This window comes from Polypterus senegalus, chromosome 4, assembly GCF_016835505.1.
Source record: "Polypterus senegalus isolate Bchr_013 chromosome 4, ASM1683550v1, whole genome shotgun sequence".
NCBI classification, from domain to species: Eukaryota; Metazoa; Chordata; class Cladistia; order Polypteriformes; family Polypteridae; genus Polypterus; species Polypterus senegalus.
The window spans coordinates 181,495,098-181,567,186 of record NC_053157.1 but is presented as its reverse complement, the minus strand read 5'-3'; the positions used below and the strand labels follow the sequence as shown (position 1 = coordinate 181,567,186).

The window sequence follows — 72,089 nt, the reverse complement described above, 5'->3', positions numbered from 1 at the left end:
CTGTGGCAAATATTATGCAAATACAAGTACAGCAGCGAGAAGGAAATTTATATTTTTATTCCCTTTTTCTTTTCTCATCATGGCCAGGAGGTTATTCCTGAAGTAATGGGAGATGAAAAGGAAGCAGCCCTTGATGGGACCCATATACTATTTTTATAATGTTTTAATTATTGTTATTATTATTTTTGTACTTTCATGCTGCCATCCACAAGTAAATTTTGATATGGATAGCTGCTAAACTGTTTCTCACCCACCCTTATGTCACACAATGATAGCCCCTCTTGCTATTTCAAGGATATCCATTATGTAGCCTGCTAAAGACGAAACCAGGCAGATCTCCCTCAGGGATTGAAAACAATGCACTTCCTGAAATGCATTGACTGAAAAAACATGAGCTAGAATCCATTAAATCCACAAGAAGTGTCATGAAAACTGGGTGGTGCGCTTTAGAGGTCTATACATGGAGAATTCATGTATGAATTTAAATGCAGCGTAAAAATGTTGCCCCCAGCCAGCCAGGTGTTTGCTTACATTAATATAAGTGATTTCTGAATGCATTCCTAATCCTCTGAATACCTTTTCTTTCTTTCTTTCTTTCTTTCTTTCTTTCTTTCTTTCTTTCTTTCTTTCTTTCTTTCTTTTTTTTGCTGTTATCTCCCAGAAAGCCATGTTAGCTCATCACCAGAACTCCAATGGCAGGTTCAAAGGCACCAGCATTAACTCTGTTAACAGCAATAGTAATGGAACCAGGCCTGACAGCAGGAGATGGCATCTCTTCTGCTCTGTAGATGTCTTATAGGAGAGTCTCTGAGTGATTTAAGGGATACTCACAGAGTTACCATCAGGTGAGAGGGTCTGACTGATTTGACTTTTAATTAGACCGGGGAACATTTGATCTGGTATATGTAATTATGCACCTAGCAATTATTTTAACATTTACATTTACTTGTTTAGCAGACACTTTTATCCAAAGTGACTTACAAAAGAGGTGAACATGATCGAGTAAACATTATTCTGGGTGACTCTTTCAGAAAAAGCGTTACAGGACAAGGGTACAAAATTGACCATTACAAGTGAAAAGCTCAGAACAAACTACAAGCAAGTCACAATTCCTAGGTTACAAAAACCAGATAACTAATATTAGACAGAAATTCACCAAACAAAAGAGTTTTTAAACTCTTCTTAAACACATTGAGGGAGTCAGACTTTCAAATGGAGGTGAGCAGCTTGTTCAAGAATTGTTCAGCATTCTTGAAGAGAGTGAGTTTAGTACCAACTAATGGTGCTGTGATCCTACTGGGAGTCATCAGCATTCACATGGAGATGGTTAGAAGTGCCTATAAGGGCTCGATTAGAGTAATGGCTTAGGAAATCTGAATCCAGGCCTTGGATTGTTCCTGATTTTCTCTGTTAGTCATATATTCCCTATAACAAAAAACATGTTTCAACACAAGGTTACTCATGAGTCTGCCTAGGCCAAAAACTAATTATCAGCTTTGCATTTGCTTTTGCTTATCTAAGGATTTATGTTCTGGATGACAGCGTAAAGATATTTGTTGCATTGTTCATTAGTCACCACTTGGTGATGAGATGGCTACAGTTAATGGTGAAGCCTTGGCAACATCTGCTCTGAGTTTCTTGCCTCCATTCAGTCTCTGATGAGGTCAGGAACACAAAGTTTGAACAGACATTTTTCAAGAACTCAGCTGGGGTGGTGTCTGCAGGAAGGTATGATCATAAAGTGATAGATTCCACTCTATTAATGGCAACTCTGGAACCTACTTGTTGGGCACTGACAGTGAAGGAAGAATTCAGTGCTATACTAACAAGAATCTTGTTTTTGACTAAGATGGTCCAGGAGGCCAAGAAGACAGCAGCATTGGTGCTGGAAAATGAGGTGGAGAAGGAGTAGTTTGGTGAGGCTATAGAAAAATACTGGTTTAGTAAAAGCCTTTTATGACATGAGGAGGACAGGAGAGATGTAATGCAAGCAGTGTTCACTGAGAGTTGGAAATGTTTACTTTGAATGAGGATTTCAGAGAACGGCAAAAGAGGGAAGAGGAAGGCCGAATATTTAGAGGAACTCTTGTTTGTGAATTTATATTGAGGATGTCATTGAGGATATCAAGGCTAGAGCAAACAAAGCTTGGACACATCCAGTTTGATTGATTGCATTTCAGCTGTTAGTAGATGATGTTGAAATTCTGGACCCACCTGACAGTGAACTCAATTGCAAATGGCAGAGGTTCACAGTTAAATGTAAGACAGGTAGAAGAACAATCTACATTTACAATGCCAAAGTCATATCCCTCTCCTTGAAAACAGTGGTTTTAGGTCAGCATGCGAGATAGGAGCAGCTGCCCAAACTGGAGGTGGAGTGAAGTTTAAATACCTTAGAATCTTGTTCATGAGTGGAGACTGAGTTGAATTTCAAATTGGCCACTAGTTGTTTGCAGTGGCACCTTTACTGGAAGCATTTATTGCATGATAGTAGGGAAGAATGAACAAAAGTCCTTAATTGAAACCTTAAGTGTGCCAGCATTTTTACCTATAGCCATTAGCTTTGAATAATGATTAAAAAATAAGATTTCAAGTAGAAGTAACTAAAATGAGAAACCTGGAAATGATCGAGGTGGTGACAAATTCATACATGCCTCTCTTGTAATTATGAGGAACCTAAGAAGATTGCTTGTGCATCTAATGTACTGTAGATGTCCTCTGGGCACCTCTATCATCAGTGCTACCAGGTGGAATGAGATTCAAGGGAGCTGTGTGAGATGTCATGGAGCCTAACTTTATAAGATCCAGCTAGACATTAAAAAGACAACCTGAACTTCATTCCTAGGAAAGACTCTTACCAGCAAAATTATTATTTTTTTTGCCTGGTATTGCACTCTGGCCTCATTTTCATGCCTTTGGATTGGCCCTTTCACCAAAGTTGCTCATGCCAGTCTCTCTAGTATAGTGATTCACACTCCTACTGACTGCTTTCAACCTCTTTTTCCCTATAAAATGTACCTCTGCCACTCACAAACCAACAATCATGTTCACTCTCTTCCTTACATGAAAATAAATAGTTACAACACTCTCATCCTTGATTCATTCTTCCCTACCCCCTTAGTTATTGTAGTTTCTCCACTTGTTCCATTTTCATAACTTAAAGTAACTGTTTTCCATCTTTCTGTATCTCAACCTTGAATCCAACTTTAAACAACTCCATGAGTGACTGTTGTCTCCTCATAATATAATATTGTTTTTTATCAGTATGCTGCTGCTGGATTATGTGAATTTCCCTTTGGGATTAATAAAGTATCTATCTATCTATCTATCTATCTATCTATCTATCTATCTATCTATCTATCTATCTATCTATCTATCTATCTATCTATCTATCTATCTATCTATCTATCTATCTAAGGGTCAGCGTAAACTGGATGCCCAACTGAACGCTGTACATGTAGAAGTGACCAGGAAGACTGAGACCAAGAGAAAGGATACTTTTATTAATTTTATGGACAATGCTTTCAGAGGTTAAGAGATGAAAAGCTGTGAGACCAACAATTTTAGTTGAGTAATTACCAGAGTGAGTAACATACAGTGAAGGAGAGAGAGAATTATACATTAAAGCAGAGAAAGGGCAGACAGCATTAAATTCATTGTGAAAATGTGCAATTTTCGATGAACTAGGAAATTATTAATCAATCCATCTTTGTTTCAGATAGCACATGTCACAGACTGCACCGTCATTATTTCCAGGATGAAATCTTTTAATAATTTAGAGAATAGATAAACAAAGGGGAAAATGGAAGTTGTGGCATGCAGTAGAGATCATATTAGTGATGTGTTATGGTCAGAGAAAAAAAAGGTAGGTTCTGCCACAAGTTAAGATTTTAACACAATAAAGTAGTCCCCTCATATTCCAGGGTTTTACATTCCTAAACATACCATGGATGCCTGATATCAAATAGTTTCGAACCTTATGTAAAAGTCGTTTTTTGTTTACATGAATACCTATGATAAGGTTTAACTAATAAATTATGCACTGTAGCTGCTTTTACCTAAAATCATCAACAAGAGCGTTGTTTGGGGGTGGTAAGTGGGACGACTTCCCCAGGCCCCGTGCCTAAGGGGACCCCGCTTTTAAGGTCCATGTGTCCTGTTCGAGCGGATTTATCAAGTTATGTATATCCTCCAGTATACAGTTGTGTTTGAAAGTTTGTGATCCCTTTAGAATTTTCTATATTTCTGCATAAATACGACCTAAAACATCATCAGATTTTCACTCAAGTCCTAAAAGTAGATAAAGACAAACCAGTTAAACAAATGAGACAAAAATATTATACTTGGTCATTTATTTATTAAGGAAAATGATCGAATATTACATATTTGTGAGTGGCAAAAGTATGTGAACCTTTGCTTTCAGTATCTGGTGTGACCCCCCTTTGCAGCAATAACTGCAACTAAACGTTTCCAGTAACTTTTGATCATTCCTGCACACCAGCTTGGATGAATTTTAGCCCATTCCTCCGTACAGAACAGCTTCAACTCTGGGATGTTGGTGGGTTTCCTCACATTAACTGCTCGCTTCAGGTCCTTCCACAACATTTCGATTGGATTAAGGTCAGGACTTTGACTTGGCCATTCCAAAACATTAACTTTATTCTTCTTTAACCATTCTTGGTAGAACGACTTGTGTGCTTAGGGTCGTTGTCTTGCTGCATGACCCACCTTCTCTTGAGATTCAGTTCATGGACAGATGTCCTGACATTTTCCTTTAGAATTCTCTGATATAATTCAGAATTCATTGTTCCATCAATGAAGGCAAGCCGTCCTGGCCCAGATGCAGCAAAACAGGCCCAAACCATGATACTACCACCACCATGTTTCACAGATGGGATAAGGTTCTTATGCTGGAATGCAGTGTTTTCCTTTCTCCAAACATAACGCTTTTCATTTAAACCAAAAAGTTCTATTTTGGTCTCATCCGTCCACAAAACATTCTTCCAATAGCCTTCTGGTTTGTCCATGTGATCTTTAGCAAACTGCAGACAAGCAGCAATGTTGTTCTTTGGAGAGCAGTGGCTTTCTCCTTGCAACCCTGCCATGCACACCATTGTTGTTCAGTGTTCTCCTGATGGTGGACTCATGAACATGAACATTAGCCAATGTGAGAGAGGCCTTCAGTTGCTTAGAAGTTACCCTGGGGTCCTTTGTGACCGACTATTACACGCCTTGCTCTTGGAGTGATCTTTGTTGGTCGACCACTCCTGGGGAGGGTAACAATGGTCTTGAATTTCCTCCATTTGTACACAATCTGTCTGACTGTGGATTGGTGGAGTCCAAACTCTTTAGAGATGGTTTTGTAACCTTTTCCAGCCTGATGAGCATCAACAACTCTTTTTCTGAGGTCCTCAGAAATCTCCTTTGTTCGTGCCATGATACACTTCCACAAACGTGTTGTGAAGAGCAGACTTTGATAGATCCTTGTTCTTTAAATAACACAGGGTGCCCACTCACACCTGATTGTCATCCCATTGATTGAAAACACCTGACTCTAATTTCACCTTCAAACTAACTGCTAATCCTAGAGGTTCACATACTTTTGCCACTCACAAATATGTAATATTCGATCATTTTCCTTAATAAATAAATGACCAAGTATAATATATTTTGTCTCATTTGTTTAATTGGTTTCTCCTTATTTACTTTTAGGACTTGAGTGAAAATATGATGATGTTTTAGGTCATATTTATGCAGAAATATAGAAAATTCTAAAAGGTTCACAAACTTTCAAGCACAACAGTGATTTGTTATGAAGCTATTTGAGATGCTTCTAAGAGGAACCCTTTTAAAATTCCTCTTCCAGGTAAAATTCCGTACATGTACATCTTTGAAAACATTCCATAGTCCGAATATTAATGCACAAAAACATGTATCGCAAATGATAACCGGCTGACATGACAGCAACGTGAGTTATGACTATGACATCCTACATATCGAGACTCAGAGTATACTTGCAATTTAGATACTTTTCTAGAAGAGGCCCTGATAATTTCTGCATGACACCACACTGTTGTGGTATTGTCATGAATTTTGAATTGCACTTTTTTAATAGATTATATCATTAGATTTTGATAAAGTCCATGTGTTATCTTGCAAAAATTTAGCAGAATACTGTAAAGAGAAAATCCGGTGTATGTTAACATTATTTTTATTAAATTCACGCGCACGTTTATACAGTCCACACATACTGGTAACAGCGTTTGACGTAACCAGTCCCGCGTGGGGTTGCTCAGCCCTAGGCCCCACACACCCCTAAGGTCACCTCTGATTACCAAAGTAAAAATAAAGAAATACCATTTCTAAACGGTCAGAAAACCATATGCCTATCCCACTTACAAACCACAATGGGTCTTTCAGTCCCTTCTAGCAATGAGACTAATTCTAAACTGACTTAATTCACACACTGTATCACAGATAGAGCTGAGAAGGTTCTGCCTCGTGTTAACCTACCGGGGGTCAAAGGCTATACCATAATCTATAGCTATGAAAGAAAATTGTATTCTATTCTACCAAAGCAAACACTAATAAGAGTTTAACATAAAGCTTTAACTTTCTAAGTTTGGCTATTACACGTACAATAAGAACAAAATTCTATAATAATAAAATAAACTGTACCTGATTATATTTGTGTTCTCTCCTTCTGTTTCTTGAATGAACACATCAGTATGGTGAAAATGAAGTCAGACACAGAAGTCTGCCCCACGTATTGCATTTTCGCCACACGCTCCGCAAGGAATGCACAGTATGCATTCAAAGTGACAAAAACATTTGCTCAGAATGGCGTGCAATTTAAAACTTATTAATTGTTTCTCTCTGGAATTTTCCATCTGAGTTTTTTGCCCTACTGTAAACCATGAATAACTGAAAAACCGTGGATTTGGGATTCTCCTATTGAGGTAACCTTACTCCAGTCAACCAAAAGAAGGTTGGAAGCATGCTCTGATGCAGCACGTTGCCATACCCACCACACTGATTGGGACTCAAGTGCAGCCGTGCAATAAGTGACACCTCAGCACCACACTGAAACAGTGTGACGTTTTTTACAGTGGCTGGAGTGCCAATCCTGCCACCAAACCCCAAGGTTTCCCTCTAAGTTGGAGGACCTGCTTGTAGGGCTGGATGCAGATTAACGTCATACCCAGAATGAAGCAATTGCAGGTTGAGGGCCTTGCTCAAGGGCCCAATAGAGCTGAGTCACTTCTGGCATTTACGGGATTTAAACCAGCAACCTTCCAACTGCAGCACAGATCCTTAGCTTTAGAGCCACCACTCTGCCTACCAAATAAAGGTCTGCCAATAAATATCATTCAAAATGCCGGTGGTCTTGATCACCATGTAAATCTTCTACATGATCAAGAAAACAACATCTGTTAAAAAGAAAAAATGGAGAGAAGAGGAAAGAGTAAGAATCATTTATATGCAGGGGTATGTATTCAGTTCAAAAAGCATCATGCATATCAGGGGTCACCTCAAAAAGCTCCACACAAGAAGGTACAGCTTCTGCTCGCCCAATTGCCTCAATTCACTTTTTAAATGAAGAAGATGCTTTGCATTACTGTCTATGGCCAACTGCCCCAAACCAAATCTTCAGGTGTATATTTGTATTTATGTGAACAAGTACTTTCAGTATGAATTTAGAATATACAAAATCATATTAATTTATAAGTCTTAAGTCTTTGTTACAAGAGTTATTTTAATAAAACATTGATATCAAACTTAAACAAATGGCAGCAATGCTAACACTGCAATCGGTTAAGCGTTAGATTAAAGAGATGGCTCACAACAAGACATCAGTGCCACTGTCGGGGCATCCTATATTCCAGCAGGGGGAACTAAAATCAACAGAATATACAGTATATTTTACTCAGAAGACACACTGGAATTAATCAAAGAACAACACCAAAATACAACCAGACAATAAACGCAGTAAACGTTTTGAACACTATGGCAGACATTCCATGCATAATTTAAAAGTATTTTAATCAAATATTATATTTATTGAATGCTCCACTCTATAACAATTATGAACTCAACACCAGAACAGAGCATCATCCTGGTAGATAAAAAATGTACAAAAGGTATAAGCAATACAAGGGTGAACTTAAAGCATTGAGAAAAGAAAATGAGACGCTCCCTCAGTATGTGTTTAGTATAACTTATTGAGGATTGTCTATGTGAACGTCATCCATAGTGAACAAACTCATCGCCTGAGATTCAGTCTGACTCTTCTTCACAGCTAATTCTAGAGCAAGTCCTGTTCCTGTCACCAATCACCATCAATGCGTGGGTCTTGAGGCAGAGAGTTTTCCAATCTTGTCTTGCAACCGTGATTTTTGGCACTTTGTAATATCCATACCGCAATTTTTGGAGAGAAGATGCTCTCAGCTGTGTAATTTTCAATGATACACATTAATGACTTCGCACGCACACACAAACACATGCATAGTGCAACACTGAGTTACCAAATTTAACTCCAGGCAATAAACATAATCCTTATTGCGAGATGGGTGCCTTTAAAAAAATCACTTGTTTAATTCTTTGTGAATTTACAAGTATTTCTAATATATTTTTAACATTATTTTTTATTTTTATCTCACAACTATGGGTCTGTGCCTCAGTAAATGATGAATCTATATACAGTAAAATGAACCCATCATGATGGAAGAATCCAGTCCTAATGCATTAATCTGAAAAGCAACATGTTTTTGTGTTTTTGCTTTCTTTTATCATCACTGCTGCTATAAATGTTTCCCTTATTGGATTTCAGCCGCAAACCTCTGGGTTTTCCTTATTCAGCTAGTTTTATGATGCTTCTCTTTTAAGAAGGCCATACCCAAGAGTGTTTTCTAATTGCTGGCTTGAATAACTTTATTGAAACATCTTTGTCAATTCCTAAAGATTTGTAAGTGATTTACAGTGTTACCATTAACTGAAAAATATGTGCAAGCTATAATAAGACATCTGCTTTACAGACATGCACAAGATCTTTCCTTTGTTCTAATGACACTGTTGGAATTTCAGATTTTGATCTTGCCTTCAAGCTGTCAATTTAGAAATCTTCTATGTAAATGTATATTTTGTTGAGTTAATTAAGTTTCATTTATAATATGAATTATGATGTACTGTACTTGTTACAAATAAAATGCAAACATAAAGCTATTTCCAAACCCAATTTGTGCATTACGTGCTCCTAGGCAGGAGAAGCCAATACCAATAGCGTCAAATATGAGGTATAAACCATCTAAGAACAAAATGGCTGTCCATCATAGGGCACGCATACCTCTAAACTAATACAGGTTACAGGTAATTCAAGTAAATGCATTCTTCAAAAGCTCACTTTCACTTACAATCCAAATATTTTGATGTATTTTCATTAATTTTCCAAACCCTCATTACATCACAGGGTGATAAAGGTGATGTTGCCACTTATCGAGACAGAACTGAACACAAAGCACCAGTTCATCACAGGGTGCACAACCACATCCCACCAACTGAGTGTCACCAGACAGTCTTACTGCACAGTTTTCAGAAATGAAATTAATGTGCAGGCTTCAGCAAGGCGGCACCCAAAACTGTGAGGCAGCCACTGTACCATTGTGCCTCCCTTTATAAATGAGGTTTAGCTAAAATAAAATATTCAATAACATGCCACTTGACAAAATGTAATATGGATGCAAAAGCACTAGAGGCGGTTTAAGGGCTTTGGTGATGGTAATTTTCTGCCAATCCAGGGGTTGGCGCATTGCAATAACAGACTCTGTTTTCCTCTTTCTGCAAAAAGGAAGCTGACAGCTCTCTTCCTTCAATCTTAGTTCTGGGGTTCACCCATCTGGACCTGTCGCTCCCTCCTGCACACATCATAACCAAAGAAGCTGCCATCTTTGTCAGTCACCTGAGTGGACTCTGGTCTGAGGAAGACTTGATTTGCGTTTTACACACATTTTTTTTCTTTTCCAATTATACAGGCACCCCAACAACTTGATGTTGTCTTGTCTTGTTACAATATTTATAGACTTTTTAAATCGGATTGTTCATGTACTTAAATATTAATAGGTAACAGGAAATCTTTGAAAATTTTACATTAACACTAGCTGGCAAAACAGAAGCGATGGTAGAGTCGTCGGTTAACTTGACCTACATGTCCAGGTTGGGAGAGGCACTTGACCAGAGAAAGTCACAAGTACATGGAGAAAGCATGCAACTCCATAACATGATTAAGCTGACAATTGAATTCAGGTCTTCAGAGTTCTTAACCCGGGTCTGAGGCCTCAGCTTTACGTGTTTTTTTTTTTTGCTTTTGTAGTTGGCACAGTTTAAAAAGATTTAAAATATGTTCTACTTGCTCTCTTTGTGGACTTTGTATGTTCTCTCTATGGCTACTTTGGTGTTCTTTTCAAATCACAAACAGATGTAGGTTATACAGAAAGAACACTCTAAACTGGCTTGGCAGGTTTGAGCGCATGCTGAATTGTGTCCTGTGACAGATGACACCCACTCCAGGGTTGGTCCTGTTTTGTACCAGATATTACTGGGATACGTCCAGCTTCACAGACCATAAATGAAATTAATTGCACTCAGAAAATGGATAAATAGAATGCTGCTAAATTCTCCTTCATTTTTACAAAAATATTAAAAGAAAGGAAAACTGCAAATTTTATGTTTTAGGATGAAGCCAGATGGAGAAAACACAAAATGGTGTGCTTTATATAAAAAGGGTGACTTAGATATGCAGAGGAAGGCACTGTTATTGCATGGCACTTACCTCTTATATCCAAATATATGGTTCAGTATTTTATATTTGAAATTCATGCTCTACCTGGATTCATGGGAGTTTCCTATTTGTAGTCTTACTTACCACTTCCTAGTGAGAAGTCAAGTAAAATGACACCTTTTATTGGTTAACTAAAAAGATTACAATATGCAAGCTTCCGAGGCAACTCAGGCCCCTTCTTCAGACAAGATGTAATGTCAATTAATCAATTGTAATCAATGATTACCTATTGCCTGAAGAAGGGGCATGGGTTGCCTCAAAAGCTTGCATATTGTAATCTTATTTAGTTTGCCAATAAAAGGAATCAATTTGCTTGACTTCTCACTACATTTATAATGGCTAACACGGTACAACACCCTAGTATTACCACTTTCTAATAATTCTGGCTACCAGGTTATTGATGAAACAAGCTTGCTTCAGAGTGCATGTGTACCCGGTGATGGATTAGTGTGACATGTACAATGAGGGCATGACATTGTATCGGGTCTGTAAACACATGAATTAGATAGATAGGACATCAAAGGAAGTCCTTCTGTTCAAGCCATTTTCGAGATAAGCAGGAGAGTCTTATCAATGTCACAATGGGATAGTTAAAGCAAGATTAGTACTTGATTGATCAAACATTTAGACCGTCTGATTTTGAAGAAAGATGAAAACTGAGTACAACTGCTTATTTTTAGTGACCCCTTTAACACTCCCCTCTTTAGCCAAGGTTTTTTGCTGTGTACCGACAGAACTAAACGATGGTCGAGTAAACGAGATTGTCAAGTAAACGAGATTGTTCTAATGTATACTTCTCCCAATACTTTAGTATGTCACGAGGTTTGTGAGACATGCTGTTATCCCAGACATAATAAAAAGTTTACTCTGAAACAGAGTCAAGTAGATAGATAGATAGATAGATAGATAGATAGATAGATAGATAGATAGATAGATAGATAGATAGATAGATAGATAGATAGATAGATAGATAGATAGATAGATAGATATCTACTTGACTCTGTTTCAGAGTAAACTTAAAGAGAAAGGATTCCACCAAGACTGGACAAGACAGCAATAACTCTGTGGAGAGCCTTCAGGAAAGAAAGAGAGACAGGCACAGCTCCAACTTTGTCAATAATCTTTCTGATCACACTACTATTGTAGGACTGAACACCAGTAAAAAATCTTCCTTCAGACATACTGGTGCCAGGACAACAACCCCCCCTTAATATCAATGAAACCAAGAAGCTAGTCATAGACATAGACACAGACGCAGACCAGACTCTCACTTAAATCAACAGGGATTATATGGAAAGGGTGAGTAACCTTAAATTTCATGGAAGCACTATCACTGATAAGCTGAAGTTAGCACAATACAGCACATCTCGAGTATTGTCAGGAAGCATTTTTACTTCTGAGACATCCATCTGTGGAGACCAACTTCTATTGGTTCACCGTAAAGTTGTTACTTATTGGCTGTATGGCATCCTAGTATGGCTCAGGACTGCAAAGAATTAGGGAGTATGGTAAAGATGTCTCCCTTTTGTTCAGGATGCATTTAACAAACACTGCCTTACAAAAGGAAATTAGATTATCAAAGACCTCAGCCATGCCGCATAGTCACTTTAGTCACTTCTCAGGAACATTGACGCTTATATCAGTAGATTCAGAAACAGGTTTTATCCACAGAGGCCACTTGTACTTACAACTGGATGTGTGTTTCTTGCATTGATTATTTGATGTGTGGTGTGGTATTCACTATCTATTGCTTGTCTTACACTTTTGTCACTACACCGTGGCCAACATAACAATAAGAATTTCATTGTATTGTGAATGTGAGAGGGCACCCAATTGCTTCTAGGGTTAGCCAACACTGGATTTGTTGCAGGTGGTCCTCATTATTGCTCTTCCAAGCAACATTGCACATACACACCGTCGACCCCTAGTGGTCCCTGTGCTCTCACACTGGACCTCTTCCTCACTCCTGTGGCCACTGCAGCACTTTCTCTTTTCTGATGTAGTCCTACTCTGTTCCCATTTTGGTGTTTCCATGAACCATCTCACAGGTCATATCATTCAAAGTTAATAGAGAATTATAGTGGCCTGTGGCGAAATGAAGCTCCAAGATCTTCTTTGGAGTAATGAAGTAAGTGAGTGTGCCATGGTGCTGCAAATCGAGATGTCTCTCGTCATTTTCAAACTATAGCTGTTATCCATTAATGCATAACTCCCCTGCAGGGATACAGACTTTTACTATTTACTTACACTCTAGATCACGGGTGTCAAACTCCAGGCCTGGAGGGCCGCAGTGGGTGCAGGTTTTCTTTCTAACCCTTTTCCTAATCAGTGTCCAGTTTTCACTGCTAATTAACTTCTTTTCCCCTCTATTTAAATAGCCCTGTTTTTAAGAATTAAGTCTTTTGAATTGTTTTCTTCATTAAATGACAGGCAAATAGAAATGAGACGTGAAACGAGCCAACAGATGACCAGCTAAATTGGGGCTTCAAACTCCAACCAGTTCCCTAATGATAAGCCGATTCTTGCTGTTAATTAAACCCCTTATTCAATTCCATGGCTTATTGCTGTTCTCTTTTTGCCACAGCAGACATTTCCAGAACTGTTGATATTCTGTTTTTTTTTAAGAACTCCTGAAATGTTTTGGTAACCTGAGGGATCAACCTTACTGAGACCTTCATCTTTATTTTCAGATTTTGTTTGATGGGTACATGTGAGCTGGTCATGTCCTGCTTGTTTTATGTCTCATTGCTGTCCGGCTGCTAATTAAGGAAAAAAACAACTAAGGGGCCTGAGTCAACCTAATTAAAGCTAAGGCCAAAGAAGTTAATTAGCATCAAAAACTGGTTACTAATTAAGAAGATGGTTAGAATGAAAACCTGCAGCCACTGTGGCCCTCCAGGACTGGAGTTTGACACCCCTGCTCTAGATAGATAGATAGATAGATAGATAGATAGATAGATAGATAGATAGATAGATAGATATTTGTGTCAAGGAGCACATTTAGCTTTTTAAACAAGCTCAAAAATAAATAAACAAAAAAACACATACATTATGTAACAAACAACAACAACCCCCCCACCCCCCACCCCCTTAAATACAAATCAGAATAAATAAAAACAAAGGAAACTTCTGACTAAAGAAAAAAAGAGTGGTCACAGTCACAGTAAGGCATATTGCTGTTGGTATAAAGGAACCTCAGTGATGTTTCTTGACAAACTTCTGCCGAATAATTCATTGGCTGAAAGTCCTCAGTGTTAATGTGTCAGAGAAAGGATGTGCAGTATTGTTCATAATGGCACTCAGTTTTGTTTTAATTCTCTCCTTTGCTACGACCTCCAGCGGGTCCAGAGTGTGTCCTGTAATTGAGCCTGCCCTTTTTATTAGCTTGTTGATTCAGTGGGCCTGCCTTGCAGTGATTTTACCATTTCCAAAACACTACACAGGAGAAAATTGCACTGGCCATCACAGAGTTTAGAATGCGTACAGAGTGTCACCACCGACATTAATGGAACGAAGTCTCCTAAGAACAAAGAATCTGCTTTGGCCCTTTCTTATTTAGTCCTGTCAATGAGATGAAAATCTCTGCCCCATGTTCAGCTCCAAGATCTCCCATAAATAGTCAAATGGGTTATTTTATAACATATGGATAACTTCTTTGCCCAGTTTTTCAAGCAAATGGGTGACAACACATTCTCAGTGGATATTCAGTGTAATGAGTGGAAAAGGCAAATGTGCATTCGTATTGTTTCAAATTTGTGATAGACTAACATTTCCAGGGAACTGATTTAGATTTGGGGCAGCAGACAGGTTTGAGGGACATTGGTTCAATGCTCATTCCAGTCACCTGTTTAGGTTGACTGTGAACTCTAAACTGGCCTTATATTAGTAAAGTTTGTTTGTGTAAGTGAATGTGTGTAGTGATAGAGTGGCACCCTATCCAGGGCTGGTTCTGTCTTGCACCCAGTGCCAGTGCTATATGGCCCTGTTGTATAACTGAGTAAAGGAATTAGATTTGCCATGGCCATGGTTATCCATGGCTAATGATGGCAGTTCCTCAGAAATCCTTTTAGACATTGTTCCCTGTGAAACATCAGCAAGTTTAGCTGTTTTCAACACTTAAACTCCTGTCGCACATGCCCCAACAATCACCCCTTGCTAAAACTAATTGACGTCTCTTGAGTTTTCTAGCTGTGCTAGCCCTAGCCATAATTATAGGAAACAAGACCTGACCAGCATTTTTTATACATGACGCTGAGCACACTGGAATGTTAATTACTTAATTAATTCAGAAACAATACCTACATGACGGTTTAGCGGGTCATTTGTTATTACTGACTTCATAAACACTTTGCATGTTCTGCCACCACCAGATTGCAATTAGACATGTTGGATAAATTAAACTGGTATTATTATTCGTATGGATCACTTTTGTGTGACATCTCATTGAGGCAGAGTTCCTTCACTTCATCTTTGCAACATAAAATGATTAAACAGAATCAGTGGTAAGATATAACTATGAGTCCTTTTATTTAATTTCTGGCATCTTTGCTGCAGCTGTCAAAGTCAGGGAAATCATCTTTGCATACCTTGAGCATATAATAGCTTTCAGGTATAAAAATCAATTACTGAACATATTCTGTTTGGAATTAAGATGCTTCATCAATAAACTGTTCATTCATACTGATTCCCCCATGTTATATGGCGGCATGAATTACTCAGGATCTTCTAAATAGATTACATTATACCTGCATGTGACTAGTGCCTTCAAATCACATAGAGGGTAACTTGCATTCGAATGTGACCACTGCAGATGTCGAGCATGCACTCTCCAGCACCTAGTGGTGATTTTTCTCTTCCTAAGAGGCTGACTTATTTTCTGTGCTAGGATCTGAAACTGGCAGCTTTATTTCCTTATAAGACCCTGGTATTATTAACACCAGGAATGTCATTCCAAGACCACCAGCCTAGCCATTTCCATGTCTTTGGTCATGTGTTCCCACAACCCCTTCTCCATGCCTCATGGTATCGCCTATGACATGCAGTTGACGCTGAGCTATGCCTTCTTTTTTGACTCCTGACTATTTCACTTTGCTCAGTATTTAATTATTAAGTCTCTTAGTCTGTAGGAATTGTTCTAGTCTTTGTATTCTTCTGTGCTTATGCGTGTTTTAACCTTTCAGACACTTTTTGGTTACCCTTAAGCTCAAATATATTTAGGCCTTGGCGCCTCTGCTTTTGATAATGTTTGTGATTGTTTCTTTGTACCTGTTTATTCCATTTCATGAATTTATTATTTACTCTTACTCTCTTGTCTGCGGATGAGTCCTCCATGCTTGTCAATGGTCCCTTTCAGATAAGTGCCGAAGAGAAGATGAACGTCTGTTTTGTTCAGGCCTATGTTATTTGTATATAGATTTGACAGAGGAAGCTGGAGCACTTTTTACAAAACGTTTTTTCACTCTTCTTTTTTTAAAATGTGGTCTTGGACAAGGTCAGGCACACCCCACTTTAATTATAACAGAGTCTTCTGTTCTGTGTCACAATGAATTACCTCAGCCAACTCCTGCTTAAATCCCTGGGCATGTCCCAGCTGTGGGTAACATAGCAGATATGTCCTATTTTTAATTGTCATGAAGTGTGTAAATCAGGGACACAAACTATATTGAACGCTTCCACCCATTATGCATTTGTGTGATTTGATTAATTAAACAATTAAAATTCCAACCTGTTGAGCATTATGTATTGAAATGCTAGGCAGGCCTTGCTGGATATATTTATGGAAGCATAGCGAGAAGATAAGATCTTCGTGATTTTGAAAGTTACATGATTGTTGTGACAGGTGTGGTAAGAGCATTGGTAACAAAAACAGCTCAACCTACGGATGCTTTCAGGACAAGGTCTTAGGCATTGCCAGCTTATTACTTGTTGCTGTGGCAGCAGGCACATAACTTAATATATGGATATATGTGCGAGGTGCAAGCATAAAAAGTTGAGCAACTCTGATTGCAATTTTAAATTTAGGGCGTGAACAGGCATTTTTAACAAAAAACGATTTACACTGCAAAATACCATACATGGGTTGCATTGCACAACCTAAACTACTCATTACACCTTTCAAAGCTTGTGTGCAAGTGAAATGGCGCAAACAGCTCAGGAAGTGGACAACAAAGCAGTGGAGCAATGTTAGGTGAATCATCCCTCACTCTGCTCTGTATAGAGAAATGAGTGCACAATGATCACCAAAGAACTGAACAGAATTATTATTAAGTGTTCCATTCCAACAGTGTAAGATTTAGAGTTTCCATAATGTTGTGGGTGCATGTTTACAACATGTTTTGGTTAAGCTCATATGAATGAATCTTATTGAATGACTCATAACTTTGTGTTTTCACCTTCATCCCAAATTGCAGCATTTCTTTCCTGTCCAATGGGAGGGGCATCTTCCAAGATGACAATGCAGCTAACCACAAAACATGTGACTTCACTCAATAGTTTAATGAGCATTAGAACGTCTCCCAGATTTCCAATAATGACTGGATGTATTTGTTTAATAATTGTGTCAATCATTAAAATCTGCTGTTGCTCGCTCATTCCTATTGTCCTTCCTCAATGGACTGCTTTGGCCAATTTGCTATGCCAGAGTACCTTGTGATGAGTGGAGAAAATAACACCAGCATTAAACTATCCTATGGCTGAATCACAATGACCGAAAATATCCTACACTTCACTATACAGAACATTGTTTATTGAATGTTTGGTTCAACTAAGTCATTCTGGCTCTAGCTTTTCACTGTACTGTCCTGCTCTACCAATAAGGATATACAGTTCTGGTGATTCATAATTATTTTTAAACAAGACCAGAGAGAAGGCTTTACACAAAACAAGAAGAAAAAACTATTTTTGTAGTCTTCTGTTAGGAAAAAATGTCAACAATTTATTCTTCTTTTTGCTGACCTTTAATAAAAAAGCTTTACAACTCAACCAATGGCTTCCTGACAGCTCAAAAAATGCTTATTAACATCATCCACAATATCATCCCCTAATGAATCTATTTAGGTTTCTGTGTTCATACACCAAAAGCACACCTCTTTCATTTTTTCACAAACACTTTTATATAAGGTAAATTCCAAGAATAAGGTATGTTATGGTTGTTTGCAGATATGTGTACATTAACAGCAAAGGATCATGAAGGTTTATACCTCTTTAGGACAACTGTCAAAGTCAAGGGAATTATCTTTTGCATGCCTTGAGCAAATGATGGTTTTCAGTTATAAAAATAAATGTAATGAACATACTCTGTATGGAGGGAACATGCTGTATGAGCACATGACCACTGCAGATTATGTGCAAGCACTCTTCTTAAAGACACACTATCTAGCTCCTAAGTCACAGTCTTTCCCACCTAAACAATCCTAGCAGTGGCTTTTCTCTTACTGAGATGCTGACTCGTTTTCTCTGCTAGGATCAGGACCTGGCAGCTTTACTTCCTTATAAGACTCTGGTATTATTAACACCAGAAATGTCATGCCAAGACCACCAGCCTAGTCATTTCCATGTCTTTAGTCTCCCCAAAACCCCTTCTCCATGCATCATGGGCTCCCCTATGACATGAAGCTGACATTGGGCTACGCCTTGTGCTTGGCTCCTGACCATTTCTCTTTGTTAAGTCCTTCAATTATTTATTACCTTAGACTGCAGGACTTTTTCCAGTCTCTGTTTTCTTTAATGGGTGCCGCAGGATTTGGCTATGTTATTGTTGTTCAGACTATGTATACAGTCACAGCAAAGAGAACATGAAGACTTTTATCTCTTTTGGACAGAGTTTTATTTTCAGTTACCTACTCCTATTCTCATGGTGCCAGAGAGTAGTGAAATTTTGCATACAGGTCAGACAAACAAGAATTTCACTATACTACTACTACCACTTAAGTGACTTTCACAGGGTCCCACAATAAGGTAAAGGGAGGAATTGTACTGGCAACCTTATGCTTTGTAGACCAGTGCTTTAGTCACTGCACACCATAATTCCTTCTGAGATTTCAAAGTGGGAGAGTCCTAGCTCTTTGGAAAACATCATGGTTTGTGCTGGTTCCCACAGTTGGGTGACTGACTGAAATAAATGATTACAGACCAGTGGCCCTCACATCACACATCATGAAGACAATGGAATGGCTGCTCCTATGTTGACTCAGACCTGTCCATCATGCACTGGATCCCCTACAGTTTGCATACCAGGAGCATATTGGTGTTGAGGATGCAGACCTCCACATGCTACATCAGACTCGCTCCTTTTTGGATAAACTGGGTGGTTATGTGAGGATTATGCTTTTTGATTTTTCGAGTGCATTCAACACCATCCAACCCTCTGTTCTTAAAGATAAAATGAAGAGGGTGGGTGTGGATTCCACCTTCATCCCCTAGATTCATAACTACCTGACTAGATAGCTGAAATTTGTCAAACTGGGGAACAGTGTCTCCAGGATGGTAGTGAACAACGTTTGGACAGCACAAGGGACTGTTCTGACCCCATTCCTGTTTACATTACATACAAGAGACTTTAAATATAAGTCAGACATTCAGATGTACTCTGATGATACAGCTATTGTGGTGTGTATAAGGAATGGACAGGAAGGGGAATATAGGGATCTGGCTGGAGCTTTCAGTGACAGGAGCAATAAGAACTACCTGGTTCTGAACACAATTAAGACCAAGGAGATGATTATGGATTTCCTCAGGTGTATGTTCTCCCTTCAGCGTGTCAACATCCGAGGGGAGGACACTGAGGAGATGCACAGTTAAAAATATCTAGATGTCCACCTTGATGACAGACTGGACTAGTCTGTTAACATTTATGTCCTCTACAGGAAGTTGCAGAGGAGGCTCTTTTTCCTCAGAAGATTCAGATCAATCAGCATATATAGTGAAATGTTGTCTTTATTCTATCAGACAGTTGTTGCCCGTGTCCTCTCCTTTGCTGCCATGGGATGGGGAGGCAGCAGGACAGATAAGAACACAAAGAGGCTCAACAAGCTGGTGAAGAAGGCTAGCTCAGTGCTCGATAGGACTGTGAACTCAGTGACAATGGTGGTGGAAAGGTGTATGGGGAGGAAGATACACACCATCCTTGACAATAGCAGTCACCCTTTCCACAACATTTTGGCAGGTCAGAGAAGTAAATGTAGCAGTCATCTTTTGTCACTGTGCTGTAGAAAAGAACACTTTAGAAGATCATTTGTTCCTTGTGTTGTGAGATTTTATAACTCTGTTGTCAACACAGGTGCTTCATGATCTGGTCACCACGCTACCTTCCACTGTAACAAATGACCATTTGTACTTTTACTATTTATTTATTTATGATTTGTTCTCCTCGCTTTTTATATAACAATTTGTGACATTTTTACTGATGTGTTTCTCTGAAAGGATGAATAATCTATCAATTTCTTGTTTCCATATCAGCTGTTTAGTTTTACTTCTTTAAAACTATTGAGAGCAGTGACCCTAAAATACCTATAGAAGTTATTGGAGAATACAATTGTATTAAATAGATCGGATATGAATGTGAGTGAGGGGAACATGTCATAAGCAGATCAGACAATGGATGGATGAAGTCTGTGTAGACGTGTTTAAGCTGCATTGTTTTGACAGGCTTGTTTGTCTCAGCCTGTTCAATAGCAAAATGCATTAATAATTCCGGTCGTTTTCAAAGAAAAACTTCGAAAATTTGTGATTTATTTTCTTTATTCATAGTTTTTCAGTATTATGACGTGTTGATTGCTCCCTATAATTTGACTGATCAATCGCAGCTCAAATTCGTTTTGGGCGGCATCGTCGTCGGTATCATGACGTCACCGCACTGTCTATCTTCCGCACGTAGCTCTTCCTCAAGACAATGACGGCGGTACCCACCTGACTCGGCCTCTTCGTCAGCCTTTGCCGCACGTTGCCCCAAGCACGTAGCCAATTTACCTTCGCTTTTCTTGGTATTTCTAAGACCATCTTTATTTCGTAATGTGTGAACTGCGCCACTTTGGGGTACGCTAAAAAGATATGTTAATAACCGCAATGCTACTAAGGGCTCTTCAGTTTTAAGCCATTGACATGCACGCTGTTTCTATACAGTGTATATAATAATAATAATAATAATAATAATAATGTTCAAAAATGTATGCAGAGATTTAAACTCGTCTCATTTGAGAACCTAAGGAAGGCACGGAGGGTGGGTATCTGCCACGTAATTCTCTAAGTTTATTTACTTTTCCTTCAGGCTCTGTCGCCTTGAGAAGGAAGAACTTCTTAACCTGACGCAGATTGTTCTGTGGTAATGCTGGTCACGCAAAGGGGTTGATTCTCAGCAGGAAAGTTATGTTTTGCAATTAACGGGAGACGTGGCAATAGTCATAACGCGCAACCTTAGGGTTAGCAAGCGACTTACAAAAATGCTTTACCTGTTTATTTTAAACGTTTCGCTTATTGGATTTTTTTCTTTAGATATTACTTGTTTTTTTCTGCACGAAAAAAAGAACTGACCCTACATTGCCTAAACTCTTTTTCGCCTTTGCTCACCCCGCCCGTACAGCCACAACTTCAAGTTCAGGTTTCACTGAAACGCCCCTTTTGCTATGCGCCCTATCATTAGACAGAAGGTACGTACATGAGCCAATAGCTAATTTAGGGGACGGGTCAAACGTGCTGTTGCTAAGGTTCTGCATCTATATTGTTACTATCACGGTCTAACCAATGGGCGCAGCCTTCGTACTCTATCACCCTTCTACTGTAACCCCCTGATGGCAATGTTTTTTGATTGGTTGGTTGTGGGCTTTAAAGCGCAAACCACTGCCAGAAAGCATGATATGATTGGATGCTCGACTGTCAATCTAGAAAATTGAGTACTAGTTTAGGTGCGATCAAATGGGCTTGGAAGTTCCCCAGGTTCTGAAGTGTGGCTCGTATTGATCTGGTCGTTGTTTTTGTTTTTTTTTTTTTGTAATTTTTATTTTTATTTTAATATAACGTGTACATAAAAAACTTATTTTTGTACTAACAATACGTCAACATGGAATCTCTTTTAATGCTTATCGAAGCCGCTGAATATTTAGAAAGAAGAGACAGAGGTAATATTTAATACTTTCAAATCTGGGTCATTATTGTTATCTTTATTATTTTAGCAAGTAATTATGTTCCTTGTACCTTAAACGATATCGAAACTAGATGGAGTACAATTAGAGTAAGGAAATTAAAACGTTCTACTGTCTGCGTGACTGGATTGATGTTTTTTCCTGCATATTTGGCTGCAGAATAAATTTTCCGGGCGGGGGATGGGTTGCATATTAAGTCTGTTAAGCGAATAGCTTCATTTTTTCTCATGACATAAGGTTCAATATGTAGATTAAATCTATGAAACTAAAAGCTAGTTTACAGTGATATTGTGCATGTTTGTTGTGTGTTGCGCTGGAAAGCTCTTGTCGCGTGAAGCGCACAGCTTGCGATTGCAGCGGATCGTGGAGATTCCAATTAATTTTAGCTAGTTTTTCTCCTCTTGCCAATTATGCACTGTATTATATGCAATCATTTCGCATTGCTGTCAGCAACATTTAACTCTGACTTTTGTTTACTTTACTAGAAGCAGAACACGGGTACGCATCAGTTTTACCGTACAATAGCGACTTTTCCAGGAAGAAGACGAAAGCATCAGCAATCTCGAGGAAAACGCAGAATAATAGGTAAACAATAAATCTCTGTATACCGCAGATGACAGTTTTGTATCTCTGTGTGTGTCTGTATCTCTCGTTGTTGTGTAGCAGTACTTCGTTCCTGGACGCCATTTTTTTTCTCTTTGGGCTGGGCTTTCTGTTTTGATCTCGTATATAAACAGTGCCACGCGTACAGCTGCCTGTCGCTTCGAACCCGCGCCTCTCGTCGTCCGTAGCTGTGAATGAGACGTCTGCAAATCCGTGTTCGAGTCTCCGTGTTGAAGACCTTTTGATCTGAAAATGACACAATTATCGTCGCACTTGAAATGAAATTTTAAGCTTTGGGTTAAAAAAAAAAACAGGCGGCACCACAGGGGCGCACTTGAACCGGACGAATGGCTTGGATTCACCCGGCTTTGCTCGCACGCAAGACTGTTTTTTCCGAAGTACTCGAATCATGCCTGTTTTAATAAATGCACTACTCGTATCTCATCCCTGTTTTATTATTTTACCAAAGTGCTTCCAGAATGCTTATTATTGGTGACGATCAGGCGGAAAACCGGTGAAGATGCTCATGCCTCTCCCATTATTTAAGGCGATGCATGCAGCCGTATCACAATTAAAGGATTCTTAGCTTGGTTTACTCTTGCAAAAAATATAACAGCGTGTTGGCACTCGCAAGTAAGAAATTTGCACGTGACAGTGACACTAAACGTAAGTCGAGTCTGAACGTGTGTGACCTAAAGGACGTGCCATAGCGCAGACGCAGTGACTCCGAGTCCGTGAGCGGGCGCTGCCCCTGGCAAACAACGTCACCTCTCCAGTCGCCACCACCGAGATTGTTTGTGATTACCATTACAAATGAAGCCAATCGTCTCACGCCACTTACATGACGAAACAACTCTTATTAGTCTCGTTTGCCTGAAATTAAGAGGGGGCTGTGCAATACCTTCTGGTTCACGAAGATGTTGATGATCTTACGTGCGCACAATGACCTCCGTCTTTGGGCTTTGTTTACATTTTATGCCATGATTTGTGTTTGCGATATGATGCTTGATAAACACAAACGTCGGAGGTAAACATTAACTATGCCTGTTTACAGTCTTGTAGCCAGTGTTGACGGGATGGCCTGCACCCCAACCCTGTAGTTATGAGCGTGTGAAAATGATTTAAAAATCGGGCTTCCATGCTGTTTGCATCAGCCATATGTGGAGGGACATTCTAAGGCATAAAGCATTTGCTTGTGTTTATTTCACAGTACTTGGGTGTTGTACAGTGTTAACCATTATGAATGTAGTGAGAAGTCAAGTAAAATGACACCTTTTATTGGCTAACTAAAAAAAGATTACAATATACAAGCTTTCCAGGCAACTCAGACCCCTTCTTCAGGCAAGATGCAACTAATGAAATGTAAATTAATCAATTGTAATCAATGATCAATTGTAATCAATGATCAATTGTAATCAATGATTACATCTTGCCTGAAGAAGGGGCCTGAGTTGCCCCGAAAGCTTGCATATTGTAATCTTTTTTTAGCGTAGCCAATAAAAGGTGTAATTTTACTTGACTTCTTACTGTTTATTTCACATAATGTTTGGTTATTAGGTACCCTTTATTATATATACCATCATTAATACAATACATCACAAAGGACGTGTTGTATTTATTCAGTTGTTAAAAACATAAAAGTTAATGTCTTTCTGGTAAAAGCTATTGTTGGAAGTTTGAATTTGAGAATCATGGGTTGATGTTTCTTACTTTAACAAACTGGATTCAAGTTAAAAGAACTATCTATAGATTCCCCACTGGAGTCACTGGATGTACTACAGTAGACATTCTGACCTGGATGAGAAAACAGCCCACTGCAGTAATCGCCTAAGTTTCACTCACTGACTCATTCCAGCCCATTTTATGGATGTGATTTACCTGATGTTCCCAACTTTGGAAGAAATGTTGACAGCAACACAGAAAGAATATGCAAAGTTTGTGTGGATGTATATATATATATAATGTGTGTGTGTGTAAATACATTGTTCATTTTGAAAAGGTGGAGCAACAAGGCCAGATCTCCATCTGTTATGTACAGTTTTGGGTTTAAAGGGTATATATAATCTTGCAGTTTTAGTGCTGCAAACTCCCTAAAATAGGCTATAGCTCCGGGCATGGGAACTTCAGTCTGTGACTCTGACTCCATTACTAAGGTAAAAATATATCTTTGTTAAGTATTACATACATAGAGAGTTGTTTGAGGGACTTCCAGGGCTTGGCCTTGAGCTTAGCTTCTCAATTCCTGACTAGGCTTCCTCTTTTATGGAGTTTTCATGAGTATTCTCTTCAATGTCAGTTTTCTCCTACAGTAAAAGGGCTTAATTCTGGCCATGAAATCAAAAGATGAAAAGGGACTGCTGTCATGGTAGACTGCCCAGGTGGGTAGTAGACAGCTAGTTGGCCTAGGGCTCCAGAACTGTGACAGTGTCTGTGTCTGACTTTGTCAGTCTACCTGACTGTGGAACTCCTCATAGAATTTTATTTTCATACAAGGGATGTAGTTCAAAGTGCTTCACAAGATGACAAAAATAATGAAAACAAATCAAATCAGAAATCAATACAACCAATTATGAAAAAATAATCATTGCAAAAATAAACCAATACACATTTGCTTGCTGGTAAATAGACATAGATAATAGATAAGTGGAGTCCTTAATCTGTATGTTTATGCTGTTTGGAATATGTAATTAGTAATCTGTAAACTTTGTATTTTTACTTGAGAACTTGTTATAGCGCTCAGAGCCCACATTTAGTAAAGAACACTATACAAAACTATACTGAAATTAATTTTATGTTATTTGGCAACTCAATTCCATTAGTGAGTGTTCTGTTTTGTGTTCTATGTTGGACTGACTTCACCCCTTAAGAGTTGGTTCCTGTCACACATTCACTGCTTCCAGGATAAACTGTCTTTTGGGGACAGTGTACTGCAAACACAGGCTCACAAAAAGCATAGGTCAAAATTTCATGCCAACCCTGAAGGTTATATAGAGCTTATGAAGCCTCTAGGAAGACAAGGCTAATTTGATGCTAGTAACCTAACCAAATGCCCAAAGACTTTGAAAGGAAATGCACATGAATTCATGGAAACATAGCAAACTCCATATTAGCTATGCAGATTCTGATTCTAAGCAGTATGACATGTAGTACATATACAGTGGGTCTTGTTCGGATGCTGTCAGGCAGATTGGATGTATGAGTTTCCCATTAGAAATTTTCATGTTAATGTATTTAAACGTGGGAGCTCCAGGTTGAACACCAAGGAGAAAATGGGTGATACACAAACTTTGCAGAACACTGAACTTTCAACTTGGTCAAAAAATATCAAATAAAAGCAATAATAACTTGGTCACTGAGAAGTGGCATTTTTGTGAGCATCTGTGTTTGGAGTAAAACAATACACTTTTAATGTGTTTAGTTTCATGTCTTTTTCATGGAAATAAAATTGTAGCTAAGTTCTAATTGCCTTTTGTGTGGACCAAGTAGCAAATTAGTTACAACATCACTTGTCTCCACAATTCTGATTGGAAATTCTAAGACATGGGAAGCTGAAATATCAAAAGTGGGATGTCTGAAAACTCTTATAGCAAAAAAGTTGGTATATAATTTAATATAGTCAAATATTTTTGCTGACTTGTTGCAAGAAGGTTTTAGAATAATTTCAGTTGTGTGTTTTGTATATGCTGTGTGTGTAAAATAATTTCAGTTGTGTGTTTTGTATATGCTGTGTGTGTGTGTGTGTGTGTGTATATATATATATATATATATATATATATATATATATATATATATATATATATATATTTATATATATTTATCATTATTACAATCATTATTACAACCAACAGTTTTATTATATCCCTTCAGCCTCCAGGATCAAAAATTATTCCAGCAACAGTGGACTCAAATAAGGAACAAACAATGGGGAGGGATGCCAGTCTATTACACAGCATGCACCAAAAGAATTTGTATGTGCATATTTGGGATAACTGTTTAATACTGTATCCCAGTTGACATGACTGCATGTCTTTTTCAATGGTGAGAGAAAACCACTGCTGTGGTATTCACTGTGCACCTTTTTTGTAAATCTGTACTAATCTATTATGGAATCAAAGTCTTAAAAGCGCTTTTCATCTTGCTGTTCTTACTATTGAATTCATTGCCCATCTTCTGCAAATGGCAATTAGGTACAGAAAGCAGTTAAAAGTAGACACTTCAGTATAACAAACTGGTATCACAGATTACACAATTCACAGTCATAGCAATGACATATTTTTGATCTTACTCTGGCAGGCTGCACTAGGAATTAAGGAAGCGAACAGCAACTTATGAATGAACCTATGAAATGTATGCTCAAGAGCTCTACACAAAGAATAAACAACCCAACATGCAGAAAAATGACAAGGCTATTGTTTCCAACAGTGAATTATGAGGACCATAAAATAATATTGTGACAGGTTCACTGCATTATTTATGCAGTGCTAGATGGACAGGGTTTTTGTACTTCTGGAACTACCTTCATTGCTATAGTCGAGTGACAGCTATCTGCAAATAAGTTTGCTGGCTGCATTCAGTCGTGGGCACAGGGCGCCATTTTTGTTTTCTTTTGAACTCTTGTACTGAAGCACAAGTATAAAATTGGGTGACTTCCATTGGCCTTGTTCATCATAATACATTCATTGACACTGGTAATTTCCTTTCTATGTATGTACCATATGAACACCCCAACACATTGCTAAAGGACTAATAGAGATATTAGTCTTCTCAGAGTCTCACCTCTCTGGAAACTTAAAAAATAACCCAAGATACCATTACTGTATTTTAAAGAAAAACTGATTTATTTTTGTTTGCAATTTATTCCAAGTTCAGTTTGTTGCAGTCTAACTTAATTATTCAGCAGTTCAGTTTAGGTCAGTAGTTTGCCCACATTATTTTTACATTCAGTTTTATTTCCAGTTTATTTAAGTGACTTTTAGACATTGTATTTTCAGTCTGTGAATATTTTGAGTGTAAAGCATTTTCCGTAAACTGAAAGTTTAAGTAAAATAAAGTGTTAGTGTTTGTGTGTTTTTTCTCCCCCCTCGCACAGTTTGATTTTTAGAATACCAACATTAAATAAGTAGTGCAAAATGCACTAGCTTTATGATTAACACTTTTATTTGAGTAGTTATGAAATAATTTGCAAATGGCGAAATTAACTTAATTAGACTGGAATTTGCAAATTGGCCCCAGTATGTGTGTCACTGCATGTGTTTTTTTTTTTTTGACGTATCACCATTTTATCCAGTGCTAGTTTAGTCTTTACTCCCATTGCTAAATGGGTTATCTCTGGCTCTGCACATCCCAGTCTAAAGTGAGGTGGTAATGAAAATTAATGGAGGTCTATGTATCACACTCCAGAGGCTACATCTGGAATAGTTTCTACAGTGTTGATCACTTTTTAGAAAAAGGATATAAAATGCTGGACAAAGCCGCATTAAGTGTAGCCAAATTTTACTTTTTTTTCTGGCTATTATGTGAAACTGAGAATAGGGTAGAACTCCTACAGATATACAAAGGGAAATAAAATAATATGTCTGAAAAGTATTTTTTTCTACTATTTCTATCAAGATCATCAACAGGGTTCTAAGGTTAATACATGTGTCATGATTTTATATTTGGAGTGCAGCACATTTACTGCATTGTTTTTCTGTTCATGAGAGCTGCAAAGTAGCTCTGATCAGATAAGAAAAGTGAAACCTGACCCAAGTCATCCAACTTGACCTAGACTTACTACAGTATGCTCATATACTGTTCAAGTGGACCAAGAGGAGCCCAATGACTTTCAATTGAGCTTTAAGTATAAAAGAAAAAAATACCTGTTGTATGTGGCTTCCTGTGAGGGCATTTGCATGCGTATTAGAAACCGGTTGCATGTTTCACCACTTGCAATCTTGCCTCAAGTTGCCTCCCCACAGACATACAGGAGAAAGAAAGCCCTTTCTGCAGAGGACAAAATATCAGTTGTTATACAGTGGAGCTAAAGAAACATTTATTTTTACTGCATTGATTATGTTCAGTCTCCAAGTTAAGGGCTCAAATGCAAATGGGGCAGGGGGTGAAGTTTAAAAATGAAATGGGTAATTGCAGATTGCATAATGTAAAACTATCCTGCATGTATAGTTGAGTATATGCATAAAAGTCCCATTTTTAAAGAATGACATCATTTACTTTTCAGTAGACAGATTTATTAACCTGTGTAGACGACTACAACCTATCAGAAATGCTGTCACTAGTCTAAGATGCATATCTTCCAGTCCATCTGAACCTTGGCAGAACGTTTACACTTCAGTTGGAAGCTGACATGAGATTAAATATTTGAGCCCGATCACAAGTGTATATTAGCTTGATCTAGATCAAAGCACACTTACTGTGTAATATTAATGATTACAATCAAAAATAGAAACAGATTCTGTTCTCTCAGATGCTGTGGTGTTGTTTTTTTTTTTTTGGTCATAAAACATTTAGGTCATTGGAAAATTTTAAAGTAATAACATTCTTTGAATATACCGTAGTATTGCCTGGAATGTAATTTTTTTGTTAACATTAAATAATTTGGACCAAACTGTTAGGAGGCACAGCAGAGTTTTTTTTTTTCAGTAGTTCAGAGGTTTAATAGTAGGTTTTATAAGGCTTTTTGTCTTCCCTTTTTAGACATTTACTGCAAATTAGAGGCTACTATTAAATTGAATTTAATTGTTACTCATATGTATAGGAAGGCTTTTGCTGTACTGAATCCAAAATCAATCCATTGAATTATTTTATTTTAAAAGCACCTTATTGTTGCATATACTGTTGAAATGTCTTTATTATAATTTTGATGTACAATATGGTAATAGGTCTGGAAATGTATAGTTTAAAATAGAAAAAGCTCATTTGAAATAAAAAAGACATCGTAATCTGTCTTTTCCAACATCCATTTAGGAACATGTTTAATGCAGTTCAGGGTCACATATGCATATGTGTGTCTGTGTATAGAATATATACTAAATATATTTTTGTTCCATCTCTGTATTTAGCATTGCTTGTTATAGAGATAGGTAGTTCTTTTAAGTGAGTGCTTCATTTGGGTTTGAAAATGTTTTGTCTTACAAATCATTAAATGGTAACTGGGAGGAAATGTATTTAGCTCGTACATATAAGTTAACAATTTCTTTATACACTGTACATTTCCCGTGCAGTTGGTGTAGTTGTTACAAAAATCTAATGACTCATGCTAATTTTTAACCTTCACTAGTCTAATATTGGTATGAATTTAAGTGTAAACAGGAAGTTGGTTATGTACAAAAGGGGACAATGATGAAGATATGAGTCTACAGTTAGAATTATTACCTTACACCTTTGTTGCCTTTTAAATCTAAACAGATGAGCGTTATTGAATGTAATACTTTCACATCAAGTGATGTAAAAGAAGATAGTAGTAGTGCATCCTCAGACTTTTTTGCTGGAGTGTTAGACATTTCTATACATTTACACTCTGTATGACAAAGTCCATCTTTGATGAGAAAGTGGAAGACTCAATTGAGGCTGAAAAGAGCTGTCTGCTTTGCTATTACTTTAAATATAGTGGTCATCCTTCATTGTTAGGAATGTTTGCAACAGCCTCCTTGAGAAATCCTGTTGCACATCGTTACGATATCTTTAATTGTAACAGATGGAAACTTCTACTTCCAAATGAAGGTTTTAATTTTCATAGTACAGAAAGCATAAAATCCAGTTCCAACACAATAGTCTAATATTTCTCACTATCCAAAAACTACCCCCACTCTTTATCCTTCACATTTGACATTTTTGGCTCACATGTGCAGTTTAAAGGTAAGTTGTATTCTGTGCCCATTTATTGCATTCTCACAAATGGAGATTTAAACATTACTGTAGAAGTTCATAAATTTAAAATATTTGAATTCATATAACTAGATGGCACTTCATGTGTGTAACATTCACGGCCTTGTTTGTAATCTATAAAGTTATCTTCATTCTTTCTTGAAGGTTTAGAAAGACATAGTCAGGTATTGGTTTAGCCTGATGTATTCAGGCAATTCCATATGAGCAATATCCACTTCTGCAATTTATGTTCCCTTAAAGCACAAAGTGTTGACAGTAGCATGAGGTGGCTAATACACTCTCTTGTAGCATGTTAAGTTATACAAACCAGGCTTTCTATGTCGCCAGAGTAAAAGACCCTTCATGTATGTCCTGGGTCCACTCCTGGCAGGACATGACTGTTATTCCCCTAGCAGAAGGTGTCAACCTTCATAATAAATATTCAAACAAATTCATTTTTTTTTTAAAATTATGGATAAGCAGTGGTTCTACTCAGTGGTCCTTGCGTATTATTGAGCTCCTCACCTTATGTGAAAGGCACCCAGGAATTTTTTGACTGCTTGGTGCTGCAGTCTCTTATTTTGTTTTTAAAAGTTATGAAGCTGACTGGTAAATCGAAAGCTTCATTGAAAGAGGTTCTTAACCTAATTAATGTAACACATACATTCTTACTTTCCTAACATACAGGCATAAAACAAAACAAAAAAGTATTGAATAACTTAAATACTGTAAAAATGCACACACCATTTTCCTTTCAGGCTATAAAAGACAGATAGCAATATTTAGCCATTTGCTCAGGGGAAGTATTTTTCTGACCCACCAAAAACACTGTCCTCCAATTTCTAGGCCCTCTTTCTCATTATCAGTTAATAGTTGCCTTTTCCTCTGATTACTTTTAGATTTTTTGCTTGCAATCCCCTTTTTATTTACTTTTGATGTGCCATTACTATGATCAAGAATACACTGTAATTAAAATGCTGCCATTAAATAGTGAGAGGCTACCAACAGACAGTTTTGACCATTTCTGTGGGTCTTTTTGCTTTCCTTTGTATTTAGGCACCTTTTATGACTATAACATCCTCAAGACTTTGTTGGAATTGGTCATAGTTAGGTGGTAAAGAATAGATCTGGAGTGTCTAGTATAACACTTTGGACAAAGGGGACACACATTTTTTTTTTTTTTTCCTTCCGCCCAATATGCTGGGGGCACTGTCCTTGGCAATCTGTTTCTGGTTTATGACAATTCACTTTCTCCAGGGTGTTTCTCTTTTTTTCTTTTTTGGCTGCTACCATTCCCTTTTCTGGTTGGGTTTTTCTCCTGAAGACCTTTTAAGATGATGACAAACTGATTCCGCTTGTTTAAATAATATTTATAAGGAGAACATGTTTGCATTTAGTTATTAAGATCCTTAAGAATCCTTTGTATGAAATGAGCTTTCATCCCTTTCACAGGTCAGCATCTTGTGCATTGTTACCAGCAGTTTTGCAGTGGCATGACTCTTTCTGACCGTGTGCTTCAATATGTTCAGACTTTAATATTTCTCACTATTAATTTTACCAATTGGTATTAATTGCTGCTCTTTCTTGTCTTTGCAGATCCTCACACAATGAGCTAGAAAAACATAGGTAAGTTATTTTTTTGTTGTTGTGTTTTTTTTTTTTTTTTTTTGTTTACTGTATAACACTTTGGACATGGGGGACACTTTTTTTTTCTCCTGCCCCACAACCCAATATGCCAGTGCTATGTCCTGGACAATCTATTTCTGTTTTATGAAAATTCACATCCTTTCACATCGGTGTTTCCTCCACCTTGTCCATTTTGGATCAAATGATGTCTAGTTAATGAAGAGTAACAATTTAGGTTTGTGTGTGTGTTTTTTATTTGCCCTTGTTTTGAAACCTGCTGTGATTTTTGTTTACAGGGCTGATAATAGAAAAGTCAACTTACTTTACTATCCCAGACAGATGCTAGAATTCCAAGAACTTATTCAAGGAAAAATGTGTTCTTTTTGATCAGGGTGAAAGCCTTCTGGTAGACTTAACAAATACATTTGGAAGTCTGCAAAATGGAACAGTTTACTTGTTTAAAAATACAATTTTTTTAATGACTCTATCACCCATGTTTTTATTCAGTACATGTATCTTTCAGAGGGGATAGACATTACTGTAGTGTAAATTTTTGTTTTCGTGGAAAATGGCATTTGTTGAGTGGTTGAAATGTCCTGTAAAAGCCTTGGGTTTATATGCTAAAGCATTTTTCAGATTATAGAAGAAACACAGTGTAGATGAATGTTAATTCAGCACTTATTCAACCAGATATGATTGTGAGTTTAGTATATAAGGACTGTCTCTGAAATTTAGAACAATACAGCTTCAGGAATGCCTACACTGTACAAGCATGTATAATTGTGGTTAGGGCCTAACATCTATTTGTGCCCCCATCAATGCTTTTTGTTTTGATGTCTGTTCAGCTAAATAGGACAGCACTAAAGCAGAGAAATGCTCAAAGCAACAGGTTTATGCAGTTGCTGAGTGTATAATGCAGTTTGCTTTTATTTTAAAGTGGAAACTCAGTAATTAGTGACTAACTAATAATGTCCCATAATCCTATGTAAGTTAAGTACTGATAGACTATAGACTCAAGCAGTGGTTTATGATGGGGCTTTTTTCCTTCAAGTGGTGTCACAATAGTTCTACTTAAAGGCTGTAAAATCCTAAGGTGATATTCCTGGTGATATTTCAGGTAAACTTTTTTTTTTTTTCTTCCCACACCCCAAAGACATGCTTGTCAGGTTAATTGGCAACTATAGGTTTCCCCCATATGAGTGCGTGTTGTGCATGATAATGTACTCTGTGATAAGGGTGAACACCTTATCTTTCAGAATATTGCATTGTAAAGCAGTTCCAGTACTCTTTAGAAATACAGAGTGTCTAAAACCTATAGTATTGTACTCCTCTATTAATTCTTGCTATGCATCTTGTAGGCTAATGTCTAACTTAATAGTCATAGCATCTGATTTGGCAATAAAGGTGGGTAAAGGTTTTCATATTGGTTTACTAATGTCTGTGATGAAACTGTTCATCTTTCCATCCATTATTGAACCTGCTCAATCTAATTTAGTGATAGCACCAAAATTTGAACCCAAGTCCCTAAAACTAAATTGCAACAACAGTAAACATTGTGCCATTCAACTGTTACGAGTCTCATGCAGTTTATAAATATGCATCTGTATGTGTCATAAAATAGGTGAAAGGGATTAAGGAGTTGACAATATTACATTTAATGCTCAATATTGGTTGTTTTTATGAGATTGTGGTTTTATGGCCTTTTTTTTTTTTTTGTTTTACTCAGCAACTAATAATGAAACAGTGAGGCATGTGTGGCTGTGAAATGTGTATAGTCACATGGCAGTGATGATTAGTCAGCACCCTTACAGGCATGTACAAACATATCCTGTACCTTGACATGTGACGAAACGAAAGCCAGAAATAGTGGTGGTGCATATTTTTGTTTCTCCCTCAAATAGTTAAAGATTTAAACTCCACCCGATTTCATTCAGAGAGAGCCAAGCCAGCAAATTGTCTTGAGTGAAATGTGTCTCTGGCTCCACAGTGTGTGGCTTCTGAAAGGATTGCTATTGCTTGCTTTTTATATGACGTTTAAAAAAAAAAAAAAAACTACAAATAATAATAATGAGAATAATGGTTCTTGGACCATCTTTTTCAGGCTAGATACTTGTGTGAATTTAGGGTATAGTAAAAGCTACTTTAAATTATGAATGTTTCTTCAAGATTTCCTCCCTTCAGTGAAAAACTATAACATTTGTTTTCAGCAAGAGTCAGTGGTCTGTTCTGGTATCCCTTGACAGATGCCTGTGTGTGCCAACAATGTGAGGGTACATGCTGAGGGGCATACAGTACATGGCAATATAAAGGTTAGATATTTTTACACTTTATTTATTTGTTAAAAGAGCAAATGATTTTGAGACTTTAAGTTTATCACCAGAATTCAGAGCAAAAATAAAAGGAAATGAACAGATATAAAATCCTCATTTATGTAGGATTATGGATTTTGTTATGTCACATCCAGCATTTTTATATATTTTTTATTTTGGGAAATAAAATGAAATAAAGGATAGGGAATAACTAAAACCCTTTTGGCTAAAGTGGCTTTGGTCTTCTTTGATGCAAACTAAGATTAGCCTGCACATCCACTTGGCCAGCATAATCAAATGGGACATATCACTCGGCCAGTGCGTTATGAATTTAGCATTTCCAATTATGATGTAATTGCTCACCACTTTACACCCATTTCAAGTTGAAGGTTTGGGTGAAATGAATGATGTCCTCTCAGAGTTTTTTTTCTTATAAACAAAACTATCATATCCTTTCAAATCCAAGATATGAAGAGAGTCATGGTAAGACCAATGCTGGACACCCAAGGTGCCATTTACCAAATGAATGTTTTCTGTTGTCGTTCCTTTTTATTGATTATTTTTTCTTTATGGGATATTTTTCAGAAAGTACCAAAATCACAAGTCTTGCTCCACCACCTCGAAATCTTACCATACATTAATTTAATTTAATCAGGAAATGTGTTGTCATAAGTGAAGCATAGACCACGATTGTAAGGAGCTACATAATGACCTGATTATGGAAATAATAACTTTTACCTCCAAAATATTGAACTTGTGCATTTACGTTTTTATCCCCAATCACAAGTATAGAATAAAATATAGTAGTGGAGAGCTTATTACTTCTACTCACAGTTCTAGGAGGCTGAGATTGCATCTTTGTCACTTTCTGTAGGGAATGTACATGTTCTCACAGAATATGTGTGGCTTTTTCTCAAGTATTCTGTTTTCATAGCAATCTCCTCAAATCTTGTGTAGGACTTGGTATTGGCCCAGGTTTGTGTGCCAAGTAATTGTCTGCCAATCCAAAATTCGTTCTTGCCTTCCATAATGCAACTGGGATAAGATGTGACACCTACAGTTCTGACATAGCCAAAGCTAGTACCTATAATGAGTGGGTAAGCTTTTGTAATAAAAGTACACATTCTTGAAACCAAGTGGGGCTAGCCATCCCCCTAGAGGAATTTCCTCTTAACCCCCAAAATAGAAGAGGATGTAGTATGGAGCTGTGTTTGTCAAGGGTTTTCAAATTGTTCCAAAAATGCATTCTAGCAGATGGTATGACTTGTACAACAAAAAAAAAATTCTACAGTTCAAGCGTCTTCATTTCAAAAGTTTTTTTGAAATTCAAAGCAAACGGTTCACACAAAAAATAAATAAGAAAGCTGATAATAAACACACAAAAAAGAAGAAAGTTTTTGTTTGTGACGTTCCATTTAAGGCTGAAGTGTCTAGGTTACATTTCTTAACATTTATAAATATCACACTGATTAGGACTGCAAAAACAGTAGCCTAAGAATCACAAAACTATATGCCCTTAATGCCTGTCTGTCTTGCATTTCATGTTCCTTTCCTTCTGTCTAACTATAATCTTCCAGTTATTCTATTGTTACACAGAGCTCAACATTAAGAACATTCTATTACTTATTAGCTTGTAGGGTGTATAGATGTACAGTATATTCCATTCTCTTTGTTAATGCTACATTTTTTATAAATTTAAACCAAGCAAAAAAACTCTACGAATTTACCATTCACTTAACAACAGATTTGGCTCTTACAGGTTGTGCTGCCCTTTTATCAGATGTTAATCGTGCATTTTTGTATCTTTGTTTTGACTCTTTTTACTATGATTGTATCATTTGACATTATGTTTTCTTTCATAAGAACGAGGGTGGAAGGGGGTGGTTTCTAGTCTGCAGTCTATGAAATATATTCCTTGGGAAAAAACTGGCGCCATTGTAAATAAAGTCTGGAGTGACGAGTGACTGCATGTTAGAATGTCTGTTTTTTTTTTTAAAAGGGCTGTTCCCATGAATGAAAGCAGTTTGTCATAATTTCATGATCTGGGTTGTGAAACTAAAAAGGAAATAGGTTTAGAACTGTATTTGAGTTCCCAGCCAATGTGACGCATACTGTAACTAGACTGTCTTGGGTTGTAGTCTGCACCTGCAGTAAAAAGAGAAAAACAAACCTCTGGCACGTCTGAGACAGGCCAATTCCATGTTTTGCTAGTTGTCAAAGCTGTGGCACACCTGCTTTTCAACCACCTGCCCCTGGCAGGTAGTGGGTTAGGTATTCAAAGACTCCAATAGGGCCCCAGGCTGTAATTTAAAAAATGTAGAGAAGTGATGAGGATGTACTTGAGGATGAACTTAATCATAGCTGTAAGGTGAACAGCTCTCATCTGAGAGGGAGGTGGACAACAACAACAGCTAAATGGCCTCATTAATAGGGGTGGGTTTTATGATAAATGGAGTTAATCAGATTAGGGCTGTTGCCTTTGAAGGATGCAAATAAAGAAACAATCACTCTGCAACAAACAAGAACAGGGCCACTCCCAGTGGATCCCTCAATGGAAATACAGTAAAATTAGGTAAGATTAAATAGTCTTTGTTTAAATTGATCATCAGAAGCCATCATATGTCACCTGATATATGGGTATATAATGAAGGCTTCACCCCCTGATGCCACCTGAGCCCAGAACAAAATGGCACCAGTTTATAAAAATGAGTGAGTCATTATTTGGTTTGCATAGGGTGGATGAGGGCCATGAACTTCATAAACCTTTTTTGATGAATGGGACGTTTTTGTCTGAAGGCGAAGTTTTCTTGTATCTCCTACCTATGCACTTTACTTCTGTTTTATGGCCACTTTCTCTCAGTGGGAAAGTTGTTTCTCCTGCCTTATGCTGTTGTTTTCCAGTTCCATGACTGAGGCCCAGCTATTTGCATCAATGCCTGTTATTTCTGCTTCTGGCTCTAGATAGGCTCCTAGCACCCAATATTTCTAACCGTGACTGTCCTACTTAAAGTGTTACATGAGAGCTTCTGCATATTCTGTACTACTGTAATTGTCATACTAGAGTAAAAGCGTCCTGCATTTTTAGGTCTGCACAGTGTAGGCACGTATAGACCAAATGTTCATTTGGGTCAACGTGTTTTATAAAATCTTGAGAACCCACTTAAATTTAGCCGTGTTATTCTAAATGCACAGTGGTAGGCTATTAACTAGGAATAGGCAGTAGAGCCAATAAACCATGTCATAGTCATAGTATAATTAAAAATTCCGACTGTTCCAGTGGATACCGATGTAATATAATTGTTTATATTTTTCTGACCAAAACAAATGTATTAATAGTAAATCATACTTACAGGCATGTCACTTCTTTGTTGAAACACTTGTTAATGCTGTGTAGCTCAAATGAATTTCTTAACACTCATTTACCATTCCACCTCAATTTGATTGAAATGACACCTATTAATTACTTATTTGTTCTCTCTGCCGTTGAACAAGTACAGAATAAGACACCACTTTTTCCTGCTCACCCTCTCTGTTTCAAATCGCCAGCTTTAAATATACAGTACATAAACTCACTTAATTCACTGCAGTGAAAGGACCCTGAAGCCAGCATCAACTTGCACTGTGGGTATTGTTCTTTAAAGGTAAGCTCACTTATTACATGCAGTTCATAAATAATTCTGTATACTTTTAAAGATGAACACAAAATAGGATAAAGATTTAGGGTGTTTTGTGGTAAAACCCAATTTAATGGATTGACTGACATGCTATAAAATGAAACAGAAACAAAACACAAAAAATGGACTGTGTGCAAATTGTTTTAAAGAAGGGATTCCCATTAAAAATGGCATCCACAATATACTATAAGCAGAGCCCAGTGGATGTTAAAGTGAGGCAAGGATTAAAACATACTGTATGAAATGGACTTCTGTTTTGTGGAAGGTGCTACTGATTGATACTTTAGGTAGGTGGAGAACTCCACTTGTGAAACAGAAATCAGTGATATGGTGTAGTGAACAACAGGATCTCTTCAAGCCTTGCTTATTATGGAAAACCACAGAAATGTTATTTAATATATTAAACCTCATGTCTATACCAAACACAGGCTCAAAGACTAAAAAGCTATACAACAAATAGAAAGCAAGTAACTGCTATTGGACATACTCCAGTAATTCATTGTTGGCATTAACCCAGTTATTTAGCAAAACAAATCAGTAAGATAACATTCTAAATCCACATAATGCAGAATGAAACGGTAATGAAGCAAACTGAGAGTCTGTCCTTGATTTTTGCATTATCTTCTTTATCCACACCAATTCCTGCTTTCAGGTTTCATCAATTTATCTAGTTTAGCACATGAGTAAGACACTCAGCAAGTTGCATGTAGTTGAGGAGAATATAGCCAACAAAGATCCCGCTCTAAAATACTTCAAACTGGGTAGTTTTTGCAAGTGTAGATGAGACACTGGTGCAAAGGTTACACCTATAGAGTCCTACAATGCAGAACCAATGACATTTTGTATGCCATAAACATTTTTGAATTTTTTTTTCCATTGTTAAATTTAATGAACTGTATCCACCATACTTGGTACACATTTCTATAACTCAGAGTGTCATATTTAAGATGTACAAAATAACTCTTATTAGAACTGTTTTAACGGTGTTGTGCATGTGTTAGTGTGCTTTTTGTGGTGTGTAACCTACACAAAAGATGAGAATTAAAGAATGTTCTTTTTTTTCAAGTCCATACTTTGGTGTATGACATTAATAGGAGAAAGTAGAAGCAGGATGACATTTCATCTGGTGCATGTCAGAATATTATGAAACTTGCAGAGTAGTCTCTCTACTTTTTAATACTTCCGGAGGAAAAGTAAATTGCTGAGGGGTAAGAGTCTGAGATTTTGGTCAAAGCAGAAAGCATATAGCTCTTTCAGAATTACAGAAAAAAAAAACCAAGAATTTGAAAAATGTGGGGGACATGCACATCATTCAGGCTTCCTGTGGCAAGTGACTCAGCTTTTTGCATGCAGTGCCTTATGTAGTTGTGAAGCCAAGTGATCAGCGGTATTTGGTCAACAGCATGAAGGCACAAGCAGTTACCCTTTTGAGTCTGTTATCCATTGCAAAGTCTGCAAATCTGAAAAGTGAAAGAAGAGAAGTTGGCAAGCATGTTGAATGCCTTGCAAATAAATGCAGATATTTGCCAGTTGCACAAGATTTTTAGAAGTAGGATGCCCTTTATTTGAATACCCAGGCTCATCACGGCTTCCCTGGAGGGGAGATGCTTTGCATCCTGTTATTTGTATTTGTGGTAAAACATGCCATCAAGTTAAAATTTGTGGTCACCTGAACTATGGGCTTCATATTTTAATTTATTATTAGATTAGATTAGATCAGATTAGATACTTTATTAATCTCAAAGAGACATTTAGATACATACATTGGCAGAAACATAAAAAAACAAGGATACGGACAAATAATACAATCATTCAATCATTAAATAGTGAAAAATTAACAAAAATAACATCCACATTTAATTTGGGGTGTCAAAAGCAACCATTAAATTCCCCAATAGCAATGGGCAGTAAAGATCCTCAGAGGTACTTTTAGCACACTGTGGTGTGCTTCAAGACAGCGCCTCCTGGAGGAGATGGAGTGTTTTTTTCATGATGGCATCCAACTTTGCCTTCAACCATTTTTCCTACAACAGCTTCTTGTATGTCCAGGGTTAGTCCTGGGATGGAGTAGGCTCTACTGATAAGTTTTTTTAGGCACTGAGCATCTTTTGAGCTCAAGTTTCTTCCTTAGGAGACTGCAGCATAGAACAACACACTAGCTACTATAGAATGATAAAACAGCAACTTCCTGCATACATTAAAAGACTGTAGTCTCCTTAGCAAGTGCAGTCCGCTCTTGCCTTTCTTGTACAGAGCCACAGTGTTGTCAGACCAGTCCAGTTTGTTGTTTAAACAAACCCCTTGGTGCATGTAGCTTTACACCACTTCCATGTCCTACTCCTGGCTGTCTGTCATGCCGGAGGTCCACCACCGGCTCTTCTGTCATGCTAATATTGAGTTGCAGGTGTGTCTTCCTGCACAACAAGACAAAGTCTTGCAGATACTCCCTTTCCTCTGATTCATCTCCATTATTAATGCAGCCTATGGTGGAGGAGTCATCAGAAAATCTCTGAAAGTGGCAACTGTTGGTATTGTACTGGAAGCCTGTTGTATAGGGTGTAAATGGGAATGGTTACAGGACAGTAATAAGACAGTAAAAACCTGAAAACATCAGAATTGGGATAAGACTCAGAACTTGGGTTGACTGTAACAATAAAATGCTTTGAGATATTAAAATATCACTGTAAGCACTATATGAGGAGACTGTCAATTTCATTTGGTTGGCATTAGGCAGGATAAGCTTCATAGTCTGGCAGTCAGCTACTTATGTGAGTGCAAAATCTGCCAGCACTTGTGTCTTTCCCCAGCCTATAAGCAAAGAGACTACCTGAAAGTAAAAGAATAGAGGTGACTGCTTTGGGAGGAGGAAAAAAGTAGAACCTTTTCTTTGGATTAGTTGAAGCATGCCAGAGAGTCCAGAGATATAAACTCCTTTTTGGTCATTTACCACAAAACAGGAACTAATAGAAATAAAAATGAAGGAGCAAAGCTCACAATGTTGGTTACTTTTAATTTCACATGTACAGCATCAGAAGATGGTTCTTATTGAGGACTCTGCTGACAGTTGATCATGTTGTGCCATTTTTTTTCCTAATACTGTATAGTAAGAGTCTGTAATTTTTATTTTTTTTTCCTCCTGGTCCCACCTGCTCAAGTTATAAGTTAAGGATAAATGGAAAATGCTGTGTTCCACCAGTTTGGACATAGCTTGTTAACTGTTTCCTGCAGTTTAGATTGTGACAGTGTCTGCATTGGTTTTGTGTCATGTTGAATTTTATCTCCAAAAAAAACATTAAAAAAACCTGGGAAGCTTTATGTTTGTATGGTGGGTTGTTGGGTGGAGCTACGGGCTTAAGTGTTTGCTGTGGTTACAGCGGAGTGCAAGGTAGTGGCTCCATTTACACATTATAGCATTTCTCAAAAGGAGGAAAATATGTTATTCATCCATATATGTACTATGGCCTTATTCTTTTGTGTGGGACCAAAATTTTAAAAAGGACTCCTTTATTAGAAACCACATCTTCAGAGGACAAGAGCCAGAGATTAAAGGATTTCCCTGTTATTCATCTGCAAAACATTCTAAATAGCCAGTGGGTAATTGAGTAAACTAGTGCTGTTTTTTATACTCTGGTATGCAGGATACGTTGTATGTTAATATGTGGAACAGGCTTGACTGGTTAACAAGGAAGAAACCCAACAGAGCCATGCTATGCTGTTGTTGAATTATTATTTGTGGACTGAAAAAATAGTTTTCAATGTTATGAGAGCAGCTTTGATGTTGCAACATGAGGGTAGCCAGATAGTGAATCAATATCTGAACACAGTAACAACAAAGTGGAAAACAAGGAAGTGTCTGGAGAAGAGGTCTCTGTTAAAACTCTAAGGCAGTGGTTCCCAACCTTTTTTTGGCCATGCCCCACCTAGGCCTGTCTAAAGTTATGATGTCCCACACTGTAACATATACCTTATTCTTATTATTACCTATTCAAACAGTGAACTCCTACTCACGTGGAGGAAGCCCATAACATCATTAATTTGGTCTAAACTAGCTTCCAAAGAACATGGAGACAAAAGAGGGAAAGGATAGTTGAAGTACTGACAAAGATATCACTGAGAAATTGTTAAAAATATATAATATGAAGTAATATGAAAATACAGCAAATACAGTTTTGAAAACATATAAGAGACGTGATATTCATAAATATAAAATAACTTTAATGACAGCTTTTTCTGTAATATTTTGATCAATTTATATTTTTCTTATATTGCAAAATTTTATAATTATTGTTACAATTCATATTATTTTAATGGTAAAAACGATTTCTAAGTAGAAAAATCCAAGCCAGTTGTAAAATCATAAATTAAAGGGTTCTTCACCATCCCTTCTATGTTTATATACAGTTGTGCTTGAAAGTTTGTGAACACTTTAGAATTTTCTATATTTCTGCATAATTACGACCTAAAACATCATCAGATTTTCACTCAAGTCCTAAAAGTAGATAAAGAGAAACCAGTTAAACAAATGAGACAAAAATATTATACTTGGTCATTTATTTGTTAAGGAAAGTGATGGAATATTACATATTTGTGAGTGGCAAAAGTATGTGAACCTTTGCTTTCAGTATCTGGTGTGACCCCCCTTTGCAGCAATAACTGCAACTAAACGTTTCCAGTAACTTTTGATCATTCCTGCACACCGGCTTGGAGGAATTTTAGCCCATTCCTCCGTACAGAACAGCTTCAACTCTGGGATGTTGGTGGGTTTCCTCACATTAACTGCTCACTTCAGGTCCTTCCACAACATTTCAATTGGATTAAAGTCAGGACTTTGACTTGGCCATTCCAAAACATTAACTTTATTCTTCTTTAACCATTCTTTGGTAGAACGACTTGTGTGCTTAGGGTCATTGTCTTGCTGCATGACCCACCTTCTCTTGAGATTCAGTTCATGGACAGATGTCCTGACATTTTCCTTTAGAATTCTCTGATATAATTCAGAATTCATTGTTCCATCAATGAAGGCAAGCTGTCCTGGCCCAGATGCAGCAAAACAGGCCCAAACCATGATACTACCACCACCATGTTTCACAGATGGGATAAGGTTCTTATGCTGGAATGCAGTGTTTTCCTTTCTCCAAACATAACGCTTTTCATTTAAACCAAAAAGTTCTATTTTGGTCTCATCCATCCACAAAACATTCTTCCAATAGCCTTCTGGTTTGTCCACGTGATCTTTAGCAAACTGCAGACAAGCAGCAATGTTTTTTTTGGAGAGCAGTGGCTTTCTCCTTGCAACCCTGCTATGCACACCATTGTTGTTGTACTCCTGATCGTGGACTCATGAACATGAACATTAGCCAATGTGAGAGAGGCCTTCAGTTGCTTAGAAGTTACCCTTGGGTCCTTTGTGACCTCGCTGACTATTACACGCCTTGCTCTTGGAGTGATCTTTGTTGGTCAACCACTCCTGGGAGGGTAACAATGGTCTTGAATTTTCTCCATTTGTACACAATCTGTCTGACTGTGGATTGGTGGAGTCCAAACTTTTTAGAGATGGTTTTGTAACCTTTTCCAGCCTGATGAGCATCAACAACTCTTCTTCTGAGGTCCTCAGAAATCTCCTTTGTTCGTGCCATGATACACTTCCACAAACGTGTTGTGAAGAGCAGACTTTGATAGATCCCTGTTCTTTAAATAACACAGGGTGCCCACTCACACCTGATTGTCATCCCATTGATTGAAAACACCTGACTCTAATTTCACCTTCAAACTAACTGCTAATCCTAGAGGTTCACATACTTTTGCCACTCACAAATATGTAATATTCAATCATTTTCCTCAATAAATAAATGACCAAGTATAATATTTTTGTCTCATTTGTTTAACTGGTTTCTCTTTATCTACTTTTAGGACTTGAGTGAAAATCTGATGATATTTTAGGTCACATTTATGCAGAAATATAGAAAATTCTAAAAGGTTCACAAACTTTCAAGCACCACTGTAAATATGTAAATTTCTCTATTAAAAATAAAAATTATTTGTTTATTTTTTCTATAATTTTTAACAGTGAATTTCTGTTTTTTCATTTTATAAATTGTTTAATGTACCTAAATTCTCAAATGCCCCACTAAAAAATCAAATTTCCCCACATTGGGAATCACCACTCTAAGGGAATAGAGAAGCTTGAGTTTTTAGTTGCTCCATTTAGTGTCCATCAGACTAATTAGTTTCAAACTGTGACCTGGACTACAGGTCTTCTGAGTTTCTGGTCACACTTTAGTTTAGGTATCCATTATATTGTAGCAATTTGCAGTCTATAAATATGTTTTGAACATTTTTATTAACAATAATAAATTATCATTAACAGTAATACGACTCTTGGTATAAAACAACAGCATACAGTATTTCATGTTAAAAAGTCTTATAATATTTTTATACCATGCAAATTGTTAGTAATTGCTTATTACGGATACCTAAAGTGTTACCGAGTTTTTTTTTTGTCACAATTAAATTTCATAGTCAATTTTTTAAAAAACAGACACATTTTTGTCACTGTTCATGTAGGATGGGTAAATGACATTGCATAGAAATCCACATGGGTGTGAGGAGGTCATCGTGCAAATTACACAGTGAAGACGCTGATAGAAAGTCACTCAAGCTTAAAATCAGCAAACAAGAAGTATGTTATTAGAAAAAAAAGGGTTGAGAAAATAAAAATTGATTTGACTGCTTGAAAACCAGACATGCAGCTTTTCTAGACTTACAGCTTTTCCTAGAAATGTAGTGCATTTAACTCTGAGGTTGCTCAGCAAAAAAACACACCATTTAGGCCTACACCCTGTAACATCACAGAAACACCTGTTGTTCATCTCCCTTGTTTACTTTTGACGTAACAGTTCTTGCCGTGCCTGATGACTTATTTATAGGCAGGGGTGAACTGGGGAGGGAGAGGTTCATTTCCTTTTTTATCCTTCCCATCAAGCAACTCTAGCACAGTGCGGGAAATTGGTGGGGGCAGGGTGCAGCTCCCCCCTCCCTATAGCTACACCAGTAACTAGCTCTTGCATTTGAGGAAGCCACAGTTTGGTTCACAGAGGGCTTCCCTCTCTTTACTGTAATTTAGCCAAACAGTAAGCAGATTGACATGCAGAGGGTGGGAAGAAAAACATGTCTGCAGTCCCTCTCATGTATGGCTTACTGGTATATTTTTTCCCTTTTCACGTAGATTTGAGATGTATTTGGGCACACATTGAATAGTCTTCTAATCAGTATAGTGTTGAAAGCAAGTTGTAAAATATTTTACTTCAGATAATATTGCACATGACCATTAAAATGTTGTTGTATCTTCTCTTTATTTTTTGTTTTGGATTGAGAAATGGAAAACTCTGGTATCAGACGGTATCCTAAAACTGGAGACCAAACAGAAATGCAGAGACTTGACTGTCCTAAACAGCCTTCTGAGTACTGACAATCAAAAAGAAGAAAAATACAAAGTGTGTCGTATATCCAGTCAGAGTGATCGTGAACTGTCAAAGTTGACTGGGTGGGCAGATGGATCAGAACATGCTTGAAGAAGTAATCTTATATGTCCCAAGTGGCAATATTATTTATGTCTCTCAAAAATACTGAACAGAGAGTAAAAAATATTTGTCACAGGAAGTCATTATCTGAAAATACTGTGTGTGTAAACAGTTTGTCATAGTACAACGTTTAGCAGCTTTCAGCATCCGGAACATGACAGACCAGAGCTTAGTTTCTAAGATGATTTAGTTTTTAGGATAATAAAGGGATATTTGTTCAAGCCTTTATTATTATTATTATTATTATTATTATTATTATTATTATTATATACTTAGCTAATGCCCTTATCAAATGCAACTTAAAGATCAGGGTACAGTACATCTGATTTTTTTATGTACTTTACAGTTGGAGCACAAGCAGGATAGGAGACGTACTGCAAGTTAGATTGGAGGTGTGATTTGATCACTTTATAATAGCTGCCCTGTGATGTTCGCAGCTATATTTGCTTTTTCGTTTACCATACTGTCTGCCATCTGACCACATAATGTCTCGTTCTACTTTTCCTCTCTCCTGGAAGCTCTTGTCTTTGCCTTCTACTCCAGATTAATTTGTCCTGCTACAGAGAGTCTTACTGATCATTTACCATGGCATTGTCCAATTCAGAATATATTAAATTCTAGATAACATACAGTATGTCTATTTTATGAACAGTATTTTGGGAATGTTGATGTAAAGCTTTCATGCAAGGAGGTATACATTAGGATGTGCACAATATATCTTGCACAAATACTAATATTGCTTACAAATTTTAAATGCGGTTCAGTTTGGAAGTCCACAGCAAATCTGGCCATTGTATACTGAAGAACTGAGAAGGAAGTATTCTTCTGTTGAAAAAATTTACCATATGGTAAAAGTATAAAAAAAAAGTTACATTTCAGAGTATGCAAACATTTATAGCTATTAATAGCCATACTCCCAAGCCTTAGATTAAACATAATTTAAACTGCATCCTCTAAATAAACACATGTTCTAAAATAGTTAGTGAGAGAGCTCACTTAATCTAGCAGCATGTCCTAGGAATACGGGTATGGGGGAACAGCTTTTTGTAAAGTAAATGTTGACGCAAGTTAACCAATGTAGGAATTTCTGAGCTTCAGTCTTTGTACAGTGTCAGTATAATTGTAACAGTTGAAAGATATTGATATTTGTTTTGTTTAGATTTGCATAAAATTCTTTCAGCACTAACAGCAGATTAATATGCTGGAGGAATACCACCACCATGAGGTAAGCCAGTTTTTAGTTGCGTTTGTATTAGCTAGAATTTCAGTGCAATTGACGAGTTGCAAACCAATGCATAGACACAGATTTGTCTCATGTAAACCTAACTATATAAATGTCTTTCTAAAGAACACATTTAAAATGAAAACGTACAACACTTGAGTGGTGTAAACGTCCTGATAAACAAGGACATTGCACTTAAGATCTTACAGTTGTTAGGTGAGCAGACCACCATATGTATTTCTAAGTGCATTTGTGTTTTATTTTGTACAGAACTGTTCTGTAGAGGCAAGCAACAGGTGTTTTCTTTTGTATATGCTGTGTATAATTGGAGCACATTCTGATTGGGGTCACACAGCAACAACAGTTTAAATGCAATGACCACTAGGTCCCATTATTTAAAATTAAATTATACTATTTTCCAACACATGGTTGTGAGGGCTGGTGTCTGTATTTGTAGAGTTGTGCCCAGAGCAGGAAACAAGTCTGGGAGAAGCCATGTTAAATGTGGAACATTGAGAGTGCAATGATAAGCTCATCTTCCGGGCAGCTGTCAAATGTGGAAAGCTTAAACTTTTTTATTTCAACTGACTTTAGACTGATATTGGAGAAAAACCACCACATGTCTATTTCTATTCTTCCTGCCAGAAGATCATTTAGGCTTCTGTTTCCTGCAAGAGCATGAAAGTATTAAAATGGTGAGAGTGTTGGCCTCTCTGATGTTTGTTTGCAATACTTGGGTGAGTGATTTGAGAGGTTTAGGATGGCACCACCTGAAAAGAACATCATTTTATTTGTGTTGCACTCTCATTGTTTCTGTTTCGGTTTCTCTGAAACAAAGCCTACTCTCGCTGGCTATTTGTTATGTTTGTCTTTGGACATTTGGATATCAATTTTCACTGCCAAATTGCTAGATTTTTATGATTGCTATAACAGACAGGTGGATCTCATAAATGTGTAGTATTTAGTTGTTGGTGCCACACTGTAATCCACCGGTTCTCTGTATTTCCAGTTTTGTCTTACTAAATTCTAACAGTTGAAAAAGAAGCTTAGACATATGTGAAAAGAAGGCCACTTGCTTGCAATATGTTTCATGAACAAAATGCACTGATTAAGCCCGTTATCTTTTCCTTTTTTTGCAGGCAACATTGGCATGTTTTTTTTTTCAGTTCCAACGCTAGTTACCTATTAAGTTTCTGGCACTTCAGCTAAACCCTTTTGAAGAACACGTTAAAACGTTTAGTCAATGCAGACAAGCTGTTAAGGTGTTTATCCCCAGCTTGCAAGGATGTGAAGTTAGGTCTCATTGCTGACGTGCTATGCAAATCTGTTTACCCACTTAGGCTCCCATTGTGTAAATGTGGATCATTCAAAATGTAATACTGAATGACTTTTGAATTACTACCATTCTGCTTGTAGTTCTCGAAGTCAAAAGGTCAGCCTAATGGTGCTGTCAAGCTTCCAGTGGTGAGAGTTTATTAAAATGCAGTCATACATTACAGGAAGTGTGACTTGGTGGTTAAACAGCTGGACAAGAAACCAAACGCACAAATTTGGTCTCAAATATTGGATGATCACTTTCTCCAAAAAATGTTAAAAACATGTCTGATAAAGTAGTAATATATAGAGTGCTTTGGGATGATGTTCACCATGAAAGGCACTCGGTAATTGATATATAAGAACGTAAAAGAATGAGGGCATTCCTCTCTTGATTCAGCTTCCATTCTTTAAGTGCTTCACATGTGAAGAATAACGGAGAATAATTATTTCATGGTAGGAAGGACGTTCAGCAATTATTAGGCTGATGTAATGTTACACACCAGTCAGATTGGCAAAGCGAATCTGAATTGCTCCATTACACAGAGAGGTCAATCATCCATAAGAAGTGACAATTTGCATTGCTTTGGTTTGCGTTTCATGTTTTGTATTTCACTTTTAGGGAAAACCCCTTCAGCATTGTAGGAAAAGTCTTATTTGAATTATGTATAATAGCTCATACATCATATTGAGGAGAGACTCCTTTTTGTTTGGAATCCTATGAGTTGATGGACAGCAAATGCAATCTTCATTTGCTTTAAGGAAAATAAGCAGGTTAAAGAATTGAAGTTCATATAGGGGCATCAGGTAGGTTAGTGACCAACAAGTCAAAGTGCACATTAGGCTTACCTGCACGTATGTGCCATCTCCAGTTAACAAAGTGTGTCTATAAGTAAAAAAGTAGTGAAGAGAGTAGTAGATTGTGGTTCAGCTGACCACCACAAGCAACATTCTAGTCAAAGAGACCACCCTTCCTCATTCCAAGGAATGGACAATTACCTCCATCTGCTGGCTAGGCTCAAGGCAGGAGGAAAGCAGCAAACTGAAATGAACAATAGGGCCACAGTGAAAGATTCTGACTAAATAGGGGAGGGGCTCTGTTTTCCCATGACATCTGTGAAGTCCACATTATTGCACACACAACACAGTGACCACTGCACCCCGAATTCCCTACCAAATATAGAACCAAATGTCAGAAAAGCTTCTTCAGCCTATAATGCTACAGTCAACTTTTTTCACTTAAGCATCCTGTCTTTACCTCTTTTTCTGAGCTACAGGTCCTTTCTGGCCTGCTTTAGACGACTCCTCGGCATCCATGGCACCAGATGCAGCTGACAATACCTTGAGGAGAATGCAAAAAAAAAAGTGTTTACTTTCAACATAGAAAATCTACTGCAGGAATGGTGTGTGTGGTATAGTTTTTTTATTTTCCCCAAAAGCTGCCATAACATGCAGGAATCACATGCATCCGTCATAAATTTCTTTGTCTGAATTTATAGTGTCTCCATTCTATGAATGTTTTGTCTTTTAAAGTAGCTTATTTTAGCTTATTGTATTAAATATTTTCTTTAAATTCAAATTGCTTTTCTGAAAACACTGTGGCCAGTGATGTTCAGGAAGAATACAAGCAAGGGGAAGTAGCTATGTCAGCATGTGGCCAAAATTCAAAGCTTCAAGAGAGGATATGAATACACACTCTGTATAGGAAACTGGGGAGACATTTTCAGTAAGGAAAAAAGTTTCCAGACTTTTCCAAACTGTTTGAAGTTTTAGCCCAGTGGAAACGTTCACTTAACTTCACTTCCTTTTCTATAGTTTGTGTTGGTAGGCTCATGCTTCATAATTTTGTAAATGGGCAAAAAATTGGGATTAATAACAAACAGCCTTCTATTTTTTGATAACTTCTTTCTATACCAAACACCATCTGAAGGCATTTTTAAGGCCGATAGTGTATCACAGGCAAAATGTGTTGATTAGGTGAGGAGTTGTCTGTGTTTGACAGAAGCCTTAGACAACTGGTTAGTTAATTTGCAGAAAACAAGATCTCGTGACACTCTACAATTTTAGCTTAGTACATACTTAGTATGCAATAATGCATTGGACTGCACAAGTGCAAAACCTGGGAAGGAGTTCTGTAACTGTAGCATTCAGGCAACTGTCAGTTTCAGCCAATTAGATGAGCCTTGTTAGAAGGCTTCATGGTCAGCTGGCCATAGTTCAGAAGATTTTTTGTGGACAGATATTGCTAGGCTCTGTTTGTGTTAAGCAGTTTTGAACTATTTAGTTTTGGGTTTGTTTAAACAAATCTATTTTTGTGCAGTCTTTGTGCAAAGTCTGTATGCACAGCATCTGTGAACTTGCCACAGCATCCAGTGCCTGTATAAAATGAAAAGTGCTATACAAAAATTAATTGAAAAGAAAGGATAGTTTTAGTGTAGCTAAAGATGTGTCAAGCTACTATGGGATTCTCCACTAAATCCTCATGGCCTTACTCCTCTGCCTTTGCTAAAGACAAGCTACCACATTGGGTGTTAGCACGGCCTGTCTGAGTGAAAGAGGTCTGCCAGTATTGTGCCCCATAGAGACCTTTCCATTGATGTGTTTTGATTTTCAAAGATAATCTGTTGCCATTTTTGTACCCTTTGGGATTATTTAGGTTATTATTTTCTTTTTTTTCCCATTCTCAAGTATTTTTTTTTTGTTTTGTGGCTTAGTGTTCACTGGTTTTAATGTTTCTTTTGCTTAAATCTTTCCCTTAATTTTCTTCTTAACACTTCTTCCAATACAAGGTTGAAGGTAACTATAGGCTATCCTAAAAGCATTGGGTACAATGAAAGAACCAGCACTGTATGGGGTGCAGCACATCTTCACTTGCTTACGCAGGGCTAATTTAGAGTCGCCAGTGTGCCTAGTCTGCCTGCATTTGGAAGGGAAATACTTAGAATAACACGGAGGAAATACTTATAATAATAATAATAAAGCATTTTAATTGAGTCTTTTTCCCATGATCAAAGTGGGATGTGAATGCAGGCCGCATATCGACATCAAGTCCTTTTTTTCAAATATTTTATCCCTGTTCTTGTCTGTTGTATTATTTTATTCCATCAGTTTTCTGTTTTATCCAGAGTTATCAGACTACTACTAGTTGTCTCCTAGAGCTAGGGAAAGTTGTTTTTTTTTGTTACTAAATTGTATTTGTTTTCTTTTGTTTTGCTGTGTTCTACAGTATGCTTGGTTCATGTGCACTGCATACATCCATGAATATGTGGGGATGGGACAAAATTTAAATACTTCTCTCTGGTTCTATAAATTGCTCATTTTGTGATTCCAATTAAAAGTGAAGTTATGTATTGTAAAATCTTGTTTGTCATGGCAGCGGATTGTGGTGATGCATAGATTCTTCTGGAGCAAGAGCTATTTTAGTGAAAAAGAAGAGTTTATGGTTTTTTGTTTTTTTTTCCATGCCTATGTCTGTGTTCACAGTCAGTACTTTGCAGGTGAGGTCATTTTGTGCAGTATACCTGAAGGGCTCTAGGAATATCACTAGGCTACAGAACAGACGCAGTGTGTGGTGGATGAAATCTATAATCTGGTTACTTGTGGTTGAGCTCCCACCCAGTGTATCAGCAAGACTCAAATGTGTCACCCTGACAAGATCACCTCACCTGACTAAGTTTTTCTGTGTTTAAGTTTTGTTTTTCTTTCTTCAGCTGTAGTTGCAGGGACTGTTTAGAAACTATTTTTTGTGTGATAGTATTGGGCTTGGTGGAAATGCACTTCTGAAAAGGACCTTGGGTGTTGGTGTTCAGTGACATCAGTAGCACCAGTTTCTTCACTGAAGTGGTATGAATTTTGTTAAGTATGCATTAGATAGGTAAATAAACATTCAGGGTCTATCATTTTGTTGCCAAACAAATATTGAGGTGTTTGCTATGGAAAAGCCAGGCAGAAGCTCCTTATGGCACTTGGTGATGTAGTCTTTGACAATACAGTCAGGATGTCTTGACTTATTGTCTGCATACTATACTGCACTAAAATCCACTCTTCCATTATTAAATTCCTCATCAACCAAGTAAGGCATATGAGTGAGTGAATGGATGAATGAATGAATTTAGGTTTCTAATTGTGTATGTTTCATGATTGATGATTGATCTTCTTCTTTCGGCTGCTCCCGTTAGTGGTTGCCACAGCGGATCATCTCCTTCCATATCTTTCTGTCCTCTGCATCTTGTTCTGTTACACCCATCACCTGCATGTCCTCTCTCACCACATTCATAAACCTTCTCTTAGGCCTTCCTCTTTTCCTCTTTCCTTGCAGCTCTATCCTTAGCATCCTTCTCCCAATATACCCAGCATCTCTCCTCTGCACATGTCCAAACCAACACAATCTTGCCTCTCTGACTTTGTCTCCCAACCGCCGTACAACCTGACCTAACCCTCTAATGTACTCATTTCTAATCCTATCCATCCTCGTCACACCCAGTGCAAATCTTAGCATCTTTAACTGTGCTACCTCCAGCTGTGTCTCCTGCTTTCTGGTCAGTGCCACCATCTCCAGCCCATATACCACCGCTGGTCTCACTACCGTCCTGTAGACCTTCCCTTTCACTCTTGCTGATATCCGTTTGTCACAAATCACTCCTGACACTCTTCTCCACCCATTCCACCCTGCCAGCACTCTCTTTTTCACCTCTCTTCCACAATCCCCATTACTCTGTACTGTTGATCCCAAGTATTTAAACTCATTCACCTTCGCCAAATCTACTCCCTGCATCCTCACCATTCCACTGACCTCCCTCTCATTTACACACATGTATTCTGTCTTGTTCCTACTGACCTTCATTATTCTCCTCTAGAGCATATCTCCACCTCTCCAGGGTCTCCTCAACCTGCTACCTACTATCGCTACAGATCACAATGTCATCAGCAACCATCATAGTCCACGGGGTCTCCTGTCTAATCTTGTCTGTCAACCTGTCCATCACCATTGCAAATAAGAAAGGGCTCAGAGCCAATCCCTGAAGTAATCCCACCTTGAATGCATCCGTCACTCCTACCGCAGACCTCACCACTGTCACACTTCCCTCGTACATATCCTGTACAACTCTTACGTACTTCTCTGCCACTCCCGACTTCCTCATACAATACGACAACTCCCCTCGAGGCACCCTGTTATATTCTTTCTCCAGGTCCACAAAGACGCAATGCAACTCCTCCTGGCCTTCTCTATACTTCTCCATTAACATCCTCAGAACAAACATTGCATCTGAGGTGCTCTTTCTCGGCATGAAACCATACTGCTGCTCATTAATCATCACCTTACTTCATAACCTAGCTTCCACTACTCTTTCCCATAACTTCATGCTGTGGCTCATCAATTTTATCCCCCTGTAGTTACTCACATCCCCTTTATTCTTAAATATCAGCAACAGTACACTTCACCTCCACTCCTTAGGCCTCCTCTCACTTTCCAAGATTGCATTAAACAATCTGGTTAAAACTTCACTGCCATCTCTCCTAAACACCTCCATGCTTCCACAGGTATGTCATCATTCAGTATCTTGACATCATCCAACCTCTTCTCTCTCTCGTTCTCTTCATTCATAAGACTCTCAAAGTTTCCTTCTGCTCAGCACACTCTCCTCGCTTGTTCGTATGTTTCCATCTTTATCCTTTATTACCCTAACCTGCTGTACATCTTTTCCAGCTTGGTCCCTCTGTCTAGCCAATCTGTACGGGTCCTTTTCTCCCTCCTTAGTGTCCAACTTATCATACAACTCATCATACACCTTTTCTTTGGCCTTCGCCACCTCTCTCTTCACTCTATCTCCTTGTATCTCCTGCTTTCTGCATCTCTCCGACTATCCCACTTCTTCTTTGCCATCCTCTTCCTCTGTATACTCTCTTGTACTTCCCCATTCCACCACCAGGTTTCCTTTTCCTCTTTCCTATGTCCAGATGACACACCAAGCACCCTTCTTGTTGTCACCCTTACCACATCTGCTGTAGTTTCTCAACTGTCTGGTAATTCTTCACTACCACCCACTACCTGTCTCACCTTCTCCATAAACTCAACCTTGCAGTCTTCCTTTTTCAAATTCCACCATTTGATCCTTGGCTCTGCCCTCACTCTCTTCCTCTTCTTGATTTTCAACGTCATCCTACAGACCACCATCCTATGCTGCTTAACTACACTTTCCCCTGCCACCACTTTGCAGTCTTCAATCTCCTTCAGATCAACTCTTCTGCATAGGATGTAATCTACCTGTGTGCATCTTCCTCCACTCTTTTACGTCACCCTATGTTCCTCCCTCTTCTTAAAATACATATTCACCACAGTCATGTCCATCCTTTTGGTAAAATCCATTATCCTCTGACCTTCTTCATTTTTCTCCTTGACACCATACCTACCTATCACATCCTCGTCTCCTCTGTTCCCTTCACCAACATGTCAATTGAAATCCACTCCAATCACCACTTTCTGTTCCTTGGGTACACTTTTCATCACTTCATCCAACTCACTCCAAAAATCTTCTTTCTCATCCATTGCACACCCAACTTGCGGTGCATATGCACTAACAACATTCATCATTATACCTCCAATTTCCAGCTTCATAATCATTACTCTGTTTGACACTATTTTCACCTCCAAAACACTCTTAATATACTGTTCCTTCAGAATAACCCCTACTCCATTTCTCCTCCCATCCACACCATGATAGAACAATTTGAATCCACCTCCAATCCACCTGGCCTTACTCCCCTTCTATTTAGTCTCTTGCATGCACAATATATCAACCTTCCTTCTCTCCATCATATCAGCTAACTCTCTCCCCTTACCAGTCATCCTGCCAACATTCAAAGTTCCTATCCTCAGTTCCACTCTCTTTACCTTCCTTATCTCCCCCCTCTTCTTCTACTTCTTCTTCTTCGGCCAACAGTAGCCCAATTTCTGCCAGGACTCTGTTGAATAACAGTAATGGTGGCGGTCGTTGTTAACCCGGAGCTCGACTGATCCGGTATGGAAATTTGTATTGTTGTCCGCATATTTGATTTGGCAAAATCTTACACCGGATGCCCTTCCTGACATAACCCTCCCTATTTATCCAGAATTTGGACTGGCACAAAGAAACACACTGGTTTGTGCATTCCCTGTGGCTAGGTTATGATTGATTAAAAAATTATCTAATTTTAAATGTATAATCTCAATATTTCATTCATGTGTCTCCTGTGTTGTACCAACACACAAGATTACATTTTTATTATTGTATTATTTGTATTGTAGTTTACTTTGTGGCATTGATCAGTGTGGAAGGCACAATAGTAATCAAAGATTGATTCATCTGCTGGGATGATTAAAGCAGTGGCCAGCCCTAAAACAGTTACAGCCCAGTGATGCCATAGTGTTTCTCAGCCTTCACGTACTACACCTGCCACACATTTCACATGCTTCCTTAATAGTAGCCGTTACCAAAGTGGTTGAGGGTGGAGGTCAGATTTCAAGATACAGAATGGCAAGCTGGCTCAAGGTTCATTGAAATATAAAGTTTGCTAATTTTATAAGTTGCATTTTTGGTTTCTACAGATTTCCAATATGTAAAGTAAAACATAATTTGAGTGTGCTCTAACAGAAATAGAAAAAGAATCCTTTACTTGAAAAGCAAATTCAAACAGTGACAGTTGCTTTGTGAAGTGCACCTGTATCTAGTGAAAACCTAAAACATACAAAGTCCTTTCAAGTTTCTCTGAAGTTGGCTTTGCTGCACAAAGCCTTTGCAAGTGCTAGATGTTTGCTGTTGTTTCCTTTTTGTCACAGTAAAGGTTATTTGCATAAACCAAGCTGAAACTTCTTCCAGTTATCAGTCATACTAAAAGTCAGGGTTCAAAAACAATCAAAGGGAAACCAGCTCTTCCTGCAAACAGCTTTGTGATTCACTCAGGCGTGACAACAACAGCATCAAGCATCTCGTACTGCGAGCCTTAAGACATCTGCGTCTGACTGCCGTCATTTCCTTGACCTGGCCAATGCTTTTTCTGTTTTTGTTTCGACTTTCCTCTTTGGCTGTCAGCTCTTGAAACCAGAGTCATTCCCCTGTCTGAGGCTTTAAAACGCCTAACAAGGAAATTGCAGCAGAGTGTAAGGCTCTTTTTTTTTTCAAATTGCCTTTGCTTTGGCGGACTTTAAAAACTGTTTTTTTGGTGTTTTGCAATTTTAATGAAGCCTGACAAGCTAAGCCCTTTTCCTTGAATACTTATTTATTAATTTTTCTGTGCACATGATTTAGAGAGTGTTGTAGTTTATGCTTCATAGGCTCATTTCTAAGTACACATCAAAAAAGTTTCAGTGCAGTGAAGTGCATGACAGAATTCTGAGGATAAAACCTCTTAATATGGAGATTAAAATATTATTAGCTGGGTGTATATCTTGGAAAAAATATTCATGCCTTTTCAAAAGGATGACATTTTTGTTGAGGTGGAAATGTACATGCAGATTAAAGGCTGAGTATTTATACTCGGAAACTGAATCTGCATTGTCTGTTTGCTTTTTCTGCCAATGTTCTCAAAGAAATGCAGTTTTCCAAATATTAAATTGAGCAATTTTCTTAAAGCACAAGAGTGCCATGTGATGGACTGACACTGACTTGTCTGGATTTGATTTCGGTCTTACACCCATGTTGCTAATTTAGATTGTCTCTTTTCATGACCCTGAAAAAATGAGTTTAGAAAATGGATGGATAGATAGATACTCATACCAGATTCATTTTAGAGTCTCCAGATAACCTGCCTTGCACATTTTCGGTGAATTGCCTGGAGAAGAACCAAATGAATAATAATTTATAAAGCAGTCAGTGAGTTAGGAATTAAACTCCTGCCACGAAACACCATGTTGCCCAAATTGCTTTAAACACACAAACCCTGAAGACAGGAAGTATTAAACAGCATTTATAACTCAGGTTATCGCCACAAAGAAGATTAAACATTTATTTTTTATTGTCAGTTTTGCAGATATGAAAACTCTTAATTATTGGGGGAAAAAGCAGCTTTGGATGTCTCAAGTGATGGTTATCTTAACGGCAGTTCACTCTGCGACATATTCTGATCTTCTTTGTGATTTCCCAGCAGTCATGGCCACTGTCCCTAGAAGTGCTGACAGGCATTCTTTGCCTCAAAAGCGGCTCATAATGTGCACACATTTTAATGCTTTGTGAAGCTTGATGCCTTTAGTGTATTAAATTTTCTGGAGTGGTGAACGGCTTGTCATTCCCTAATTTATGCCAATTTTTTCTATGGGCCCTTTTCACATATGTATTAACTAGCCGTGCACTCATGTCTCCGAATTGAGTTGCTGACCGTACCTGCAGAATAAATAGTCAATGAGTTGAATGTCAACTCCTCTGTGTGACAGATTGAAGGGGAAGGGAAATATTAAACAGGGAGGAATGTATGGCTAAGTGTATGCAAGGGTACAATGTAAAAGTGTTTTTTGACAAGATAAATTCACAGGAAGGAGTTTGGGGGGTGGCAAGTGCATTGCAAGATGCTTTTATATCCAAATTGCAGGTTTCCAAAAGCTCAGTCGTTTGATATTAGATTTAGGCATGTATCAATTTCTTCCTATTTTTAAACCCAGCCAAGGCAATACAGTATGTATATATTAAAAGTTTTCAATCACATCACTTATTTCTCTTAGCTTTTGACACATGCACTCTACATTTTTTGACTGCTGTATTTGTTACAGTGAAAAAAATAAACTGACCACTTTCCTCACTGCCTTTTATTATCTGAAATTTATTAAATATAAACTTAAAAAAAATGTGTAAAATTCATTCTATGCACAAGAATAATGTTTGCAGTTAACCATCATTTTTTTCTTTAGTAACAAAAGTTTTTGTTCTTTAGTATTCCTCCTCGTATTTCTTTCAGTTTTATAGTTGTGTATTTTTTGTTTATAAATAGGAGATTCACACTATACAACTACAAACTTCTCCAAGCATTAATTGTATGTTGAGAAATGTTTCCTTAGATGTCACGTGCCAAACTTCAGCAGTCAATCGTACAGGAGTTCGAGTCAACAATTACTACCACACTCAGTCTTGGCTGTCTGGTCACAATTAATATTAATATTGTGGTCTCATCCGAATAAATGTAGCCGCATATCAGAGGAGAAAAGATGGAGATGGATGCAGTGGACTGTGAGCTCTGCATTTGAGCCATCGTCTCCCTGGCTGTAGATGAACGCCCCCGTCAGAATACACAACTTTTCCGGTCATACCTCTTAATTTACATAAGCTTAGTTAATTGGGCACGAGCCTGTGACCACCCCCATGTTGTTTCCCCATTTAGGGAATCACAATGGAAAAAAATCCAACAGGTTTGACTTTTGTCTTAAGTCATATAGGCGGGAGAGAGCTAACATCCACCGAGTGCTCAGCCATAAGTACCATATGTGCAATGCAGCCCATGGTGAAAAGAGGACTGTGAAAACAGAAGAGCGGCTCGACTGTCTGTTGTCCTGTGTTTGCTGTACCCTGACAGAATGTAAGAAAGGACTAATGAAGTGGCTGAGATTGCAGTTGAACTTGATATGCAGGTTAACATTCATACAGCACCGGTATTCAAATCCAGAATGTTGATAAAGGTAGAAAGTATTGTGGCAAGCTCATGACACTCTGGAAATTGAAATGGTGCAGAAGACTTATTGTGGAGTTGTGCAGTTTGTTATTCCCTGCTACAAGATGTCCAGATCTAGCAACTGCAGTGTTAAGTTTCAGGTGCTTACTGGCTAGAACTTGTGTAATGTACCTTTGGTTTAAACTGCGGTGTTACATCCATATCCCTCATTTTCCCTTTAAATTGGTCCACAGCTTATGCTATTCTCCCCCATGTCACAGTATTTGGTTACTAGCAGAGTTAGCTGGCACTGTCCAGGTGAGACGTTGTCAAAGCAAAAAGCAATTACAAGTGATACATTACCAGACCTTCTTACCCTTAAACTTGTTGCATTTAATACATAACTACTATTATTATTAAAAAATGTGTTTGTATACAAAATTCTTGGTTTTTCCATCTGATGCAACAAAACCTAAATTATAAAAAAAAAACTACTCTAGAAGCCTTGACCAAAAATTGTGAGGTAACGCTAAATTAAAGAAAAATGTAAATGTAATGAGCAGGAATTGAAACCCGAATTTCTGTGTGGAAAGGCAAGTTTGTTAGCCATCACATTTGGAACGGGGCTGTTTCTCTGTGTGTAGATCACACTGTAGTACTTCTTGCCACTTGCTTAAGCCCTGAGCTGCTTCCGAGAGTTGTGGTTATGGACGAATGTTGTATGTCAAAACTTATGGTGAGAAGCATATGTGTGCCTGATTTCAGCCTTTGGTTTGAAAACCAAAGCTGTGCAGGGAAAAAAAAACAAACAAGCAAACAGATTGTGCTTTATAGATATTGTAATGAAGAAATGGACTAGCAATAGCTTTAAGGACTGCGGTGGGTTGGCACCCTGCCCAGGATTGGTTCCTGCCTTGTGTCCTGTGTTGGCTGGGATTGGCTCCAGCAGACCCCCGTGACCCAGTGTTCGGATTCAGTGGGTTGGAAAATGGATGGATGGATAGCTTTAAGGAAAATGGATTTCAAAGTTCAATGCAGCTTATAGTACTACTTTGTAGTAATGATGGTGTTTTAACCGTTAAATATTATTTTAACTATGAGATATCCATAGCTTTCACTGGTGTAGAGTATTGCCAAAATACATAAGGTTAGCAACTCTGAATGCTTTTAACTAAGAAGAGGGTTAAAGGAGCGGCATTCATCAAGGCCAGAGATGTGAGGCTTGGCACGCACCACTGGCTCACCCAGGTTATTTTTAATTTCTGCCGTCTTGTTTGGACTTCTGTCACTGCATTGCTTTCCATTCAGAAGTTCTGAGCTGTGGAGAGTTTCTCTGCCAATAGTCCTTTAGCATCAGAAGCTTAAAAAAAAATTCTGTCTCCTCGGCAGACACCCAGGATCTCAAGTTACTGCCGGGCCTTTTTTAAAATACTGCTGAGCATTATGCCTGTTGCAGCTGCAGAAGTTACAGTCATGGCCAGTCTGAAAGGCTTCCTTTATTAAAAACATGAAAAAGTAAAATGACTCGATCCATTTTTGTGTATGGAGTTGTGTTGTTTTTTTTAACCTCAATACTTCCCTTGGCAACAGATGAAACTCAATTAATGGAATGTGGGTTTTGACCCACCTGGTCTCGAGCAGTAGGCACATTCAGTTATACTGTATGTATGAGTGTATAAACATACATTGACTGTCAACTAAATATATGAACAGTGAAGTCAAAATTGATAGAACTGAGATGAACAGGTGATGAGGTGACAAAAATACAGAGCCATATATGCACAGGCTACTCAAACATTTAATAATCATGCTACTTTTTGAGTTCCACCCATCCATCACAATTGAACAAATATGGTTACCGTAATACTTATTGGGTACCAATCAGTTTCCAGAGGTTCAAAGCATTTACTACTGGCACTATTTCCTATTCTTCAGTTGCACATGAATAAGAAGGTGGGCTTGGGTTCAGCGTCGCATTTTTACTTTGCAATTGCTCATGAAAGGAGAGCGAGCAGTGCCAGATTCCAAAACATGAGCACCGTTGGAATAATTGCACAAAAACGGAATGTTGCTCAATCCCAAGTTTGAAATATCTGGAAAGAGAAAGAACCCTCTGCAGATTTAAAGGCAATTACATGCAGTGCCGATCATGCAGGTGTACTACCCATACATTTTCCTATCTACGCATCAGTTGGTAATTTTTTTTGTCAGTTGTTTCCATTTATCTGTTGATGTTTGTCTTTGTAGCAACACTTCTTTCTTACATCTCTGAACCTCTTTGATCATTTTGTCTTTTGCCTCCACTGTTTTTTATTTTAGCCTTTTGTTTTTTCCATCAAAGTTACACACTGCCAACTTTTCTCCTACTGTTTTTCCTCACCTTCTTGCTTGCCATACAGTCCCCTTTACACCAAACATCTAAGCCCTGTGGGTGGTACAGTGCAATATTTAATGTCCGCCGGGAAGGCAAATAACCAATGCCTTGTTTACCAGAAGATGGTCTGTTTGTGTCACAGTGTCCTGCAGGCTGCCCCCAGGGGACTTTAGAGTTGCTATGGTGGTGAGGAGTGTGCCAAGTCATGTCGGCTGTAGTAGTGCTTGGCTCCTCTGTTGTGAATGTTTATTTGATGATTTTGTTTAGTCCTGTTAGAGACTGCCAGTACATGCGTGATGAATGGTACTGCATGCTAGCTGAAAGTGTTTACTTCTAAGGCTGTTGTGGGCATCTGCACAAGTGCACTTTACAATCAAGTAAACACTGCACCTCCATGCTAGGAGTAAACATTGTGTTCATCTGCATAGGGCACCTAGTTGCTATTTTTCAAACCGCCGCATCCAAATGAGTCTGATTACATAATGCACTGCAGAGCACATTGTGCCCTGGTGGGGCTCTTGTGTCCCGTTATGCAACAGACTGTCTGCGTTCAGATTATTAAATTGCAGAGAGGCATAGCATGCCCTTGGGCTGAGCTCATTTCCAGGCCATGTGCTGTTAGTAAATATGAGCAACCTGTAAACACTAGAAGAAATTTCACTTTTATTCTTTTCATACACCTGTACTAGTGCAGCCCATGTTTCAGAAAACTGAAGCAGAAGGGATGTGGCAGGGCTTGCCGATTCGTCTTGTCTCAAGAGTACAGGTTCCTACTGGGAGCGCAAGTCTCCGATCACGAGGTCAGGCATTGCTTTTTCTTGCAAGCAGAGGTCTGCTCCATTTCGGTAGCTTCTTTCATGGATTTGTCCATGCTCATGCACAGAATCAAATAGGTCTTTTAATGGAAATCTGGCAGCACGCTGTGTTGTCGAGAGAGAGGGAGTTACAGAGCGATCCGTTCCATGCCAGAAGACTGTGAAAAGAAAGCTGCAAGCTTTCCCACCTCAATTATTTCTCAGACTGCCTCAAATCCAGTGAGGAAACAAATCTGTATGCATAAACTTTTGTCGAGTAGCCATTAAAGCACAATGCAGAAGACACAGCTTTGCACGTGTGGCTTTTGTTGGTTTTCAGTTAAATTCAGGGAACTAGAACATTGCCAAAATATCAAGTGCTTTTATTAACATTTTTAATGCAGTTTGCTTCCTTTATAGCTCCCATATGCAGAGTACAAGTGTGGGTCCCAAATCTGAAAAGCAATGTGTTAAAACTCAGGTGAAATTGGTGGAACTTTCTAGGTTCAGAAAGCTCGCTAATGACGGATGGACAGCCAGTCTGTGTGCAGACTGCCCCTGTGAATAACGTCACTCCCCACCACCCTGGCATTAGCCACAAAAGCAGTGCTTCGAAAGAGAACGCTTGGCTATTTCTCCTCCAAGAGCAGCAGTATTTTTTTGAATAGTACATTTTCTAGTTGTTAATAGCAGGTCAAGTTGCCCCACACTGAGTGCTAGATTTCATGCAGTATATATTTACATTTCTATGGCTCCCATGGATATACAATGCTGTGCCATATCTGTGGTGTTGACCTTAAGCCAAACACTTTAACTTTTCTCTGTTCTAGACGTGCCAAATTACGACTGTACCTTGAGCAGCTCAAGCAGCTGGTACCCCTTGGTCCAGACAGCACCCGACACACCACTCTCAGCTTACTGAAGAGAGCCAAGATGCACATTAAGGTAAACTTTGGCAACTTCTTTTTTTCTTTTCCTCTGAGGAGAGGAGTGGAGTGGAAATGGTAAAGTTTTGGGCTAGTGTTAATAGAGAAAAGCATCTGCTTATGGAAGATGCTGTGTGACGAAACGTTCAACAAAAGTTTTAGTTTATTTCGCTTTATTTTTACATATCAGTTTTCACTCTGCTGAAGCTTGGAGTGTTTATTCCAATTTACGATCATAATATGGCAGAATGCGTTTGTTTACTTCCAGTAGCTCAGCACTTGTTTTCTGAAGAGCCCACTAGTTTCCATGCTGAGCTGTTAAACACACATATATCTATGAGCTTGTAAAACACAAGCAATTTCTGTTAAACTGTCCAGGGTCTCGGACATGGTGAGTAACAGAATGACGCCCCCTTGGATTCATTAAACATTTTGAGGTAGCAATTAGTGCAAGTGTGTTGCACCTATCTCTTATACCCATACCTGTTTGTGCTTTTAAAACAAAGACATGTGGAAGAATCATTGCTGTCTGCATACATGCAGTGTAACCGTAAAATTCGGAGAGGCCCTTACAGAGTCGGGACTAAGCGCTGCTTCTGTCTGTTCTAAAGGGCCAATTCACATTTCTTTAATACTATTTGGGCTTGTAGAAAGCTGAGAAATTGTGCTTGAGATTGGTGGTAAGGTGGGGAATGAGAAGAATATACTGTATATGAGAACCCCCTTTTTCTGGCGAGTATCTTCACCTTAATCTGACAGGGGAGCCTTCACTTACTCATATGTCACAGTAAAAAGTCTTCACAGATACGGACTTGACCATACTGTGCAGCATGGCTCGAAACATTTGTTATCATACAGTAACTTACAAAAGTATCGAGTCCCTTGACCAATTCTCTTATTTTACAGAATAATAATTTCAGCACTGAAATTATGCTCTCTATGATAATTTTATTTCAACCACTGAAACGCAAAATACTTTGTTTTAGTGACACTGTTTTACAGAAAATATGCTGTTTACATAAACCTTTGCTCACCTTACTGTAATATACATATTTTGGAGCCGCCTTTTGCAGCGGTAACCGCTTTATGTCAGTGGCAGTGCATATGCACAGGCATTCTGTGTTGCACTGGAGTGATTTTTGGCTCATTTGTTCAGGGTAGGCAGATGATTCATGTGTGCCTTAGTTTTCAGGTAGCATTACAGATTCAGTATCACATTAGGATTAGGCTCATTGAACGAGTTACGAGCTCTATGAAATGGTACCGAGATCTGCAGCTGCCTGGAACCCCAGGAGCATTTCTGTGTTTTGTATGATTTTTATTTACTCTGTAGTTCATTGACAGCAAATAAACGCTGTCACAAGTAAGCCACTAGATTGTTAGTCATCCATTTATCTGAATGGTGCGTGTAATTCCCAGCATCCTTAGTATGTGTTCCAACTGTCCCACCTGTGTGAGCTCCTAGGAATGCAGCTGGGACGTTCTTCGGTAGAGATGGGACATGTCTCATTATTGTCAGTTAGTGGTGGATTTTCATGCCATCATTATGTTTTTTTCCAGCTCCACGAGGCACTGTATCATTATCAAAAACTGCAGGATTTTTAAGCATAAGGTTGACATACTATACCGTACATATAAATATTTCAAACAAAGTTGAAAATAATTGTGTTTTGTGATTTCATGTATAGTAATATTGCGTCACTGTTAATATGTTTGAAGTGTTTCTCTGTAAATATGTAATAAAGCATATACTTTTTTGCCATTTTTTTTTTCATTATGGGAATTTTTTTAGTTAAAGTTGTCAGTTACCTATACTAATAAATAACATAAGTTCGATTCTTGTAGGAACAGCCTGTATTTTATTAAAATTTCCAACACTTCACTTTGAATTGAATTGAATTTTTTGTTCTAATGCCAGTAGGTTACTTGAAGATTGAACTGTTTTCTCATCTCTGCTTTGTCAGTAGTGATCTTTTCTGATTCACTGTATTAAGTTAGCTGTTCCAACCTCATCTTTTGATAGCCACGTAGCAATTGTATTGTCTGGCCTAAGTGAGGAAATTTAAAAAGTTTTCAAAATTAACTCCTTATTGGTTTTATTTCATTATTTTTTAACTTGTGCATTTCTTCTAAGAATATTTAGATGCTAAATGTGATGTAATTGTGGTGTTTTTATGTTTCTTAACTTGACATAGAACATTTTATTTTTTTCTTGGCTCATAGCTTTAAACACAAGGGCAGATGCAAAACTGTGTATCAGTAAAGAAAGTACTGAGTTTTAAAAAAAGCAGTGCCCCCTTAGCATAACACAAACTGGAGCAACCTCTGTAGGCTGAGTACTCAGAGTGCTCTTCTACATAAGCTGTTAAAGTTAGCAATGCAGAAAATTTCTAGGTCTCCTAACAAACAGACCTAATTAGTAAAACAATATTTGACACGTCAGACTGGCAAATACTGTTTAAAAATGTAAATATACAGTACTTGATAAGGCTAGCAATATGGAAAAAATGACTACCCTCACCATGAGTGGGACAGAGTGTAGGATACAGGACAGGCAAGCAATCTGAAGAGAACTTTCACAGGTTTAAAAATGTTTCAGAGCTCCCGTCTCTAATTTGAATCTGCTTATTGATCTTAGAAATTAGAAGAGCAAGACCGGAAGAATTTGAACATGAAGGAACAGCTGCAACGGGAACATCGCTACCTCAAACGCCGACTGGAGCAGTTGTCTGTGCAAGGCCTGGAGAGAATCCGCACAGATAGCATGGGATCAACCATTTCCACAGACTCTGAGCAAGGTAAATATCTCAGTGTAGTAGAGCCTGAATCTCCAGGCCTCTTAGTCGCAAGCAAGAAAAAATGGACATATTTAATTAGTTTTACATGTAACAGAACATTTAGGAAACAAAGATGTAAAACTAGCCAGAGCACCAGCATTCAACTTATTTTGGTAATAACTGGTAATCTACCACCAATGATGAACCCCATTCTTGTGTGGCCTGTTTTATTAGTCTCTGTTTAATTTGGTTATGAGAGATCAATGTAATGAATATTTATGGTGAGGTGAGTTTCATAGCTTGCTAATCTCGAGACCGAGACTTCTTGAATGTAGTGTAAATGAAGAATGGCGTCATGGTTGGTTTTGTTTAGAAACCAAGTTTTTCAGTTCTGGACATGGGGCTCAAAACTTTTCCTGGTTTGTAGGCAGTGACTACATACCCTCAGAGAGGTTCCTGCAATTACAAACAACAATTTTCATTCCTATGTTATTGGCCACATTATGCATCAGGAACACTGGGCATGTGCCCTAGGGCCATAGAAATTCCTCATCCATGTTAAGCACATTTTTAGCATACAACTTCGTCAAATAAATCGTACTACCAACAGACCCCACTGTCCCTAATTTGAGTGATCATGGAGCCCCTAAGTGGCGTCTTTAAAGCTCTTTTGGCCATTGGTTAAATGATTTGAGTAAACACAAATACTTTAAAGCAAATGGACACTTTTGGTGGCTGATGAATGTCTCCAAGGACCTTTAGGGGGCAAGATATCACCATGCCTGTATGACACAATATTATTATGCAGTAAAAGAGTAAAGATTCCAGTTTAGTTGCATTTTAACTAACATTTCAAAATAAGTCATATCTTATTGGATGTTTATTCCATTGTCGAGATCTTGCACGGAATTGGCTGTGTGTCAAAAGTCCCAGTGCTGAAACACACTTTTTGGTTAAATATTTAGTAATAACACAAATATGTAATTTAAGTGGATGGTGTAATTATTTTTAATATAGTCAGTTTATAGCGGACTTTGTGTATGTGTGTATATGTACGTGTACAGTTGCATGTGTTTGGTGAAAATCAATTTTTTTCTTTCCATACAGAGGTAGACATTGAAGGGATGGAGTTCACCCCTGGAGAGATGGACAGTGTTGGCAGCGTTAGTGATGGAGATGACCACTATAGCCTCCGGAGCAGTTTGAGCGATGGAAGCTACCCACATTCCCGCAGACTGCAAGCCAGACTTTCCTAGTGTTTATCTGACAGACCTCACCAGCATAGGACGTGAATACTGAGGGCACTTAACATAAATGAGAAGAAGAAAATTCCAGAGGTGTCAATTACCACTCTTCCAGGAAACCAACCCTGACCACAAATACTCTGAAATTAACTTTCATTCCCCATAATCCTCTCTGCACAATAACCACATAGTAAGATAAGCAGAGCCGTTATGGTTAAAGTGGGGAGAATTGTGGTGTGGTGTACAGTTTTGACTTGGTAATCGGAACCTTTCTTTTTAAATATGAGTATATATTTGAATTAGGTGGATATTGTAGAACTTTCCTATTTTATAAGGAAAAATATATGATATTTCGTTAATTCGACTGCACCAGACAGAATTGGAATTTGATTCTACGCACCTTTTGTAAATATGAGATACTAAACAGTCAGTGAAAATTTGAAATATAACTGCAATGCACAATTCTCGCACACCGTCACTCCAGACACAGAGACAGAAGGGGTCTCGGTCACAACTACAATGTTGGCTAGGTGGCAGAGCACATGTCTGCATGTCGCTCATACGTCTCCCTCTTCTGTGTTGTCTTCAAAGCTTTTTAAAAGAAATCAAATCGTTGAATCTTTTTGCGCCGACTAAAAAATGAGGTAACTTCTCCTCACACACTACCAGTCTGAAAAGGCCAGATATCCGAGTGTGAACATTTTTTCTCTACTTGAGTGTTTTTCAGTGTATAAGTCGGGTGCTCAGGATCAGTAGCATGTTAAATATCTACAAACTGGCCCTCACATAATGATCTGCACTAGAAATTTAACTTTGCTGTGGGAGAGGGCAGCCACTACTTAAAAAAATCTGACTCTGTTTGGTGTGCCACATACACAACAATGACATTATTTGCACCAAAAAAATGTATCTTGTTAAGGGACATTTGATCGTTCAATTGCGGAGAACACTCGTTGCTTTATTACTAGTCACTCTCACTCAAACAAACAACCTGCTCCTTCACTAAAGTAAGCAGATAATGAGTTCCTGTGACAGTTGCGCACCGGATTGACAGAATGCAATAAACTGGCGTACTTGCTAGTCATCCAGAACTTCAGTTGTTCACATTTGGTGTGGCATGGATGGCCGCTGCAGAATTAGACAATTAATTTTAAGAGCCGCTGACCAACAGGGTGTCCCGCAGCATGCTACCGAGGGTACAGTTGGTTATCCGTGTCCAGCTGTAGAAGTCAGCAATTCCGACTTTAAAAGAAATTAAACTGTTAAGACAAAAGAAGTCTTAATGGTTCAAACACGTTATTCAGATACACTCTAATAATAAATCAAAAGTGCTGTGCTACCCCAGGAGGCACCTTAAGAGCCCAGGTTTCCAGCTTTAGCCTTCTGCACTGAAGCACAACTTTCACTCACCTTAGATTTTAGAACACTGAAACAACGAAAGCCTGGCCTGCAATGTTCTCCAAAGCAAAGGCAGTGTGTGTGTGTGTGTGTGTGAGAGAGAGAGAGAGAGAGAGCCACTGGGATTGATTTGATTTGTCCACCGGGAGGGGCCTCTTCAGTTGGTTTCATGCATACAAGTCAATACTGTACCGAAAACAATGCCAGCTCTAATGATTAGCCTGTTCCGAAGATTTTTTCGTTCCTGTTTAGTGCGCTTAGTTGAGCTCCACACAGACAGAAGTGATCTTTCTCAGCCAAGATTGACTTTATTTTTTTTTTTCCTTCCTCTCAGATGTACTGTACCATAATGCCAGTCCCAAAGGCAGAAGCATTGCTTACAAAACAATATTTGTGCATTGTTTAATTCACCTGCTTTTAGTAGCTTTATGGATATTACTGTTTGGATTTTATGGTACAATTGTCTTGTTTTTACTTTTTGTTCACCTGATTTGCTGGTGAGGGAGTGTGTGCTCCCCTGCAATGCAGCAAACTGCACACAGTGTTCGGTGTTCATGTAGGAGCATTTGAATTTTTCAGGACAGCAGCTTTAACTGCTTATATTTTCTACTACTGCTGCATACAACTCAGTGCTGTCATTAGAGCATGGCGTATGAAGAAAAGTTAAAAAGGACCAGTCTGTATAGAAAGGTCTCCAATAAAAAAAAAAAAAAATAACAAAACAGAAAAAAACAAAAAAAGCTACAAAACACTTTAAAACAGGTAATTTTAGCAAGCGTAGACTATATTTCCTGTATTAAAATTTTGTATTATATTTTCTTAAGTGTTCTCTATGATCAGGCTTGTATAGAGGAGGAGAGGGTTCGGTGCAGACCCTACCAGAGTCTCAGGGTCTCTTTGCCATTGTAATATTGTGCCTTGGTGACTGTTTATGCCCTCCTTTGTCAAACACGGGCAGCTACACGTGATGTTGTCGGCAAAATGCATCCACAAGGAAGCAGTTGGATGGGCTTGTGTGCCAGAAAAGAAACGTTCTGCCATTGAGTTGAGGAACAAAGCTACACTGCTGCAGGCACACTCGCGTCCTGAAGATGACACACCACGGCAAAGCACTGAAAGGATCTTTTTCCAGATGTGTGCTAATGCACTGGAAATCTGTTTATGCTGAATTGGAAAAAGAAGCTGTCACAAATGTAAATGTTCTCAGAAGAGCCTGGGCAAAACTTTTCAGGCTTGGGTTTGCAGTTCACAGTTTAATGAATCGCTGATAGTGCAGGGGGTGCTCACGGGGACGGGCAGGTCCTTCCCACCGTCTGCCCCTCTGCTTGGTTCAATTTGGGGGAAGGATGAGGTGAGGAATCCCTGTAGGTCACTCCTTGGCATGAGATGTGAGTGAATGGCATCAGTGTCTCGATTCCAAGAAGCCTTGCCAGTCGCTCCGGCTGCACCTCTTGTGTGGGTCAGCCCACAGAATGAATAGCAGCGCCATCTTCTAGCAGTTGGGATTCCCACCTTGCCCCCTTTGTTTTATTTGCCTTAGAGATTCAGTTCTTTGTACATTCAAGTATGAAACGAGAGGGTCACATTGGCAGAACTGCTGTTTCTTTTAATGGCACCAAAACTGTGGTTTCATAGGAAAAACAGAAACGGGGCTGTCCCGTCATGACATGTACTTAGCGGGATAAATGGACCTCTTCTTCAAGACGAAATCTTACAGCCGCTTCCCTGCACCTTGGCGTGGATGCATTTGGGCAGCATTGGCCGAAGGGCTGGGTGCCCTCGCTTCTAACAGTGTGATACAAACACAACAATTTCATGGCAGCTTTAGGGCCTTGTTTGGATCCTTACGTACCCCGAAAAGATTTGCCAACAAGTCCTATGTGTTTTTTTTTTTGTTTATTATGTTATGAGTAACACACTTTGAATTACTTTTCCTTTCTTTATGACGGAAGGATCAATCAAATGGGGGTTATAAAAGGCAGCTGAAAAAAACTTTTTTTTTGTTTTTGTGAAGCATATTCCAGTATTGTATAAATGTATACCACGTAGAATAACAAATCCCTCATTCTGTTTAAAGGAACAGCAATATTGTGAATTTTAATATTCTGGTGGAGAGGTGGCAGGAATGTTTAGCTCTTTCTAGTGACTTTTGGGACTAACTTCTTTTTTTCTTCCTACTGATGGAAAGAAAAAAAAAACCCACACAAATGAATAATGTGGAGTTTGACTCTAGTCGTCCAGTTCTAAACACGACTGTTAATACGACTTCAATTCCATGTCTTTGTTTAACACACTCTTGGGTGTAAAATACGGGATTTGGAAACACCTCTTGCACAGAACCTCCCTTTACTAATTCTTGGAAAAAGTGAAATGAAAGGATGAGAAGTAGCTTAACACGTTAGCAAATCATATCCAAAATCAAGCCGTGTTAATGATGTTGCTTGTTAACCACTAACCCCAGTTTGGATTTTTATTTCTAGTAAACTCAGTTCAGTTCTTGGAACACAATTGCTACTGTAACATGTGAACTTGAAAAGATCACATGTCCATTTTATTGCCATTTTATATTAAAAAGGTAAATATTTATAGCAAAAAAAAATTGTGAAAAATAGCCATTTCAGTTGCTCCCTAAGTCTCCAAGCAGGGTCCATGCTAGCTGGTCTCCTGTTAAGAGCTGGCGGTGAGAATGGGGACCATCACAAGGTACACAGAGCACAAGACAGCCATTTGAATCACAAGAAAGCCATGGAGAGCGACAATGCTGTAAAGTGGCAGGAGCTGCGGCCCCAATGCAGTTCTTGGGGTGGGGGGTGGTCCTGTTGCCCCCCATTTATCCAGTCCAGTGTGTTTACAGGAATGACACTGGCACACAGTTTTGGCACCTGATCACTCGGGTCAGCCTTTAATAACCGCTTTGCACTAATTCCCATGCTGTGCCAACACCTGGAGAGTAGATGTGGGATCTGAAGAGATTGGTGGTCACAGGGGGTTTCATTTTAAATGAACCATACCGTTCAGGAAAAAAGAAAAAAAAAAAGGATGATCAGTGTCCTTCCCTTGGTTCCTATCTGCCATAATGAAATGATGTGAATCTGATGACATTCTGCGGGGGGTCAGTCACTCATCCCGCTTCCCTTTCTATCAAGTAGAAGGTTTGACATTTCTGTCGAGGCCGAGGCGGCGTGTAGTTTCGTTCGGAAAGGCAGGGAGGCCTGAGGCTTCTGGTCTTTTGGTGCTGTGTTCAGGCAGCCCTTCATTTCCTACGAGGGTAGAGAGGATTTGCCTGAGGAACACTGAGTAGGGAGGGTTCTGTGCCAGAGACCTGTGAATATGTATCTTTTTAGTAAACAAAATGCTTCTTGAATCCTAAGATGTATAATATTGTACAAGTTCATTTGTATACATACAGAAGTGGTGCTCACTGCCCTACAAAGTATTGTGCTGTACCATTTCTGTCATTGTAAAATAAATAAAGCAACAAAAGTTTTATAAAGCTGCTTGTCCTCCTTCTCGCAGTCATTGCATCTGCATCATTTTGCTCAGCTTGCTTGCATTTTTTTCTTTGTATAAAGATGCTTGAAACCAACACAATTGGGACTGATGACTACTCCTCGAGTTAATCGCTGGGTTTTGAAGCTGATGATGTGCATATTCTATTCCAAGCTGATGTCTGCCTTCACTACGAGCAGCACTCCCATCTTTTAGATGGTTGCCATCACATCCCGTTTGTCCGCTGGAAGAGATGATGGGGAATTTCAGAGGTTACCATGAGAAAGGCAGCATTAGCACTTGTCATGTCTTCTAT

At 38.3% G+C, this 72,089-nt stretch overlaps 1 protein-coding gene across 1 annotated transcript; it reads left to right on the top strand.

The window, feature by feature from the left end:
- Positions 1–21,662: 21,662 nt before the first annotated feature.
- mxd4 (MAX dimerization protein 4) lies at positions 21,663–70,883 on the top strand. Its single transcript, XM_039751729.1, has 6 exons — positions 21,663–21,945; positions 22,455–22,554; positions 32,032–32,061; positions 62,770–62,884; positions 65,504–65,663; positions 66,750–70,883. The coding sequence occupies exons 1-6, from the start codon at positions 21,888–21,890 to the stop codon at positions 66,896–66,898; spliced, it is 612 nt and encodes a 203-aa protein (XP_039607663.1). The 5' UTR covers positions 21,663–21,887; the 3' UTR covers positions 66,899–70,883.
- The last annotated feature ends 1,206 nt before the right edge of the window (positions 70,884–72,089 follow it).

Excerpts from the sequence above, each read along its gene's own strand:
- mxd4 (XM_039751729.1), top strand. The coding sequence starts at position 21,888 with ATGGAATCTCTTTTAATGCTTATCGAAGCCGCTGAATATTTAGAAAGA. Across the intron at positions 32,062-62,769 it reads AATGAGCTAGAAAAACATAG|ACGTGCCAAATTACGACTGT; the intron begins GTAAGTTATTTT and ends TCTCTGTTCTAG. Across the intron at positions 62,885-65,503 it reads GAGCCAAGATGCACATTAAG|AAATTAGAAGAGCAAGACCG; the intron begins GTAAACTTTGGC and ends TATTGATCTTAG.